At 35.6% G+C, this 72,089-nt stretch overlaps 1 protein-coding gene and 2 long non-coding RNA genes across 5 annotated transcripts; 1 reads left to right on the top strand and 2 right to left on the bottom strand.

Moving 5' to 3' along the window:
• Window positions 1-17,037: 17,037 nt before the first annotated feature.
• On the bottom strand, window positions 17,038-21,272 carry LOC18444382 (small ribosomal subunit protein uS3x). Its single transcript, XM_006854555.4, has 6 exons — window positions 21,113-21,272; window positions 20,515-20,662; window positions 19,813-19,984; window positions 17,938-17,992; window positions 17,715-17,846; window positions 17,038-17,421 (listed from the first exon to the last, which is right to left on the bottom strand). Exons 1-6 carry the CDS (start codon window positions 21,140-21,142, stop codon window positions 17,257-17,259), a joined length of 702 nt encoding a protein of 233 aa, XP_006854617.1. The 5' UTR covers window positions 21,143-21,272; the 3' UTR covers window positions 17,038-17,256.
• Window positions 21,273-22,994: 1,722 nt separating this feature from the next.
• On the top strand, window positions 22,995-27,298 carry LOC148779717 (uncharacterized). Its single transcript, XR_016045018.1, has 3 exons — window positions 22,995-24,090; window positions 24,506-24,563; window positions 26,699-27,298. It is a non-coding gene; the product is annotated as an uncharacterized LOC148779717 (long non-coding RNA).
• A 364-nt stretch (window positions 27,299-27,662) lies between these two features.
• Window positions 27,663-32,093, bottom strand: LOC105421443 (uncharacterized). 3 transcript variants are annotated; one of them, XR_016045017.1, is made up of 3 exons: window positions 31,621-32,093; window positions 28,208-28,438; window positions 27,663-28,071 (listed from the first exon to the last, which is right to left on the bottom strand). It is a non-coding gene; the product is annotated as an uncharacterized LOC105421443 (long non-coding RNA). The 3 variants fall into 3 exon arrangements; XR_002282645.2 differs by having other exon boundaries at window positions 28,191-28,438; window positions 31,621-32,047; XR_002282644.2 differs by lacking the exon at window positions 28,208-28,438 and having other exon boundaries at window positions 31,621-32,052.
• Window positions 32,094-72,089: the final 39,996 nt, after the last annotated feature.

Below are 72,089 nucleotides of genomic sequence, written 5' to 3'. Positions count from 1 at the left end.
CCTCTATTTGCAAACGTAACCCTCCATTATTGAAGTGGCAGTAGCCCACCCATCTCTATCAAAACTAGTAATAATTAGCAATGCCCTCCATTTGCAAACCTAACCCTCAATTATTGAAGCGATCGACTTGAAGGGATTGATAGAGGGGTAGGTTCCTGCAACTTCCTTCCATTTGACAGAGGGGTAGGGCTCCTGCAGCTTCCTTTCATTTGACAAAGGATTAGGTTTTCGCCGCTTCCTTCCATTATTGGAAGAGCAAGAAGCTATTGACAAAGGGTTAGGGTTACTGCAGGTACGGTTAGAGAGACAATGAGATAGAGAGAGAGAGAGAATATGGCGTGAGACTCGTGTACCTCAAAAAAACAAAGGAAAAGGTTACCGACTGAGAGCTGGTTCCTAAGTTACACCTAAATTGGGTCAGGTGTTACCCTAACCATTCGTTTAGATCCGATGACTACAAAGTAACAGTCACATATTTTTTTTTAGAGAAAATTATAAATAAAAAAAATCAAAAATATACTTCCTGTACAACTTACCTCAATTTAACTTTCTTCTTCATTTTTTTCCTCAAAATATAATTTCTTAACAAATACTCCCCTAGTACAAAAAAACACATTTTTGGATGAAAATGCCCTTTTTTATACAAAAAAAATTAATTTTGGCCGCATATTCACATGGGCATACATAAAGTACCAAAAGCCACAAGGGTTGCCGGACCGCCATGAACCCATTGCTGGACCGCATTCATTCTTTGCCGGACGGCATTGTGTCCAGGAAAAATGTGTCGGACCACTTGTTAAAATTACCATACCGCACCTTTGTCCAGAAAAAAAGTGTCGAAGTGCGTGTCTATTCTGCTGGACTGCACTTTTGTCTAGAAACATCAATGCCAGACCGCTTGTTCAATTTGTCGGACCGTTGTTTTGACCACAACGAAGTTTTCAAATCGCATGCCTGTTTTGGCGAATTGCAATTTTGACTGCAGGACTGCAGTTTTGAAGAGAAACAAGGGAAAGAGGAGAGAGAGAGGAGTGGGTAAAAGTGTTAGGATAGTTTAGTCTTTCTTTTTTTTTTTAGTTGGGAGGGTATTTACTAGAAAAATATGTTTTGGGGAAAAATTGAGAACAAGAGTTTGGTTGGGGATAAATTGCATAGGAAATATATACTTGGGAGTTTTTTGTAATTATTTATGTAGGTGGGGTCACATAGAAAGTAGCCCAAACAAAAATTCAAGTCAAACTCGAATTTCTCTCACCGTGTATAAACTCCACCTTGTGACCAAACAACCCACACCGTTAAACCTTACAAGGGAGCTTATGACTCAAATCTATTCTCTCTCTAAATTACTTCGGCTAGTGAGAGAATCAAAGTGACTCTTTGCTTAAGTGAAACTATGACAGCTCCTCCTCTTTTTAGAACCAGTGTCTCGAGAGCTCATCTTTCTCTCTTTAGAATCAATATCTTGAGAGCTCTTCTTTCTCTCTCTAGAATCAATGTCTTGAAAGCTCATCTTTGTCTCTCCAGAACCAATGATTTCTTTAACAATTCCAGAGCTCAAAATTAACGATCACAGTTTGAAGCTCTAGAAAAGCCTAGAGGTGAACGCATATTCTTAATCGCAATAATGGCGTAAAAAATATTACATTGTGACCTATGGCATGAATGGGCAAACGAAATAGGGTTTCCATCTATCTTGTGGCGATGTCCTTTAGGGCAAAGTCTTAAGAAAAATCGGCGCATGAGGGCTTCACAATTTTACAATCGAAACATTGTAAAAAGATTGTTTTGAGCTTCAATGAAGCCCTTCATGGCGAGCGTTTAGAGCTTGCGTGGAGATAATCCATGGAGAAAAAAGTTTGCGCTTCACAATTTTACAATCAAAGCATTGCAAAAAGATTTTTCAGTGTTTTGAGCTTCAATGAAGCCATTCATGGTGGGCGTTCAAAGTTTGCGTGGAGATAATCCACGGAAGAAAAAGCTTGCGTCAAACCCTAGATTGTTTTCTATTAAGCTTGCGCCTCCACCCTTTGTAAATCCCTGAGTGAGAGAAGCACAGAGAGAAAAATAGAATTTAAAACCCAAACAACTTTATAAAAAAGGAACAAATGCTTGTATTTTTTTGAATTGGTATTTGAAAAACTTGTAATTTTATTGAATGACAATTTCTTTTTATTTGACATCCAAACTGGCCCTAAATTATTTTACGAAATGACTAAACCCTATGTTATGTAGAAATAGACACATGTATCTATTTGTGATGAAGATGCAAGATGTTAGACATATTAACTAAAAAAATAAAGATGGTATACAATGAGACCATCTATCTTTGGTGCAAGGAGGTCACAATTGCCAATGACCATCTGATGTAAAATTAGATAGTTTAGGTGTGCCATAAAGTTCTAGAAAATTTCTTTTGAATTTTGAGTTTGCCAATGGAATAAATATAGCCACCCAATTTTACATCCTATGGTCAAAATTAATTATGACCATCTTATACCAAAGATACATAGTCTCATTGTATGCCTTTCCAAAAAAAATATTATCTAGATACCACACGTCTATACGACCCAAAATTTTGTGGTATTTGTGTGTCCCCAAATTTTGCACATATACCCTTTCATCTCAATAATCAATCTCAAAAAAAGAAAAATAATTTGCACCCTATATATAGGCCAAAACGAATCCTTTCCAACAATGAATCTACACCGTCCATTCGATGAACTTCAAGATCTAGGCCTTATGACTTCAAAATCAATTTTTTCTTTTTTAACAATGTTAATCTAATGATCATAAAGTATTGTAAAAAAATTGAAAAGAAAAAATATCCTTCTAAGGCCTAGATCTAAGCATCTCACCAAAATAGACGGTCTATGTTAATTAGGCTAAAAAAATACTTTCTAATTGTGTTTTCAAATTTTTCTTTTTTGTAATTATTCATTAGAATGAAAAATTTGTATATTTTTTTGGGTCAAACAAATAACCATAACATAGTTTTCGAATATTGTTTCATTAGATTATTATACAACTATTGCAAATATATATATATATATATAGAAGAATGAAACTATCACTATATTTCTTCTTTTTCCTACTTCTTCCAAGTGCGGGATAACCCCAAGGGATTGTGGGTTTTTTTCTACCAATTGGGGCCCTCCCTTCACCACCCCCATGGGGATGGTCCACATGGTTCATAACTACTCCTCTTACTACAGGACGCTTGCCTAGCCAACATTTAGATCCAGCTCTACCCAAAATTTTTTGGTTCACCCCAACGTTACCCACTTGTCCGACTGTTGCTAAACAGTTTTTGGATATCAAACAAACCTCCCATATATATATATATATATATATAAGGATATTCTAAACTTCACAACCCTTCAAATTATAGAGGTCCAAGATAGAGAGAGTGTTGAAGGGTGGATTATTAATTCTGTAGTCTATTTTTTTAAAAAAAATTACTTTTGTAGGGCACTTTTGTAAATATTACTACAAGACAAATAGTATTTTTGTCATCTCTGTAAGGGGGTAAAATTGAAATTTTAACTAAAAGACAATGGCACTTTACAAATAAAGTTCCAGGATACTAACTTTCAAAATGCCATTATATTTTTGTAAAAATTTTGAATTTGCTCTGGCTTAATGGTAAAGTTACCTATTTAAATAATTTTTTAATAAAAATAATAATTATTTTGATAAATACACCCATCACAACCCCTTCTAACTTGAACCTTTATATTTTGAGGGGTTGTTAACTCTAGATAAAATCATATATATATATATATATATATATATATATATATATATATATATATATATATATATATATATATATATATATAGAAAAACATCCAAAGTTCATCGCGCGGTCACGATTGTCTGGTAGTGTTTCATTTTTCATTATTTTCTACACATCGGAATGACTTGTATTCATAAAAAATAGAAGAATCTTTGAAAATTGTAAAAAAAGTATTTTACATGAAAACAATTGACCAAAATATCCCCGAAATGTTTCTGAGGTAATTTGGTTAATTGTTTTTTCGCAAATAATTTTTTTTTTATAGTTTCATTAGATGAGCCTCAGTAAAATGTACATACCTTCCAAATTTCAAGTCATTCTAATTTTTTGAAAAAAAATGAAAAAATAAAATACTATCAGACTATCGTGATCATGCGATGAAATTTGCCTATAGGCGTTGGGAAGACTTTTTCATATATATATATATATATATATGTGTGTGTGTGTGTGTGTGTGTGTATGTGTGTGTGTGTTTGTGTGTGTGTGTGTGTGTGGAAGATACTACAAAACGCTTATAGGCGAAAATGAACAGTGATTTCACCTACTCTCATCACCGTCTAAATTTCATCGCATGGTCAAAGTTGTCTAGTAGTGTTTCAATTTTTATGTTTTTTTTTTCTAATAAGAATGATTTGAAATTTGTATCGTGTATATATCTTAGTGCGGTGCACCTAATAAATATATGAAAAAAATAATTCGTAAAACATAAATTGACCAAAATAGCCCTATAAATTTTCAGAGATATTTTGGTCAATTTATATTTTTCGAATTATTTTTTCCATATTTTTATTAGGTGAGCCTCACCAAGATATACACACGCTCCAAATTTCAAGTAATTTGGATTTATAGAAAAAAAAATTGAAACACTACTAAACAACTGTGACTGTGCGAAGAAGTTTGGATAGTGATGATGATAGGCGAATCACTGTTCATTTTTGCCCCCCTCCTCCCATTGAACTTTGTAGACATTCTACCTTTCCCCCCTCTCTCGAATATTTTTTTCACACTCTTAGCCCAGTCATTGTTTTTTCTTGCTTTTACAACCCAGTAAAATAAATAAATCTTTTAAAAATTAAACTATCCTTCCTCTCTCTCTCTCCCCACCCTCTTGCTCTTTCTCTTTCTACCTGCCCTCTCCCTCTTTTTCTCTCGACCCCTCTCTCTCTACCGGCCTCAAATATATTTGAGACTTATATTCTAAATTATCCGAGAAAAATAAGAAACTTAGAAAAGTGATGACAGAAGAAGCATTTAGATGGACTGAGGAAGCCTCTCTGGAAGTCAGAAGCCTCAAATCTGAGGTACAAATATTGTCCCCTTTAGCACTAGCATATGGTGGTCCGGCGAGCGGTTTTACTAAAGAAGGATGACAAAGTGGAAAAAATATCCGCATACACCAGTGGCCAGTTCAAAAAATATGAGTTTAATTATTTACCTGCAGAAAAGGAAATATTAATTGCTGAAAAGTTGAATTTTTTTCATACTTGCCTAATTGGAAAAACAATCATCCTTAGAACTAATTCTTCCAATTTATTTAATGTGATAAAAAATAAAATTACTACCAAAACAAAACTACAAAGATATGCATGGCGGCATTTTATTCTATCCCAATATAATTTCTCTATAGAAAAGGTTCTTAGAAGAGGACATCATCGTCCAAATTCTCTCACTAGAGAAATGAAAATGATGAGGACATTGCAAAAGGATGAATGGCTAGCACGGCCATTAGAATCTCCATTATATAGGTAAAAGTTCTGCCGAAAACTCAGGAATTTCTTTTCTCCTGAACTTCAACTTTCAAATTCAGAGATCGGAGCATTACCCAAATATTAATTTTTTTCATGACATCAGCTGGCAGAATAAGCATCATGATAAATAATTTTAGATGGACCTCCTTGAAACCATAAATTATTTCCTGGCTAAGTTTTAGATGATTTGACAGAAGGCAATTATATCCTAACAATGTCGCTAGAGATTTTACAATAAAATTGCTGGGATACACAAACTGGGAGAGATCTCTGCAAATAGTTTAGAGAATTAATTTTACCAAGTAAGATTTTATTAGAAGATGTAAAGATGAAGTGCTCTATTATAACGAATCTTCTTGTATGAAGCAAGCCACAACCATGCAGTTAATAGATCTTTAGTGCCAGAAAGTTAAAAGACGTACCCACTATCAATTCAAGGTGCTGGTGCATGTTACATAGGGTAGAATATTGCACCATCTTAGTTCTGGAAGATCAAACATGAAAAGGACCCTGGCCATTTCAAAAAATGCATATGCCATGAGCAAAAGTGGTTCTCCAGCCCATGGTGTTGCAAGTAGTTTTGCTTTTTGGATAGGTGTAATTATGAGTGGATGTACTTTTTACTTTTGGGTGTGTTTATGTGAGGTTGCAACCTTAAACAATTCAATTAAGGCGCACATCCAAATTTTATCATAACGTACAATTTTGGTGTAAAAACTTGTTAGTATTATTTGAAAATTTATTTTTATATTTAGTTATAAAATTTTAAACTCCAAAAATGATTCAAATCCAGTAAATCTATAAACATATGAAAATCTTGAAAATGGACGGTTTTGACAATGTGTTACAAGATGTTTTATTTTTAGGATTCAAAATCTTTTTTTTTTTTTTTTAATATATATATTCATACATCTCGATGTCGAGATGATCAACTAAGAGGGTTTTTCAATATTAAAACAACCTTTTCCCATAGATTTATGAGGTGCATCTTTAATTCTGCATTTTAAGGTTGCAACCTTATATAAACTTTCTCATTTACATTTTACTATAATTGGCGGATTTGCTTTCGGCCCATGCTTTTAGTCCATTATTTTAAAAACTACAATATGGTATTTGGGCTATTTATTTTTCTTTATGAGTTCTATAAATATGTACCCATTTTATTTGAGTGAAACACAATGAAGTTATTTGCGTTTGTGCAAACAAATTGGGTAACCAAACCTGATAGACTCATCATGCTCTAATAGTTCTTTGTGAACTCATTTAACTCTGTTCCCGGATGAAAATTTTGATAGAGAAACTCTATTTTGCTATGAGCATAATACCTGTTACGAGCACTGTGTGGTGTTGTTGTTAATTGTTCCGGTGATTGATCTGACCGAGAGATCCACCAAGTCTCAGCCCTTAAACTGATATCACGGTGGACTGTTAACGGGTATCCGTAATACTCACCCCCCTTCATCTACATCCTCTCATCTATTTCTTTTTACTTCGCCTATTGAACATTCACCATAGACCACTGTTGGAAAAACCGAGCGATCTAGCTGCTAAATGCCCGATTAGATCGGAACCGACCAGTGGCCGGTTATGGTTTTGGGGGGTTTTGGTGATCAACCAGTATTTAAAAAAAAAATTCAAAAAAAGATATATAATTTCTCAAAAAATAAGGAAACTAGTTTGTAACACATTTGTTAATATTCTCTACATTATGGTAAAGATTAAAAATTGTTTTGGTCATTAATACTCACTTTTGTATTTTTCTATATTTTTCAGAAAATTTTAAAAATACCCCTAGGCACAAATCGATTTGTTAAATTCTATTTTTTTATTAATTTTTAATTTCATTTGAATGTGTTTTGTTTTAATCATTCTTTTTATACTTTTCATATTTTAGTAGAATTGTTTTTAATATCTTTTTTATTTTTTTGAACACATTTTTAATCACCCGGGACTTGCCCGGTTAGAACGGTTGAATCAACCGATTTACCGGTTATGCCGGTTAAACTTCTTTCGAGCCTATGTCCAGTTAATTGTTTCGGTTCAATTTTGTGAACACTATCATAGGCAACCCGCTTGAAAATAAAAAAGCAAAAAAATAAATAAATAAATTAGCCCAAATACCACATCGTAGTTTACAAAACAGTGGGCTAAAAGAAGGCAAAACCACCAACTACAGTAAAATAAATAAATTATTACACCTATCAAAATTGCAAAACTACTTGGGAAAACCCCTTTTGCTTATACAATTTTTGAAATGGCCTGGGTCTTTTTCATACTTGATCTTCTAAATCTAAGACGGTACGATGTTATACCTGACATAACATGCACAAGTCGCCCATGGAGACGATGTTATGTTCCTGGAACGTTTTCTATGGAGAAATTATATTGGGATAAAATAAACTGCAATCATGCATCTTTGTAGTTTTGGACTGCTAGTATTTTTCTTTTTCATCTCACTAATTAAATTGGAAGAATCAGTGCTGAGAATGAATGTTTGAAATTTCTCAACTCCTCTTACTATAACTAATAATAATTAAGCTCATGTTTTTTTAATGGGTGCGGCTTGTATAGAGCCTAGGCTCTAACCAATCAAATTAAAGCTTACCTTCAAATAGTGTCGAGAAATATGGTTTTAATATTGGAAATTTTGTGATAGCCTTAAAATATATTTTCATATTTATTTATAAAATTTAAATCTTTAAAAATAGTATCGATCGATAGATCAATGAAAATCTTGAAAATTGACTGACAAAAAATGCGTTACAAAATGCACTATTTTCAAAACTTGATATCCATTTTTTTCTCATGTATCTTGATGTTGAGATGATCAATTTGAGGATATATGGGCATCAAAACAACCTCTTCTAGTGAAATTTTTTATGTAGGCTCAAATTTGATTGTTTAGAGCATCGGCTCTATATAAACATTTCCCTTTTTTAACTGGCCATATTTTCTCCAGTTTGTCTTCCTTCTTTAGCAGAACCGATGCCTTAAGTATCAAATGAGGCATCTGTGGATAAAATTAAAAGACCGTTATGTACTGGTGCTAAAGGAGGTAGTATTTGTACCTCAGCTTTAAGGCTTCATTCTTCCTAAGTGGCTTCTTCAGTCCATCTATATGGCTCTTCTTTCATAGCTGTTCTAATTTTAGTGGTTTTCTCAGATTATTTAGGAATGAAATATCAAACACAGTTGAGACAGCCAAAAAATTTCTTATATTATAGCTTGTCTGGAAATTTTTTAATTTTTGGAATAACATGAGGCTGCATTAGTATTTGGCATTTAGAAAAGTATACTACAAGGAAATCAATAGGTTCTTTTCCTATCTGAAATCTGTCGTTTAAGAAAGAGAGGCCAATTCCATGCTTTTGTATGGTATCTACAAAAATTTTGAGTTGCTCCTGATGATCCTCCATAATATCAAAAAGACCACATAATCATCTATATAGTTAGTAACAAAATTTGATAATGGCTTAGCGACTGAGTCCATCCTCTTCTGAAATTGTGAGGGAGCATTATTTAATCCAAATGATATAAATAGTCATTCGTATAATCTTTCTTGAGTGGGGAAAGCAGTCTTATGGAGGTCTGCTCCTCCGATCCTGACTTGATATTATCTAGATTTGCAATCGAATTTTGAAAAAATTATTTTCTCAGCGTCCCTTTTAATCAAATTCTTCTTTGTTATATATTACCATTTTATATCGACTGTTATGTGATTTAGAGGAATATAATTTATCACCATCCTAGCTTTTTCTCTTTTTCTTCTTAATGATTTCATACAATAAAGGCTGCACATGAATAATTAAATTGTGCTGGCTTTATTAATACCTTTTCTTCCTGTTATTTAATTTGATTTTTCAATTCTTCCTCATCTTCTTTGTTGCATCTTATGGGTTAACTTTGAACTAGAATGTTGTGAAAGGTTGGGATATGAGCCTTGGGTGAATCTTTGTCCTAATTTTCTCAGGGATATTCAACACAATACTTCTTAAGAACTTCAGTAACCTCTTTTATATTCAGCAATTCTGAATTAGCCTCTAGGCTGCCGTTTATCTATGTAATTATTTCATATTTTTCATGCTCTTTTTCTAACTTTTGAATATCTTTCATAATCTTTATTATAGAAGGATTTCCCTGAATTCTTAGAGACTGTATAAGAGCTAATTTTGCCTAGGCATACAGAACCGATTCCAATATCCTCCATCTGCAATATTAACAAAATTTACGAATATTTTTTTATCTCCAATTTTTATTGCGACATATATGGCAAATTTTGTTAATTTTCTTCTATCATTCATTGTATCTACTTCTTGCCCTAGCGAATACTCCACATGATTTTTCCACTATTCTTCAGTGAAAAACTTTATGTTAACACCTGTGTCGAGAAATAATTCTATATTTTTCTAGTTATCTCCTCAATCTATGGCAATTTTTGCTCGTACTAACAAAAGATTTTGAGAATGCATCATTTGTCGGATCTTATGCATATTTTTTTTAAAAAAATGTCTTCTTCTTTGGATGATTTTCCAAATAAATTTCTATAATCTCCTATATATTCTTTCTTTTTTTGTCTTTTTTCTTTTTTTTTAAGGCATATTAGTGGATGGAAATGGTAGGGGTGATAGTATGTTCTCCCAAAAATGAGGAGGTCATCGACGTGGGAAAGTGTAACTATTGTTCCAGGAACGCTGCCTGGTATCTCCATTCGATTGACTCTGTTTTAATGAATATGTAACATTATTATTCCATCGCCATGATGATGAAGTATGGGAAGAGGGGATCTAATTGTCTTTGTCCATTTTTTTATCCTCGCAACATTCAAAAGTGGGTGCTATTGAGAACCATTTGATACCTAGGGTTAACGAGGGTTTATACTAGAGGGAAACTTGTAATTGAGTTTATTTTATAGCTACATTGGTTCTCCTTTTTCCTTTGATAAGTTTCATTTTACAGCTTTTCTTTGAGGAATTGAGATTCATGAATTCTAATAATCATTGTATCACACTTGTATTTATTTGCTGAATTTCTATTTTAAATTAGAACAATTGTATTTTACATCTTGTGCCTAATGCACTTATAAATATACACACATAAAGCACAATTCTCTCTAGAGCAAAGAGTCTTACAGCATTGAAATGATAGGTGTTTCCTTGGTGTTACCAAAGTAATGGATGTTTTTCAGCAACTCACTCTAGAGAAATGGTAAAATTGGGAAGATTTTATGGAAGATTCTTAGAGTTGCGAGTTTTTATGGGAAATGTGATTGGAAAGAAATAGAATAATTTTTTAGAGCGAGGTTTTGAGTGCTGCAGATATTACACAAAAAATTACTCATTCGATTTGGAGGTCGTTTTCGGCTATCAAGAGGAAGGAATTTCTAAGGTGGATGGTGTATTGAATCTGAAAAACTTGTTGAATCAAAATCTGATCAAGGTTAGAGCGAAAGGAAGGCGGGAACCATCACCGCTATGATGTGTAAAATTAAATTTTGATAGGGAACCTAGGATCAGCAAGCATAGGAGGTCTTCTGAGAACTTATCATGTCTTCTCTTGCTGGACCCTATGGATGTGTTACTGTTTCCGGAGTTAAGTGCTTATTGCAAGGGATCAATTTGATTTTGGATAGACAACAACTGTTTTGAAGGAGATTCTCTAAGGGCCCTTTTGGCCCATTGGATTCAGATTTCCAAGTGTCATTTTTCTGAAAAAATTGGGCAGTCGTGTTTGGTTTGCATGGGATTGGCATTTCCATTGGAATTGAGATTCAATGTGATTCCTGAATGCTCAATTTTAAGCCTAAATAGGTGGAATTGATATTTCCATTAAAATTGAGATTCTGTACGATTCTTGAATGCTCAATTTTAAGCCTAATTAGGTGGAATTGACATTTCCGTTGGAATTGAAATTCTGTGCGATTCTTGAATGCTCAATTTTAAGCCTAAATAGGTTTGGAATTGACATGTTGCGCGATCCCTGAATGCTCAATTTTAAGGCTAAATAGGTGGAATTGGCATTTCATATAAATGATCCATTTTGCTGTTGAAGATCAAAAAAGTATTAAAATTTTAGAGAGAGAAACTATATTAAATTTTAAAGAGAAAAAACATATTAAAATTTTAGATAGGGAAACTATATCAAATTTTAGAGAGAGAAAGTATACAAAATTTTTTTGAGAGAAAACATACAAATTTTAAAATTTTAGAGAAAGAAAGTACTTGAAAATTTTAGAGAGAAACTATCTCAAAATTTAAGTTCTAGAGAGAGAAAGCATCTTAAAATTTTAGAGAGAGTAACTATATCAAATTTTAGAGTGAGAAAGTACCTAAAATTTTTTAGAGAGAGAAACTATCTTAAAATTTCTAGAAAAAAACTATCTCAAATTTTAAGTTTTAGATGGAAAAAGCACCTTAAAATTTTAGAGAGAGAAACTATATCATATTGTAGAGAGTGAAAGACCTAAAATTGTTTAAAAAGATAAACTATCTTAACTTGTTTAAAGAGAGAAACTATCTCAAATTTTTACAGAGAGAAATCATCTCAAAATTTTAGAAAGATGAACAATATCAAATTTTAGAGAGTACATAAAATTTGTGGAGATAGATTATCTCAAAAATTTTAGAGAGAGAAACTATTTCAAAATTTAAGTTCTTGAAAGGTGTATCAAGATTTTAGATAAAAATTTAAAGAGAGAAACTATTTCAAAATTTATAGAGAGAGAGAGAGAGAGTTTGCATTTCCAATATAAAGATGGAAAAAGTTTATATGAGGATGCAACCTTATAATGTAGAACTACATATGTACCTAAAAAATCCATCGAAAAAGGTAGTTTTAATGTTGAAAAACCCTTTGAATGATCATCTCAACATCGACATGTGTGACCATGAAAAATAAAAAGATTTTAAGTCTCATAAATAATACATTTTACAACATATTATCTACACCATCCATTTTCAAGATTTTCATATGTTTATAGATTTACTTGATTTTAACCATTTTTTAAATTTAAAATTTTATAATTAGATATAAAAATAGATTTTGATATAACCCTAAAACCATTTTATATTAAAATTATATACCATGATAAAATTTGAACGTGCACCTTACCTCTACAGCTACAGATGCATCTGTATGCCAACTGCACCCTAAAATGATATTCCAGTCAATCCAAATAGGGAATTTACATTTTTTTGGATTTCTATCAGATGCGATCTAAGTAGGGAAATGACATTTCCAAGAGATCTCAATTCCATGATTGAGTTTTCTCAAGATTGAAAAATCTTGGGATCCAAACGGGCCCACAGGGAATTTGCATTCCTTGATTTCTACTTGACGCGATCCAAACAAAATACACCATATTCCAAGGAATATCAATTCCGGTTAATCTCAATTCCATAATTGACTTTTCTCAAGATTGAAAAATCCAAGGATCCAACGAACCCCTAACATAAACATTCGCTAATGGACGTGCGATGCCCTGATTGCATGGTGTCCCATTTACGGAGCTTGCCAGACAATGGACTCAAGCAGTGGTTTAAAAAACGGATCAGTGCCCCAGATCGGGCACTCTAAAATCCCATTCGGATCGGTGAATCAACGATCCGGATCGAGAATCGGTCGGATTAAACTTTAAAAAAATTTCAAAAAAATTATTAAAATTCATTATAAATGTTCTCTTTTAAAAATCCAATATGAAATGAGGGTACTACATTATTAACTTTCATTTTTTTCATCAATTTGTGAATATTGAGATACTCTTTCCCTGTATAAACTTATGTTAACCATTAAATTTATATAACATAAAAGAAAAATCATATAATTATATTGGATAAAATATGTAATTATACATGGACTATAATAAAGAGTAGACTAAATCAATGAAAGAATGGCCATTAAAATCTCGTTTTGGCGAAAAACCTTAATCTGCTAAAAAAACCCAAATTATTACAACCTAACTAATTATAATCCAAAATTATTACAACCTAACTAATTATAATATTATATACTAAAATTATAATTATTAGTTTACATTTTATAATTATTTTATTATACAAATAATAACAAATTCAAAATATTTTATAATATTATCTAATTTAAAATGTATTATTGACAACTGTAAGAAAAATAGTACATTACATGATTTATAATATAAAAATTAATAAATAAAATAAAATATTTGGTTATCAATGTAAAAATGAATAAAATACGTACAGATTTTTGAAATAACCCTTTAATTTTTCAAAAATTTAATTTTTTAGGTTTCTAGAATAAATTTAGTGAAAGATATTGTTAGTAGAAAGAGAGAGATTTCAAATAGAATAAAATTTTTATTTTTATTTTTTTATGCCTTTTATATTATTTACAATAAAAATAATTATACCGTTAGATACAACAAAAATTAACCGCTATACAATAAAAATTAATATAATATGTAACACCCAACAAAATTAATCGCTATACAACGCCCAAGGGGATTTGACCTTGGGAGGTCAAGGAAAAGAGTAGAGGACATAACCATCACACCTCTTCACCGCATATGATGATATGTTGCCTATGAATAGAATATATTTAAATTCCGTCCTCATTTAATGATGTTTGGGAATTATTCCACATCGAAAGATAGGTATTCAACTTTGTTATGTAAATAATTATGTAATATGATGTGAAGCACATGCACGAATCACTGAGGCAACCCTACGTGTGATGTGCTATGTGATTTTGTCGCCGCACGTGATACTGTATGTGCATGTGATGTCTTCCGTGTAAAATAGGATGCTAGAACCGGCACAAGGTCGCCGATTCTCGAGTGTGTGTGCATGTGATGTCTTCCGTGTAGAATCGGATGCTAAAACCGACACGGGATTGTCGATTCCCAAGTCGAACTCGAACGAGTCCGGTTCGACTCGCCCCGACTTTTCAAACGCTGGACTCAATTAATGGCAAAGATAATAGGTTACCGCAAGATCAGAGTGTTTATTTGCTCCCTCGGGCGGGCTGTGGCGTCGGAGTATTGCCGTGATACCAAAATTTGCGATGCCAATTAAGTGACTAGCCTAAACCGTACCTAAGAGTTGTCATTTGATTCCGTCCGGTTCGCATACCAGATTTAGGTTTGGTCTAGCTCTATAACTTTAAATATATTGTTTATGTTTTATAGTATAAAATTGATATTATTTATATATCTTATACAAATATATACCAGGTCGGCTCAGTTCGGGTTGACCCAACTGCTCGACCTGATCCAATATGATCCTGACCCAAGTTGTGTCAAGGTCAAATGGGTCAAACTCCGATCTCGTCAGGTCGACCCAACAACCTAGTCCTCACACCCACTGTACTATTTGAAAAATCCATACCTTATGATTGCCACAAATTGGACAGTCAGATCTAGATATCTTAGTACTAAAAATCGAACTTTTTTTCCTGGACGGTACTCTTCTGGTTTTAAATGTTTCTACCCATTTTTCCAGAGTAATTGGGCAATTATACATCGGTGGTTAAGGGGGGAGATGCCTTAACATAACGTCACACCCTCCATTTTCAATGTTAAAATATGAAAAATTAATAGTAATAAAAAATCACCCATGAACTCCATTGTGCTTTCAATGGCGATCACAGGAGGCTGACACAATAGGCTACACACTCTCTCCCTGAGCCAAACGTGCTACACATTCTCTCTCTCTAGGCTGCTATCTACCCCCCTCTCTCTCTCTAGCTTAAGATAAGACTATGCTTACTCTGGGTATGAGATAGGACACACTAATGGGCGTTAGGTCTGGTGATTGCCAAATGATGTCTACTATTTTTCTTGGATTATTATGGGTTATGACGACTTCTATAGAGAGAGAGAATTTCCATGAGAGGAGTATGACCTCCGAGAAAAAGAGGGTACTCCTGGGGTTTTCAGTAAGTTCACTTTCACTTGTAGATAAAAGTATCTTGGTGGCGGTCTAGCAATGTGAAAAATGAAGTGGATTTAACAGTGATGTTCAGTTGGGAGTACGTGTTTAGAAGGGAAGATCACCGAAGATTTTGCTGCTGTTCAAAGAATGATATTCCGATTGTAACTTAAAACTATAATATTCATTGAAACAATATATTTTTACTTATTGAGGTCATGGACATAGCATTTTAGGGAGAATCATGTAAATCATGCGTGTAATTTTTATGTTTGCTTTATTTCTCACAATTTTTTACATCTTATTCACTTATTTCCCTTACCAACTATGCACTTGGTCTTGTGTAGGATCTCACTAATTAAGGTGCCTAGTTCAACTAGAAAGGGGATCCCAAGGAAACGTACGACTGGTTTCAAAACACAAAACAGAAGGTGTGTAATGTGTAGGATCTCACTAATTAAGGTGCCTAGTTCAACTAGGAAGGGGATCCCAAGGAAACGTACGATTGGTTTCAAAACACAAAACAGAAGGTGTGTATAGAGCTATGTTTTATGTTTTGGTTAGAGGAAAACACAACCAATTTAAATGGATATATAATTTGGGGTGGAAAACCATGAAGGCATGGTGTATGTGAAAATTCCACAATGGGAGCTGAAAGGAGAAAACCAAGAAAGCCAACCGATGGAGGGCCGCAAGGCAATTTAAGGTGATTTCACAATCAATGTACGAGATTTAAGATTTTGGGATAGCCAAAATCACCACTCTAATATTTTATTGAAACATTAAAAGTACTTCTATATTTTATCCAAACACTGGTATTATGGTATTTGGATAAAAGGGAAAAAAATGAGTCTTCAAAAGCAAGAGAAAACTCGAGTATATCTATATAAGGGATCCAGGCAGCATCACTCATCCCTTTTTAGGGCCACCCTATTATGACTTATGGGAATGATTGGCTTGAGAGATTAGTAACTCGAGAGTGAAGGATGACTTATTGTAGACAAGCATGACCTCTAAGAAAGGGAAGTAGTATTCCAATAAGTTCGAGTTGGTGCTCTTAAGATTCTCTTTCCTGCAGTGGTGTAGCCTGGTGAAAGACAATTGACCAACCATTTTGTTAGGTTTGGAGAGCAAGTTTATATGGTAAGGTTAGCAGGTTTTTACTGATGCTTAAAGAGAGATTTATTATATAATAGACCTAGTGCTTCAAAGTGAACCATATAAATCATGTGTTTGTAATATGATTCTAATCTTTGCCTATTTTTTTCCAATTTTTGTCATTGTATTAAATTATTTTATATCAAACCAACTATATACATGATGTTGAGTGTTATATCAATAATTAAAATTCCTAATTCCACAATCAAGGGTTCCCTAAGAGACAGTCAAAAGGTTACTAACATGGAAATCTACACAGGGAAAAGAGCAAAGGAAGCATAAAGAAACCATCCAAACTACACTCTTTACAACTCCTCCCTTTACAATTCATCTCTTTCTGAACATGTCTGACTCGATAAGGGATCATTTAAGGTCTCTGTTATTCTCAAACAATATTGAGTAATATAGGACTATGATTTATGATAACACATACTAGTGCTGGAAGTTAATTCTGAAACCTTATGGGCATTAAATCGTCAAAAAATACCAATAGTGAAGGCCATCAAAATACATAGAAACTGAACACTCAAATAATTTCCTCCTACTAAAACGAGTAAAGTTTAACAAGAACTCTAAAAAGGAAGAAGGAAGCAAACAAAACCAAGACCACTTGGGGAAAATCCAACAAGAAAACAGAAGTTGAGAAGAGACGGCCTTATGCCATAGCCTCGGTTTCTGTGACCATAAGAGGTGGCCTTGCGTATTCCTCCTCCTCCTTTGGGGTATGTATAGTGACCAGATCAGGAAGAGGTGTTGTTGGACCTTGTTTGCCCTTTGGATCCCAATCCAGCATGATCTTCACCTTGATTCCAAGAACACCCTGGTACAAAAGAAAAACAACAAATAATGCTTATAGGTAATAACCTCCTTCCGTCTCTCCCTCTCTCTCAAACACACCCAATCACCCACCCAGAAAAAACAAAAATAGATATCATGAGTAAATCTGAACAGGGTTTATACACAGTACCACACACACATACAGGAAAACATGACATATCATGGGTGTATCTAAACATGTTAATTATTTGTTATCGTCGCATCAGACTAGCTGTATTTTTCTTTTTCTATTTAAATAAAATCTCATTTTCCGCAAAGAGGAAACAGATTCCTCACCTGTCTTAGCAAGACATGCCTCACAGCTGAGTCAATGTATTCATTAACTGGCTGGCCCGAAGAGATCATGTACCCATCCTTGAACTTCATGGACTTTGCACGCTGTGCCCTGAGTTTCCCACTTACAATAACCTGTAAAGAACCCAATATGTCAGATTTAAATTCTCCTATTAGAAAACCATTGCAATAAGCATATGAAGAGAATGGTTTTTTATATACAGACCTCACATCCTTTAGCACCACTCTCCATGATAAAACGAAGAACACCATAACAAGCCCTGAAAAATGGGAACATTATATTTCCAATCAATCAGTTCACATTCAGAATTTCCAGGAAACAGAAGATGATCAAAAGGATGAATAGGCTCTTGTCTATGCATCATGGCCCATTAAGCAAATCAACTAGCAAGCACTTCACGAAATGATACAAAACAAGTGACTATTCAGGAAGTTGAAAACTCTTGAATTGCTGGATATAATATTAGACCAACAAGAAAGAAGCATGCTAAAAAAGAAGCTTGAGGCACAAATAGCAATGCTACCTTGTTAAACATACATGAAAAACCTGATAAAAAACGATTCGGTCAAATTACTGAAATAACCCTGCATTTTCATGACATGGAGCGTACTGCAGTTGTGGACGGTTTTTTGACAAGAGACAAGACAGACACAGAAGGTAGAGAGAGAGTGGGAAAAGGGGGCGGGGGGGTTAGATGTGTGGACTGAATCTAGCAGACTTTGGGTGACGGAAAAATGGAATGCTGCAATATATTGTCATTAGGATGGGGAAAAATTTAGGTCACACTAAAGCTAGAGAAATCCTAATAGCAGTCTATTATCCGGATTGCGTAACATATAATTTTGGGCTGTTAAACACATTATTTCAAATCTTAATCAATTTAATAACCCAATATTCTGAAATTATTACGGTACTGAGTGCAATCAAACATGGCCTTAGGCCCTCTTATGCTTGATGTTTTTCTTGTTGAAATGGAACCATGAAAATACCTAATTCCATCTAAAATCCCACCACCTCCCATGCTTTAAATGATGTATGGATCTGTAGTGCCATAGAGGCCAATTCTGGGGTTGGATTTTTGACACTCGTTTCCATATCCGATGCCAACACTTGTACCCATGTCTTTGTAATGTAGACTATCAACATATCTAAGAGCAACAAACAACAAAGGAACATGCGAATCTAAGAATAACAAGAACCAAAGGAAGATTTAAGGAAGGATAAATGTGGGCAGCTAAGTGGAGACTGCAATCAATTATCTTGAGATGGTCAGCATACAACAACGTGCACAAACTTTTCTTTTAGAATATGGACACATAGTTGAATAGCTGGGAAACAAAAAGGACAAAAAACTAGCACAAATCGTAATGACACAATATTCCATTTATGTGCTACTGCAGAGGATTTTTTTTAATATGTTAACTGTACAGAGGAGGTAACGAACTGCAGAGGATGTTTGTGGAAAAAGAAAACATTACATGGGATCCATGTGCTTGAAACTACAATTACATAGATTCAATGCTTAAATCTATCAGGAATCTTTCTAAGAACATGAAGTGACAAGGACAAAGTTGTACAATTTTTCTATGCAAATTGATGAGCAATGTATTGGGTTTTATGAGGGAACAAAAATAAGAACAGGAAATTATGCACTCAGATTCTAAAAGATTGCACAGAAAACCCCCGCTTTCGAAGCTTATCAACCTATTTTCTAGTTCAAAAGGACTATATTTTAAGTCAATCTGAAGATGCGTGGTAGCAGGGCATTAAAAGAAAGTTGACGGCAGAAAGCATATGAATGCAGAACATCAGAATTTTCGTTGGGCCTTTTAAGATTGTTGAGGGTTTTGACGAGATTACAAGATTCAGATGAACATACATCAAAGGGCTCTGTACTTCTCTTATGAGACATCTCCAAAGACTATGATTTACCTACCACACATGCATATCACCAACATATGGCAACAAAAGATTCAATCTAGAATCAAAACAGATCCGTCATAAACAAACAAGCATGAAATTCTCACATAAAATTCTATTGAAGAAAACGCAAATCCAAACTGATAGCCTGATACATACCGCCTAACTGCTAGACCTCCGAGGAGCTTATAGCGCAGAGACTCAGCTTGTGCAATAGCACATAGGCCTCTATTGTTCACCTTCTCAGCGTACAATTCCACACTGTTCTCAGGAAAATTAAACCTTTTTTGAACCACAGATGTCAACTCCCTAATCCTTCTACCCTTCTCCCCTGTAAAACCAAAACCTCAAAAACTCAAATGACAGTCCCCGCCTATCAAAAAAAGAATCTAGTAACACTCAGTAATTGATTATACTAGAAAAGAAAATCATGCACTACCCTTATCCCCTGCAAACACAAAGCTTCAAACATCAAATAACACTCCATGCCTACCAAAACAGAATCAAATAACACTTTATAATTGACTGTATAGAAAATGATGCATTTTACCCTGTAACTCAATATAACAGCTTCTATTTCAATAAAGCTGGAATTAAAAACCAAGCCAAAAAAGAAACAGAAGGTAAGAAATTATCACAAGTAAATACAACAATCTAGTGTAAAACCCCAAAACCCTCATCAATCAAACAACACTCCCGGATTAACTATCAATTAAGAAAGATATGTTGTAGTCTATGATGCAACCCACTAAATGTCATCCACATTTTAAATCACCATAAAATACCATACAAGCAAAAATAGAGAGCAAAAGAAGATAAAGCAATCATAGCAATGAAGGAATTGAAAAGAAGAAATCTCACCAAGCACATTCTGGGTCCTGGTTGCCCTAATGATGATCTCAGTGCGCATAGGTGTAACCCTAACTTCCACACCTGAGTACCCATCCTCTGCCAATTCTCTGGTGAGGACTTCATTAAGCTCAGCAAAGAATACGCCATCTGCAACAAACTGCAAGAAAAAAAAACAATTAAACTTCAATTGAAAACCATAGCAACAAATGTTAAAGGGAAAATAAGCAGGTCCAGATAAGAGATTCCCTAATTCAAGTCCAACAAAATTCGTCAAAAATTAAGGAAAAGAGAAATATTAGATAATCCTAGATCACCAATAGAGAAGCAAATCAGGTGCAAATATAGATTTGAAACTATGCACAAAATGGAAGCCATTTTCTCACGAATAAAGTAACAATTCAATGGAGAACACAATACCCTAATTTCAAAATAATGATATGAAGCCCAAAAAACTTAATCTATAAAGAAGGAACTGAAACATCAAAAATCCTAATTTTCAATGAATAAATTGAAATATCACCAACCTTTCGTAATAGTTAACAGAAAAAAAAAAAAAAAGGAAAACAAAAATGTAAATCAGGATCCAATAAAAATGGTATTTAGGGACCTTTCTCTTCTTGCTTATTTGAGTCACCATGGTGAAGAAGCTTCAGAAGAAGACAAAGGGCTTCTGGGTCTCCAAGCCAAGGTTTCTTTCCTTAAAACCAGAGTCCTCAACAAAACCCTTACACCAAATTTGTGCAGTAACGCTACTGATTTGAAACCCTAAATTATTTTAGCAAGATACCATTTGGTCAGGTCATCGAAACAATGTTGTCGGAGCGTTATCACCGTCCCATCGTTGGCTTCAATGATGATAGATCGACAGTAGGTTATTTCCTGGGAATCAATCTCTAACCATCAATGAAATGATGCGACGTTGATGCCTTCTACTCCCATACTATTCTCCAAGCTATGGGTAGCCGCATACTATTTAAAGGTGATGTTCACATATCATACTATCCATAAAATACATGACAAGTAGGCATAGGCATCCCATCGGCAACCTTATGCTTCAATTATACTGGGGAGGGCAATGGACCCGGATCCGGGATCAGCGTGGGACTCACCAGGTATATACTTGCCACGGGTCCTGGGTCCAGTATTTGCATCTAGCGGGTACGGTATGCATCCATTTTTATGGACCCGGCATAAGTCGGGTAAATTCATTAAACCCAACCCGTATTTATTATATATATATATATATATATATATAAATTTATATGTTGAGCTCGAGGTTTGTAAGTTCTTTGGCTTCACAAGAGGCCTAGAAAAAGCTAGAACTTTGAGGTTTTGAAGGTAGCTGGAGCTCGATGGACACAATGGCCGAAACCGTGTTTTTCCGGCAAAGTGAAGGGGATCCATTTCTATGGCCACCGCCTTGGCCGTTACTTCTTTGGCTTCACAGCTGGCCATGGGAAAGCTCAAACTTTGAGGTTTTGAAGGTAGCCAGAGCTCAATGGACACAATGGCCGGAACTGTGCTTTTGCGAAATTCTCAGCCTACGAAACTTCTTTGAACAATGCCCAATCCTCAATCTTCTCCAAATGAGCCTCGTGAATCTTCCTATCAAGGTTAGCTTAACCCAAATCGATCTCTTAGACCCATTTTCATGGCCACCATTTTGAGACCCAATTGGAGAGAGAGAGCCCACAAATTTTTGGTCTAGGGTTTTAGTTTCACGACCTGAATTTAGCTAGAATTTCTGGTCTAGGGTTTCATAGCCTGAATTTTTGTGAATGGGTCTGGGTCTCGGGTCCATAACCTCATCCGAGTACAAGTTCAGGCACGGGTACCCTGGACCTATAGGGTCCAGGCCTGGGTACGGGTCTCAATCTATTTAGGTCCCGGGTCTAGTCTAGGTCCAAGTCCAGTAGCCCCCGACTTGTTGCCACCCCTAAATTATATTAGGTTGACACCTCGTATAATATTTTGAAAATGTATATAATGAGACCATTTATTTTTGGTAAAGGTGGTCATATTTAATATTGACGGTTGGATGTAAAATTGAATGGTAGCATTCATTTTATGACCATACTCAAACTTCAAAAGAAGTTTTTTTTAACCTTATAACATAACCAAGCTATTAGATTTCACATTTGGATAATTATAAATAATTATGACACTCTTGTACTAAAGGTAAATAACAATATCATAAAATCTCATATAAAAAAGCAAATACAAATATGATTCAAAGATTATAAACTCCTTGAGGTATATGCTCTCTCCTGTAAAATTTATGACTATTTATAAGACATCAACATTTGGGCGATGTCTGTAATATCCAGCTAATCTTAAATAAATAAATAAGAGTAATGATTTTATTGGACTTGTTGGATTTTGATCCAAATCTCGAGATACAATTTAAATGTTACTCGTATCGAAGTTGACGGTGATAGTACTTCTCCTTTATTTTCCTATAAAGATAACTTTTTTTGCTGTTTTTTTCTGTCATCCATGCTCTCTCTTCCCCCTTACTGAACCAGGGAGAAAATCCTCTCTCTCTCACTTCCTCCTGCCCCCTCTTACCTCCAAATTTCTCAGCAACACGAAGCCCCCTCTCTCTGACACCTCTTGCCATCAAATTTCACAACGACAAATAGGTAGTGCATCTCTTCTCTCACATTACAGGTACAATTATTTTTCTCTCTCTCTCTCTTCCCATACCTCCTCCCGGTCCCCAATCCTACACTCACTCCTCCCTGGTTGCTAAACCAACAACAATAAAGAATCACACTCTCCCGGTGTTTTTATGCATCCCATGCCTCCCATTTCTCTCAGTATCTATCTGTAACCCCTCTCTCGTTTTTTTTTTTATATATATATATAAAAGTCTTCCGAAGGTCTATAAGCGATAAAGAACAGTATTTTCTTCCGAAGCAATAAGGAACAATATTTTTGCTTTCTTATATCCGCCGTCCTTTCTTTCAAATTAAATGAAATCGTAGGGCTCTTCTTCGCTTTGAAACTCCCTAATGCCATTGGCTGAAAAGTTTCAAACCCCCATAAATTTCAACTATACCCCTTCCTCCGGAGTGCTTTGCGAGCCAGAGAGCTTCACCGAGAAGCTCCCTCTCTCTCATTCGCCATCGTCTCTCCGAGAGACTATAAATGCTCTGCGTCCTTTCTCTCTAAATTTCAGTCGCTCTGCCTCCTCATTCGCTCTAGGAATTTCAGTCATACCCCATCCTCATGCGTGCTCTGCGAACCAGAGAGCTTCACTATGAAGCTCTCTCTCTCTTGCTCGCCACAATTTCTTCACGAGATTACAAATGCTCTGCGTCCTCTCTCTCTACATTTCAGCCGCTCTACCTCCTCATTCTCTCTAGTAAGCTCGTTGTGGCTTTAGACATCTCAAGGAAGCAGCACCCTAAGAAAAATCCAACCCAAGACGACTCAGGATTAGGGCACTTTGGTCTCTTAGGTATTATGGAGGATGGACGGCACCGAACATATATTTCTTGGACTTTGCTAGAGTGGTCAAATTCAGAGACATTCGTATTGGGGGACTCTCTGGGATATATAAGGCATACGATTACTATTCAGGCAAGTAAAATTGTTGCCTTGCTATTTTGGTCTTTCTTGACTGATCATTTTGTAATACTCTGCACCATCTATTATTTTTCTTATAGTAGTAAGGTTAGCTCCTCTTCTGCTCAATTTTGTTCCATCATGTTCGCTGAGAGTTGTTTTGATTATGAGCGGTATGGTGCTTTAATTGGTTTTTGATTTCTTTAAAAATCCATTGGGGTTGTATAGTTGTTTTAGCATGTATTTCCCTTGAAGTAACCTGGTATATTGTCAAATGAGTAGAATATTATGGGGGGACTCCTTATAATAGCAATGACATTCTGTCTATATATCATGTACGTCAATATGATGTTTATTAGCTCATGCAAATTGAGGAGAAAATTGATATATTTATTTCACATGATTGGCCTCTTGGCATCACTGACCACAGGAACTGTAAGGAGCTTATTCGACACTTGAGAGAGAGGTATTATGTACTTACACTTGAGGTATATTCAGTGCCCTGGACATGATTATAAATCTCAAGTTTTGATTTTATTGTGTTTTATTTATTTATTGTTTAAATATTACATATTCAAAATTAGTTGATAATAATATCAACACATTCGTTTTGGTATTGATTTATTTAATATTCATTCACTTGTTCCACGAAGGTTGCTTTATTCTTTCGTTTCATATTTCACATAGGAAAGCAAAAGATTGTGGAGGTGTAAATATTCAACCTGGAATTTTAAATTACTTTCCTACGTTTATGCCTTTAGATTGCATCTCCATTGCAATATGAAAAAACTGTTTTCCACTAAATGGCAAAATGACAATCTGTTGCCTTGCTTGATACATGGGAGAGCCTGGAAATTTCTTGTGTAAAGGATTGTGTGTGTCGAGGCTTTAGGCATCACTAATGAGAAAGAGAAGCAAGAACACAATACAGCTGCTAAACTTTAGGAAAGGAGAATTATGGGTGGAGATGAAGATGGAAAGGAGAATATGAATTAAGGAAGAGAAAGCATGACCTCCTCTGCAGCGGCATTCTTCAATCATTACGTGGCAGAAATAGGGTACCATGAATATATATATCCTCCATTAGAAACAAGTGGAAATTGTGAATCTTTAAAGATATTGTGAAGACCATGCAAGTCAAATTCACTGCACAAGCAAAAATACGTCAAGTACCCCTCAAACTCTGATTCTAGACCAGAGTATGTGCAAACTTACACCAATATTTTCGTGCCATGTTCTCTCAAGCACAAAATCATGACTGCATGAAACAGTGTTAGAATCTTGAGCCTAATTGTGACTCAGAAAAATTGAAGTGTTGAGCCTGACTTCCCTACACTTCTGTAGGACTAGCATTTTTACGAAAGTTAGATTGAACGGCAACCGTAAAATAATGATATAGAATAATGACATGTCCCTATGGATGCTCTTTTCCCTTATTCTGGAGTGAACAGCTGCTGCAGATCTTTAAAGATTTGCTTCCTATATCAACTGTGTTGGATGTGGATGACTTTGAGTAGCTTCTTGGCTTTCCTATTTAAGTGCTGGATCAGCAATGTGCTTTTCAATGGTTATCTTGGTTCCTTGTCTATTCATCTGCTGAGTATCTTATGACCCAAGGAACTCAATTGTATTTCATGACAAGTGTGTCCAATTAATCTTTTCCCAACTTGAATGACACTTGTGGGAATGTTCTTGAGATAATAGCCAATCTCTCAAGATGTATGGGCTTTTATTTCTTGACTCTATGGAAAAATAGTAAAAAATAAGATTTCTACATCTAAAATTCAGCAATTCTTGGAGTATCTCAAAGCCAGTTTTTTTAGGTCTAGAAGAGGCATAATTTCTTGAAAATCTGCTTAGTAGCCATGAAACTAAGATTGAAAAATTTATTGCCAATGGACTTTGGCAGTATCAATACAAAATATATCAAACAGTGGGGTTTTTGGGCAAACAGTATATGCCCTGAATGTAATCATATGTTCTATGTTGGGATCATCTTCCTGTTCTGATTTCTTCACTTATTTATTTATTTTCACTCTTGACCTTCATTCCTCTAGCGGTTAAGGCATGCTGAACCACTGAGGAAGATTTGCTGGCATAAAATGTTCATGTTTAGCTTATGTTCTAACTATTTTCTAAAAGAAATTTCTCTAATGCAGCTCACTCATTTGTATGGTAGATTATTGTGACAATGAACTTTTGATAATGAACTATCAAAGCAAGTACAAAGCTCGTCAACAGTATTTCCACCTATTATTACATTCAAAGTTTTCAATACTTCATGTGGAATTTGACATAATCTATTTTATTATCTTTTTTCTTTTTACAATATAATTCTCTGTTTTCAACTCTTTTGGTATGGATATCTAATGTTTATTTTCTTTCTTATCAAAATATGACAGAATTCTTCCTTCTGTACTAGTGCTGATGGATTTTCTGATGAAATACCATCTGACGCTTCATACTTTCCATTCTCTTAGCTAACACAATGTGAGAATTATTGCAACTTGGGGAATCCCTACATAAGAATATCAATATCTCCCTTGCAATTAAGTCTTTAGGAAGCAAGATTTCTTATACTTTGTTTTGTGGATTTAGACATGTTCTCAGTTAATAATTTCAGATTCGGGAGAAAAGTCTAGGAAGTAAGCCTGCAGCAGAGTTGCTCAAGAAACTGCAATCGGCGTATTGGTTCTCTGGTCATTTGCATTGCAAATTTCTAGCTATTGTCCAACATGGGGAGGATGGTCCCATCACAAAATTTCTTGCGTTGGATAAGTGTCTCCCAGGATGCAAGTATTGCAGGATGCCTTAAAGTACTATAATGCCTTTAAGTAGTCAGAGTATGAAAAATATTATTTGGAAACTATAAGCCACATTTTGATCTTCCATCTATTGTCGACAAATACATGAAGAAGATGCTTTGTCACATGGAGAAGTTCATCACACATTCAATCTCATTCTCAGAGATCAATACAACTTTTGAATACACGCTCAAAGGGACGGCCTTCGCTACATCATTCGAATAGAAGGGTGAAACTTGAAAAAGCAAAACGAAATAAATTACTGAGTCAGCTCATTTGGGTTACCTTTTTGTAAGCTTCATTTGTATATGGTTGTTTCCTATTTCATGAGGTGTTTAACCTCCTTGTATCTTTCTAGTGGTTTGTAAATGATTGTAATTGGTCGTTGTTTAATTAATGGTAATCTTTTGTGAATCAAATTCTTTGGTTTCTAGTATTATTTAGTTTGTCTTTTTTTGTTTTAGACACACAAAATAACAAAGAGAGAGAGAGAGAGAGAGAGAGAGGGAGGGAGATCTGGTTGTCAGCTACAATGAAACAACATAAGCTCATTTATTTAGTTGCAACGAGAGAGAGAGAGATCATTCAAATCCGAGGCCTGTGAGAGGGAGCAGGTTATCCATAAAAGGTGCAAATGTATCAAATGCTCAACATAAAAAATAAAATAAAGTAAGAACTGTGGGTATATAAATGCATTTCACTATCCAAGTAAACCCACATTGCACACGTGAATGACATACATGGAAAAGAAAGGCATGTTACACATATGTTACCAAAAAGTCATCAAATGGGGTTCTTTATATGTCCCATAAAGAGGACTTTTACATTTGCTCATAAAGAGGTCCTTTATATGCCTGCAAAATTATATGAATATTGAATATTCACATAATCCCCAAAGTCAACTACAAAAAGGGGTATTTACATGTCTCCAAAATTCAAAAAATTAGTAAAGTCCTTTACATGCCTCATAAATAAGTCTTTTACATGCCCACAAAATTCATTGAATATTCATATAACCCCCAAAGTCAACGGCCAAAAATGGGTTTTTACATGTCTTTAAATATGCAAATGAATCCCTGTAAGTTGCCATATCCTCAATGCGAATGCAGTCTCGCAATTTGTCATGTCCTCCGTGCAATTGCAGCCCTTTCATTTGTCATGGCCTCAACTCGGTTTGAGGTCCTTAGTAGCTCTATAAGAGAAAGATGTATTGTAAGTCTAATATGTAAAACAGAAGATAAATGAAAACTAAAGTTAAGTAGAAACAATTATGCTTATTATGTGTAATACATAAAGCAAAGAAGCACTTACATCCCACAGGCCCTCACCTGACAGTTACGTCTGTCATGTCCACTCTTACTGTAAACTTTACAATTCCTTCCAACGGGTGGCGTTTCCTCTGACTGTTTTTTTGTGTAGAAGCTTTTGGCCCTTCCTTCCATGAAGGTTTAATCCTTTTAGTCCTTGGTTGTCCAACTGCTCGTGCACATGGTGGATCAAGTAGAAAGGGGGAGGCATCAATTGATCTAATACTGCCACATACTTCATCTTCTGCGGCACTGCAATGAGTGGAGGCTAATGGTACATGAGTATTTGACAAAGACTCTCTTGTTGTATTGACCTCCTTAACTAACTTGGAGAAACCCAACTTCACTTTTTCAAATAGATCATCATTTTTTAATACTAGCTCTACAATTGTTCTCACAAGGTCATAAAGCTCATGATGTCGAATGAAACTCGAAAATTTAGATATAGTCAAACTACTAGCACCACATTTGTCTTTGATACCCTTCTTTGCATCCATTGTCCACCGGCTCAAAATGTAATTAGATGGGATCTTCAATACATTCCTCATGTTGAACACTTTGGGCATATGTGAACAAGGGATTTCAACACGCTCAGAAAATTGACATGTGCATATACACTTCTTCCCTGATTCAATGAATGTAACCATCCTAGGGATTGGCACACCGCAAATGTCTTTCACCTTATGTTTGGCAAATTCATCATTGCCTTCTATTAATTTGCTAAGGCAATTTGAGGACCTTACCACCTCTTTTTAGAATTTTCTAAATACTTTCTGAGTGTATATTTTTGCTGCATGTTCCTCGATAAGGAAGGTTGTCTTTAGAACAGGTGTGAATGTAAGATCTTTATTGTCTTTCTCTTGTTCTTTGATGAAGTTCTTATTTTGCAACTTTTCAATAGCATTCATGAATTTTTGCAAACTTGTACCAAAAGTTAAATACATCTTTAAATGACAATTGAACCCTTCACTTTGTTGTGTGGTTTTCATGCCAGTTGTGAACCTATCAGCTATGTATCCATCAACCCATTGAGTGCGACAACCATAAAACCACTTGAGCCAGCTTTCCTCTTGAAGATCATATTTTTGAATCATAGCCAACCAATCAGCCTCAAACTGCTCAACTGTGTAAGCTGCAATACACTTTTTTAATACCTCTAAGAATAATAGGTGCGTACGCTTAACATGGCTAAGATGTGTTTTAAACTTTCCTATGATGTGCCACTTGCAATAGTGATGATTAGTATTTGGGAAAACTATCTTAACTGCAGCTGTTATAGCTAAAGCCTGATCAGTGATAATTGTATCTGGTTGACGGCCTCCCATTGCGTCTAGCCAATTCTCAAATAACCAAATGAAGGTTTCTATAGTCTTATTGAAGATGAGAGCACATACGAGGAAAATTGTGTTAGCGTGATGATTAACTCCAAGGATTGGGCCAAAGGGCACACTGTATTCATTTGTTTAGTATGTGGTGTTAAAGGTTACCTCGTCATTAAAAAATTGGTATAACAATATACACTTTGAAACAACCTATAAAACACCAAATAACCTCCCCATCTCATCAAGTTGAACTCTATAAAAGAAGTTAGGGTCCAATTCTTTCTTCGTATGCAACTAGTTCATTACAACATTACCCTCTATTCCTTCAGTGGTTTTCTCTTTTTAGTTAGGTGATTCTCAATGTCTTTCTCAATGAAAGGGACATTTTCTGCCCCACCAGCCTCTTCAATAAGGTAATCCATTGTAACCTAGACTTAGCCATAGACGACTCCAATGTGTCAATCACCTTTTTCAATGTGTTTGGTATCTTTCAATGAGAGCGAATGAATCAAGTCTTGTTGGGCGTTGTGAGAATATGATTATGTTCTTTTATAAACTTCGCAATAACACATCTCTACTTCTCATTCATCTTAATGCGGATCAATGCGGATCTTTGCCTAACATCCACATTTTGTGTGGGGCTTAGCACTTTCACTCCCACCATACATCTCACTATGAAAACCTTGCCTACAACATTCTATAATCTGACCAATTTTTTCACCATGTTTCCGTATGGTCGTTCCCTTTCTTATAACAAACCGTACAAATTTTACGTACTTATTATAATAATCATAAGCTTCATCTTCGTCAGTAAATGCCATCCCCATTGCCAGTTCGATACGTGCACCTCTTGCTAGGGCTGCCTCTGCATCTATAAGTATAGGATCTCCTTCTCCATCTATTGCAACTATATCATTATCATATGGAAAATCATAAAAAGCTTGAGCACCACACTTGTGCCCATTTTCTAAACTAGTAATGTCAACAGGAGAGGAAGGAGATGCTGATGTTGAGGCGTCCATGACACATGTATAATATATTTGTTTCGTTTATATGGTCAACAATAAGAAGCAAGTAGGAGAACATATAACTATGACAGAAGAATCATACTTCAAAAAAAAAAAATCCTTCATGGATTCTATAAATAAAAAATGTCAAATACAAATACTCCAAAAAATAAAAAGCATAAACAAGAACCATTGTTCATTCTCAAAACCATAGTTGTCCATTTTGTTATGTGATTTTGTCATAATTTTTTATTTACATATTTATTCATTGATTTACAAAAAACCATATATGAACTCAAATTTTAGCAGGGATTTCTTTTGTTTTACTCATAAAATAAAATTTCGAACTCAAAGCTATGATTTTTATGGTGAATTATAGACTATAAATCAAGCATTAACAACATAGAAATTCAAATATTCGGGGGAAAATAGGTAATAGAAAATAAGTGATATGGGAATCCTTTTTTTGGTTATTATAATCTTTGTCTATTTTGGTATGTGATTTTGTCATAGTTTTTTATTTACAAATTTATTTATTGATTAAAAATAAAAAATAAAAAACCATATATGCTGAGGAAAAAATGAACTAAAATTTCAGCAGGAAACTTTAAGGCTTTACTCAGAAAACTAACTTTCCAAATCAAAGTTAGCATTTTTCTGGTGATTTACATACTATAAATTGAAGAAATTGTTCGTGCGTGAGGGATTTTAAACCATTTTTCTATGGTCATTAACTCTATTGTTTACATAAAATGCTTGCACACAATACACACATGTAATCCCCAATTCTGCCTGATAAATGTTTTTTAAAATGCAGATTACTCGAGGCCCAACTACCGAATCAGTGCCAATATTAGTGTCCTTAGATGAAGTACCCCATCCTTTTGGGGCCTGTAGTGCAATCAAACAATTGTCATGCTTTCCTGTGCTAAATCCAAAAAAAAAAAACCATATATGAACTCAAATTTCAGCAAGAGGGAAAAATGAACTGAAATTTTAGCATGAATTTTTATGGTTTTACTTAGAGAACTAAATTTCTAAATCAAAGTTAGGATTTTTCTAGTGATTTACAAACTATAAATAGAAAAAATTGTTTGTTACTCACCGATTTCAATGCCCTAATCATGAGTCGTATTGGGTTGGGTTTTTCTCAGCGTACTGCTTCCTTGAGATGCCAACAACCACGACAAGCTTACTAGAGTGAATGAGGAGGTAAAGCAGCAGAAATTTAGAGAGAGATGATGCAGAGCATTTGTAACCGCTCGGAGAAACGATGGTGAGCAAGAGAGAGGGAGCTTCTCAATGAAGTTCTCTGGTTTGCAGAGCACGCAGGAGGAGGGGGTATGGTTGAAATTCTTAGAGCAAATGAGGAGGGAGAGCTGGTGAAATTTCGAGAGAGAGGACGCAGAGAAGTTGTAGCTGCTAGGAGAGATGATAGCGAGCGAGAGAGAGGGAGCTTCTCAGTGAAGCTCTCTAGTTCACAGAGCACGCAGGAGGAAGGGGTATGGTTGAAATTTATTGGGGTTTGAAGCTTTTCAGGCAATGACGCGAGGGATTTTTAAAGCGAATCAAAGCCGTAGGATTTCATTTAATTTGAAAGGACAGTGGATATAAGGAGGTGAAAATACTGTTCATTCGAAAGACTTTTATATATATATATATATATTTTTATTATTGCCACTTTTATGTGATCATTAAAAGATTTATGAGAGTTTGTATAAGCATTTTATATAGTGAAACATAAACTCAGTGGGAGTGTGGTCCTTGTGTGAACCATACCAAGTAAATGTTATTTGTCGAGACTCGAATACGGCTCAACGTGCTAGGCCAACCGAGTTATGAAAAACCCAAGGTAACTAGGCATAAAGTTACAATCGAGATTGATTTAGTGGGTTGCCCTTAATGAGGTTAAAGTATGCCCGAATGAGAGCCGAGGGATTGTGTCACCCTTGTGAGTGATGGATTGCCTATAGAGACAAGGGTTAAATCTCATCGTTGTATCATTACACGACATGTACATAGATAGCTGTATTGAGATAAAATTCCACCATTGAGGGTGGAGCGTGTACATGTGTGAGAGATTACCCCTATTTGTCACAGTGTCGTGGTTGCAACATGGTGTAGCGGATCATGATTTTGTCTTTGGGGGAGTACCTAAAATCCACATATTGGAATTACGTTCCATAGCCCATTGATTGACTTTGGTGGTCCAATCATGAGCCTCCGTGGTGTACTTTGGGTCATGGAAATCGCTGAGTCAGTTTAGAAAAGCTAGTGTGGATCGTGGTCCACGATTGAAGGTGGAATGCTCTTGTGTATTAATAAAATTTTAAATCTATAAGGATCCGATTCCCATCAAAATTAATTTAATTTAATTTATTTTATGTTATTTAATTTTTAGAATATTTATTTTAATTTTTGTGAATCTTCTAATATTTTAATTTTATCATTTGGATTTATAAATAGAGAGAAATTCATTTTCTAAAGTTTTAAATAAATTAAAAAATTTGGCAAATCTAAAAATCAAAATTTATTATTTCTAAAAATATGTGGGATCTACCATTACACATGGGGCGCATTGAATATTTTTGTGGGACTGGGTGGGGACCATGAGCGGCTACAATGGGTGGCACACCCCGTCCATGAGGAGGTGACCTGTTACTAAATATTGTAAGGGGATCTCCATATTCGTTGGCTTTCCTAAATTAGGTGCGAAGCCTCTTGCATATGGAATGAAATAAATAGTTTTAGAATGTCTTGTGAATCAAGAAGGCTTGATTAAAGAATAAGTAATGAATATTTATTATAAGAGAAAGTAAAGTGATATTTTTTGTATTTAATTATTATGATGGGAATATGTTTAGGAAATAGAGGATAAAGTTCTTGTACTTTTTTTAGAATCATGATGGTGGATCTAAGAAATTGATGACTCACATCTCTCACCCCACAAGTCTCCAAGATCGACAATCAGGATTTGATCTTATGAATTATGGCAAACCCTAAAGCATAAAACATCTATAAAAGGAGGCTCTCCTACCTCATAAATTTCTACACAACTATTATCTCTTCTCTCTCTAAGGGTTTTCTATCTCTCTCCAATATCTCTCTAACAGGCACGCCCCAACCTAGTTACAGAGAAGGGGGGCACACCCCAACCTAGAGCTCCCTCTTCAAGTTTCCATAGGGGTAAGTCCAAGTCATCTCTCTCTGTTGCAAGTTCTAGGTGGCACACCAAGCTAGGCTAGGCTTGTAGTTGTTTGATTTTGATAGTAGGCATCAAATGGGAGCATCCTCTAGCTAGTAGATATCTTCCTCTTTCTTTGATTTCTATCTCTCATCTATATAAAGATTAAGCCAAGGGGTTTGAGCAAAACTAAAGTATTGAAGCCTTAGGTAATTGATCCTAGATCGAGATCCATATGCCTTTGATAGGGTTTTTCTATAAGTAGAATAATCAAAAGACTGATCATAGATCTCGAGTACCATAGGAAAGAGGAGACTCGGTATGGGGTGTACTAAGCCCGGTTGAGGTAATCTCCGGCAATTTTACTTCTTTAAATTTTATTTTGTGTTGAGCTCTTCTATTTCCATAAAGCAATGAGTTAAGATTTTGATTTAAGGAGTTATATTCAATAGCAGTAACAAGTGAAGAACCGTGTTTATTTGTTTCAAGAGTTGTTTATTTGTAATTGAACATTGTGATTGGTCTTATTGGTGTAAGAACAATAACTATAAGAAATTGTTTTAATTTATATGTACCGTATTTGATCACATAGTCCAACTTTCACTCTCCCACTGGCTTTTGAACCAACAACAAAAATATCCCCCCGCCCCCTCTCTCTCTCGAGTGCGTGGCTGCTGAACCAGCAAAAAAACCCTTTCTTCCTCTAAAAAATAATGCACGCACTCTCTCTCACTCACTCTCTGTCTCAAAAAGTCCACATGCTCTACAAATTTTATTTTAGCTAATTTCTTATTAGTAATTTGGTTTTTGTTGATTATTACTGGGGAAAGAAATGCAATTTTGTTTTCTTGAAGTCAAGTCATGTGTTTTGCAACTCACCTATGTTCGAGGTGGTGCTAAACAAATGGCCTGATTCATGGATTACTTAAGGGTTTTATTTATCATTCCATTTTTTTTTATTTTTGAAGTATGCTTACTTTGTTCTTAGTTGATATATATGAAAATTTGGTTATTATTGGATAATTTAGTTAGAGTAACATGGAATTGTGTCGACAAGTGGGTACTTTGTGTTGAATTAGGTTTTTTTGTGGCAAATTAGCCGATCAGGTAAAAGGATAACTTCTTAGGAAAGAAATGTGTTGCTAGGTTGAAAAACAAGAGCCTATATTCCAATTTTTTTTATTTAAGGCTCAATGTTAGTAATTTGTTTCTTGAAAGAATGTTATTTTGATGATGACCCTGAAAATGATATCTAATGTAATACCTGTCGAAAAGACCTTCATGTTTTCTCTTCATTCCAATATTGGTAATTTGGTTCTAAATTCGTAGCATAAATATCAATGCTGTTTTTCTTAAATTAATGTTTCCGTTGTTATTTTCTGCTTCTTAAGCATGACTTCCCAATGCTCTCGTAGGTGAAATGATGACTAGTTCATCATCTAGCAACGCCATTACCATTCCATTCAAGTTCTGCGATGGTTGTGCTCGACAATGTACGGTGAACCTTGTAAAGTGTTTTACTCATAGCAAATCTTTGCTCATTGTTGGCTTGCCTGTGCATACCTCAAATAACCACACCGTTAACAGTGCATATACTATTATATGCTTGTAAAGTGTTTTACTCATAGCAAATCTTTGCTCATTGTTCGCTTGACTATGCATACCTCAAATAGCCACACCGCTAACAGTGTCTATACTATTATATGCTAGTGTATATATATTGTTAACAATGTATATATATTGGTGTATAACGGTATTAATAGTTTACATACAGTGCTTTTCCTTCTTACAGCTTCAATACCAGTGCATATATGTAACTGTATACCACCGTATATACACTAATTAACAATGTATATATTGTGATATACTAATTTATATAAAATTGCATTTGTTGTGTTGTCACTATTGAGTTTATGTGGGCTTTAAATACCTTATGAGTGCTTGTAAAATGAATAATATAATGGAATATGAACTCAGTGGGAGTCTGGTCCCTCGTGGACCATACTAAGCAAACGATGTTTGCTGATACCGGACAGTGTTTGACGATCTAGGCCAGTTTGTTGAAAAACCCAAGGTATCTGGGCATAAAGAACAAACCGAAAAGGGTTCTGGGTTATCCCTTGATGAGATCAGAGCTTATGCCTTGATGAATGAGCCGAGGAACTGTGTGATCCTTATGCGTGATGGTGGGCCTATAGAGACAAGGGCCAAAACCTCATCTATGATCCGTCACACGGTATGCTTATCAATAGATCGTTCAGAAAATCCAGATATCTACCTTTTAGGGTGACGCGTATGCATGTACGAGAGACACCCATATGCATCATAGAGCTGTGGTCGCATAAGCTCTTGGTGACCTTGACTTATCTCTAGGGGAGGACCTAAAATCTACAGACTGGGATTGCGAAACCTTGGCTCATCGGTCAGATTTTGGTAACCCGCTAATGAGCCCCAGCTTGGACTGTGGGTCATGGAAAACACTGGAACGGTGTGATAAAGCAAGTGTGGTCCGTAGTCCACAGTTGAAAGTGGATGGCCCCATGATAGTTAATTCAATTCCTAAACCATATGGATCTATTTCCCATAATATTAATTTAATTATGTTTGTTTTATGATAGAAATTGTTTTAGAATTATTATTTGAATTTTTGTGAGTCTCTTGATATTTTATTTATAATTTTTAAGCTTATAAAAATAAAGTTATTGATTTTACAAAAGTATAAAATTCAAATAATATTTTACTTCAAATAATATTTTAGAAATTAATTTTTTAAATATCACGAGGGCCTATAATGCACATGGGCGCACCATGTACCATGTGGGTGGGGCCCATATGTACTACACATGGGTGGCATGCCCCACCTCTTGGTTGTTTGCTTTGTTATCAAGTTATTCAAATTTAGGACACGTATCTTGTGGCATGTGATCTAATATTAGATATGTAAAAGGTCGATCACATCTTATCCTAAATATTGAAAGCATATATTGACTTGACATATCTTTGAATAGTATGGGAAGAATATGCTATTTTATGAAATGCATAATATTTAAATATGATTCAATTTATTTAAATATATTGATGGGAAAATAGTTTAAGGAAATGGGAATAATGGTTCAAGCACCTTTTATAATGTTGATGACCCATCCATGGAATAGATGGCTCAGATCCCTCACCCCACAAGTCACCTTGATCAATGGTCCATATTCAATCTCAAGAAATAAGGAAATTATGAGAAACCCTAAACCTAATTTTTCTCTATAAATAGGGGTGCACCCTCTCCTTATTCTATGCACTTTTCTCTCCCACAACTCTCTCTCCCATAGGGGCACGCCCCACTCTCTCTCTCCTCTGGATATCTCTCTCTCCAACTTTCTCTCTTTATCCCTCTCTCTCTCTTAAGCCTCTAGAGGGGCACACCCCAACCATAGGTGTCCCACTTTCTCTCTCATGCTTTAAAAATATTAAGGGTTGGGAAATTAAGGGTAAGCTACGAAAATTTTAGAGGTTAGAGTATGTAGAGATTTAAGGGTGAATACTCAGTTTAGCTGTAATTTGTTTTCCTGGTTCGAGATTGAAGCTAAATCGTTGATCCCGCACCACCAGATGTTGGTAACTCGATGTAGGGTATAATAAACCCGGTTGAGGTAATCTTCGGCACTTTTTTTTTTGTGGTTTCTTACTATATTTAATTATATTAGTTTTATATTCTCAAGCATAAGAATTCTGGATATTTTCTTTTTTTAAAGAAAATTGGTTTAATGACATCAAGGTTTTTAAGATCTTGGATTTGTTAGTTTTATTTTCTTTGAAGCAAGAATTATTATAATAAGACTACTTGTAAGTGATTTTTTTCAAAAGAAAAGTAAAAGAAAAGAAAAGGGTTGAAAAGAAGAAAAAAAAAAAAAATTTCCCCTACAAGATCGTATTAGTCTTTCTTTCATTGGTATCAGAGCTATTGATATTTGATGTCATTAGTTATCTTTTTGTTTTTACTGAGTCTAGATCAAGCTTGGGAATGATATATATGAAAGCTAATGTCATTTGTGGTCAAATAAAACACCCACAGTTAAGAATTATTGGAATATTCAAACACCGAAAAGGTACTCTACATAATGAAAATTCTGGGCTATTTTGGAGCAGTGATATGAAGAAGATAATGATGTATTTTTCTATTGCATACTTCAGTAATATTGTGTGTCTTTGAGAGTAGGATCTACCTACAAAATTTTAGTAAGAGATCCTAAGGGAATTAAAAGTTATGGACTCATCAATGAAGGGTGTCAGTTTTGACCCTACAAAATCCAAGAGTTGTCGATTGAGTTCCGTGATTTTTCCCACCAATGATATTATTTATTTCTTGCTAAAATTTTGTTGTGACTCATAAAATTGAGTCTACTTTCAAACGAAAAAGGTTTCATCTAGAAATTTCTTGTAGTTTGAAAGATATAATCGATTTATTGATGGGTGCGTAAGGGTTGTTTTCTACAACGAAAATTATTTCCATGACTTGGAAGTCCTAAGTGAATGTTTTCTGGCTCACACTAAGTTTTTAGACTTCCATTCTAAGTCTAGTTTCTAATAAAATTTATTTGAGAGAGAAATATCTATTGGAAGAGAGGAATGGAAATTTTGGATTGAAGAAAGGTTATCCTGAATTTTTCTGCAATTTGGTATGTCCTTCATTGAAGACATGAATATCTGTATTTATCAAGCCTATTTAACAGAGTGATATAAGGCTTGTGAAAATATAAGTTTGAAAGTGAAACTCCATTATGGTAGAGAGAAAAGACAATTTTACTAGATAATATTTATCCTGGAATAATGTAGTATGATTTATTTTGTGACGTGAATGTCACTTTTTTATTTCTCTGAAAAAAAATATTATTTGGGATTCACACTATAGTATTATATTCTCCATCAGTTGCGTGCACTTCCAAGATCATAAAAGTTTGTCAAACAAATAAAAACGATGAATCAAGAAAACCCAGGTACCACACTACATGGTTTTGAGGTATGAAATCTATCCCACATTACATGGTAAGGTCATATAGAAAAAGAAGATTCAATAACTTTGTTTAATATGCTTTGGTTATATTTTAGCGAATTATTTATGAATATGTATGGAGTGCATAGACATTAAGTGATAAGTGTTAACAAATTTGAAAGAGCCGGTTTTGAATACCTTGTGTTTTTGTGCCTCCTTGTGCTTGAGTATGAACTACTTAAGGTAGTGATACACATGGAAATGTGATTTGATCAAGGGCTTTGAGCCCTAAGGATGAAATACGAGAGATGGGTGTGGCTCATTCAAATATGTAAGCGCAAAGGGAGTGTTCTAATGGAACTCGATCTTGATAACCATCCTCTCAATAATGTCTAAAATATGATGTGTTGCATGTGATGATGATATCTTGATAAATTCACCATAATTGCATAAAATGAAGTATTTTGTCAAAGCTTTTAATAAAATTATTTAGTCATGCTTTATTTTGGATAACATTATAAGATGGTATATATGATTTGTTTTTATGGCCATGAACTTGACTTGGTAGGAAATTAAAGGTGAATGTGGTAAAATGATTTATGAAGGCTAAGCATGTATTTTACAATTAAATTGGATTATTTCAGAAAAGCCTAAGTTTATGAATATAGTTTTGAGAAAACCACATAGTCTTGCAAGGTCTATTGAGTCTTTATGAAAATCATTTTAAATTGTCATACTATTATATAACTATTGCTTGTGAATGCATATATATATATATATATATATATATATATATATATATATATATATATATATATATATATATATATATATATATATATACCAAGTCAAATTTTTTTATTAAAAAGAAAAACATTGTGTCTTGAAGGTATTTATAAAAATAGGAGAAAAACTATCATGCACTGTTTTTTTAAAATTCCTATATACCTTGACCCATGTTTCTTGTTATTTATAGTCCTTGATTACTTAAGACTTTGAACCATAGGGAATGTCATCATGCTAGGCTTCTTTGACACATGTTGTGTTAATTAGATAACTTGGTTTGTAGGAATTTACAACCAAGATGTCTAGTGTGATTGAACCTTTGTGGTTCATGAAGGTTTTTGCATATTGTAAAACCAATGGGTATTGAATTACATATTGCATGAGACTTGATATACTACGTCATGATATATGTATAAGAATGTTGAGAATGTATATATTGTTTATGCAATAATTGAGTGGGAGCAGCTACAGTCCCACATTTTTTTAGCTGCTTGGATATTTAGATATCAGGTGCAAGTTATCTTACGGATCCAGATGATGCGAAGTCCACATCTGGATATGTGTTCATGCTTGGAAGGGGTGCAATTTATTAGAAATCAAAGAAACAGAATGTGATGAAATTGTCTACCATGGAGGCAGAGTACGTGGTGTGCTATTTGGTGATCGAGGAGGTCGTATAGATTAAGAAATTTCTTAATCGACTTGACTTTTACCTCATGCATTGTGAGGTAGTAAGAATTTTCTGCGACAGCACGGTGGCGATATGCATATCAAAGGAGCCACGATTTCATAAGAACTCCAAGCATATAAAACCATGTTTTTATCACTTGAGGAATGAGATGAGATTGAGAAAGATTGAGATCCAGATAAACTAAATATTCCAATTGGGGCACCTACTAGTATTTGACATGCAAGATGGAATAACAAACTATAATGTTGTTCACCCATGGAACCTATTTATGTAGTGCTGGTTGGATGGTTACAAAAGGGAGTAGCTTATTTGAAGAACTCTTTTGAGCCCATGAATATACGAGCACATGCGATGAGGATACGTGATGGTCTTCTGCGACAACATGTCCATGATTCGCGATGCGATGTGAAAGATGAGCTACGACCACTTTCGGGATGAGATCCGAGCAGCAAAGAGAAAAATGTGTTGCCTCTATAAATCCTTTTGTGAAAGGATTGATGGCGTAAGCCATGATTAATATATTGAGAGAATAAGTAAAAATGCTTGAGAGAGATTGTAATTGGGAGAGAGAGAGATGAGAATGAGAGAAAGTGAAAAAGATAGAATGTAAAACCTTCAAAGGTCAAGTGTGAGGTATTGGGTTTATGTGGCCTTTAAAGGCCTTATAAGTGCTTCTAAAATGAAATAATATAGTGGAACATGAACTCAATGGCAGTATAGTCCCTCGTGAACCATACTAAGCAAACAAAGTTTGCTGATACCAGACTATGCTTGACGATCTAGGCCAGTCGGCTGGAAAACCCAAGGTATCTGAGAATAGAGAACAAACCAAGAAGGGTTTTGGGTTATCCCTTGATGAGGTCAGAGCTTATGTCTGAGTGAATGAGCCCAAGGACTATGTGACCCTTGTGTGTGACGGTGGGCCTACAGAGACAGGGATCAAAACCTCATCCATGATCCATCACACGGCCTGCATATCGATAGATCATTTGGGAAAGCCAGATATCTACCTTTTAGAATGAAGCGTATGCATGTACGAGAGATACCCGTATGCGCCATAGAGCTATGGTCGCATAAGTCTTGGTGACCTTGACTTGTCTCTAGGGGAGGACTTGAAATCCACAGACTGGGATTGCGACCCCTTGGCTCATCAGCCAGATTTTGGTAACCCACTAATGAGCCTCAGCTTGGACTGTGGGTCGTGGAAAACCCTAGGTCGGTCTCATAAAGCAAGTGTGGTCCGTAGTCCACAGTTGAAGGTAGAGTGCCCCACGATTGTTAATTCAATTCCTAAACCATATGGATCCATTTCCCATCATATTAATTTAATTATGTTTGTTTTATGATAGAAATTATTTTAGAATTATTATTTGAATTTTTATGAGTCTTTTGACATTTTATTTATAAATTTTATACTTATAAAAATAAAGTTATTGATTTTACAAAAGTATAAAATTCAAATAATATTTTAGAATATCACGGGGGCCCATAGTGCACATGGGCCACCATGTACCATGTTGGTGGGGCCCACATGTACCACACATGGGTGGCACGCCCCAGCTCTTGGTTGTTTGCTTTGTTGTCAAGTTATTCGAATTTAGGAAAGGTATCGTGTGGCATGTGATCTAACATTAGATATGGAAAAGGTTGATAACATCTTATCCTAAATATGGAAAGCATATATTGACTTGACATATCTTTGAATAGTATGGGAAAGAATATGTTATTTTATGGAATGAATAATATTTAAATAAGATTCAATTTATTTAAGTATATTGATGGGAAAATGGTTTAAGTAAAAGAGGATAATAATCCAAGCACCTTCCATAATGTTGATGACCCATCTATAGAATTGATGGCTTGGATCTCTCATCCCATATGTCACTTTGATCAACGGTCCATATTCAATCTCAAAAAAGAGAGAAATTATGAGAAACCCTAAACCTAATTTTTCTCTATAAATAGAGGTGCACCCTCTCCCTATTCTCTACACTTTTCTCTCTCCTACAACTCTCTCTCTCCTCTCTCTCCTATAGGGGCACACCCTACTCTCTCTCTCCTCTGGGTCTCTCTCTCCAACTTTCACTTTAACCCTCTCTCTCCTCTAGAGGGACACGCCCCATCCCTAGTTCTCCCACTTTCTCTCTCATGCTTTAAAAATACTAAGGGTTGGGAAATTAGGGGTAAGCCAAGAAAATTTTGGGGCTTAAAGTTTATAGAGATTTAATGGTGAATACTCAGTTTGATCAAAATTTGCTTTCCCGTTTCGAGATTGAAGCTACACCGTTGATCCCGCGTCATCGGATGTTGGTGACTCGGTGTGGGGTTTAATAAGTCCTGTTGAGGTAATCTTCGGCACTCTATTTTTTTATTTCTTGCTCTATTTAATTATATTGGTTTTATATTCCCAAGCATAAGAATTGTGGATATTTTCTTTGTTTAAAGAAAATTAGTTTAATGGCATCAAGGTTTTTAAGATCTTGGATTTGTTAGTTTTATTTTCTTTGAAGCAAGAATTATTGTAAAAAGACTACTTGTAAGTGATATTTGCCGAAAGAAAAGAAAAAGAAAATAAAATGAGTGAAAAGAAGAAAAATAAAAAAAGATTATTCCCAAGCAAGATCACATTAGTCTTTCTTTTAGTCACAGTATATATAGTTGCTCTTGGTGATGACCTTGTAGTTGTTATTGGAATATGGATAGCTTAAATTCCACAAGAAGTGGGAGTAATTATCTATGCATGGTTCTAAATCTCAATTTGTTAAATCTGTTTAAAATTAATGAATGTCTCCATTTGTTGTACTCTGTACCCTAATGCGTACTACATATTTACATATTTCTATGCATTTTCGGTTATATCAGCCAGTTACATTTTCTGGTCTCAAGTTAGATCATTGTAAGTTTGTAACATATCTCTCAACTAAAATTAAGGTTAGTTGTTTTTCTTAAAAGAGATAGTTTAGTTGCACCTGCCCGGATTGTGGGATAAAGATGTGTGCACGCACCAAGGAACAACAAGAGTCATTGACAAGAGCATAACTTAGTCAAAATCTGTAACCAAAATCCACCAAGGAGCAACAACAGTCCAAGATTTTACATGTTTGTGGCGCGGATGTTTTTTGGCAGGATATAGATCACAATAGAATTGCATTCATGTTTGTGGGACTGTCGTTCTTTTGTGCTATTAATTAAAACTTTCTCTCATTTGAGTATGTATCTATTGTTTGCCAGGTCAATCTGTTTATGTATCTATTGGAATCATTTTCATGAGTGTAAAGGGCCACTCTTAGTTGGCGATGAGTGCACGAGCATATGAATTCTGCAGTATGGCATCTATCGGAAAATCAAAGTTTCAGTCATAACAGAGTCGCTTTCTGCAGTATGGCATCTATCGGAAAATCAAAGTTTCAGTCATAACAGAGTCGCTTTGGGCTTAAGGCTGCCTGCTAGTAGTCCTACTTTCCAAGGAACTTCAGTACAAAAGAGAGTTGCCATATTTCACAATTTATTGGTCTCTATAATGTAAATTATAGTGTGAATTAGAAATAGCTGATACATTTGGGCATTACAAATTTACAATTGGTAACAATGTTTATTTATGTCAACTTATGGAGGTGCAGATGAGCAAATGAGTAACCTGAGAAGGATACTAATTTTGAAATGCATGGAGGAGCATATGAGCAAATGAGTAACTTTGAGAAGGATGTTGATTCTAATATGCATGGAGTAGATTAGCGAGCTTTTTAGGACGGATAAATTGATGCCTGGTAAAGAATTTGCATGGCCAAATGTAATGGTAAGGAGGCCGCCTCATTCACAAAAATAGAAGGACAAGCCCGGTTCATTACCAACAACATAGTCTATAGATTCGAAGTCCTTGAAATAATCACTACCGATAATGGGACCAATTTAAAAAATGAGAAAGTAACAAGGATGTGCAAAAAATTCGGAATAGAGCAGAAATTCTCTTCACCATATTATCATCAAGAAAATGGTCAAGCATAAGCAACTAACAAGATTCTCCTAAAGAGTATCGATCGAACTATAGAAGGTGTTAAGGATTGGCACAAAAATCTATCAGCTGCACTCTGGGCCTATAGAACCACTAAGAAAACAGCCTCAAGGATGACTCCCTACTCATTGGTCTATGGCATGGAGGCAGTACTTCCAATTGAGGTGGAAATACCTTCTCTTAGGATACTTGCTCACAAGGAATCAGATCACAAACGATATGCTAAAGCCTGACTGGCCACTCTCGAAACACTGGATAAGAGACGACTCTGAGTAGCTAATGATTGGAAATGATTTTGCTTGTCTAGGATCAATAAAACTATCCAAAACCCCCCTCTAATTATTGGAAATGATTTTTCTTATGATTTTATATAAGACATTGCATAATCCAATGGTTCTAAAAACTTTCATAACACTTAAGGAGTTCATCTTAAGAATGAAATATATAAACGTAGAATTGATTTGATTGAGAATTTTATCTTTCTTGAAGAAATCATTCAATGCCACAAAGAGATCCTTTTTTATCACCTTCCAACTGAATTTGTAAAATTCAACAGATAAATCATCCGGACCCGGGGTGCTTTCGCTCTTTATATCTCAAATACATGCTTTTATTTCCTCTGAAGTCACTACCTCAATTAATTGCATCTGCTGGTTAGAGTTTAGCATAACATGGGCAAAATTTGATTTGCCTGATGAAGGTTAACATTATTTTCCTGTGTAAGTAGGTCCTCAAAGTAGCCAGACATATGTTTCTCAATATCTAACTCAGTAAGAGATACCTTGTTTTGATCCTTGAGAAGCATAATTGTACACTTTCTCTTTTGATAACGGTGAAAAAATTTTGTGTTAGCATCGCCATCTCTCAACCACACCCTTCTCGATTTATGTCTCCATATACTTTCTTCAGGAATCAATAATTGCTACAATTGTCTCGAACATTCATTCTCCACCAACATAAGAGAATTATTAGAGGGATCACAACCGAAACTGTCACGGATACTAGAAAGTTGTCGACAAACTGCTGAAATAGACTCCTCCATATATCCATATAACCAAAAGATGTTTTATTCCACTCACGTAAATCCTTCCTCAATCTTTTCAACTTTGTGACAAAATGAAAAATTATCTATTTCATTTCTATATCAGCAAAGGTAATTATGTAGGCTTCATTTGGCAAATTGTTTGTATGCCTATGAATATAGGATACAATATCTTGCGTTGGGTTTCTTGTGCAAAAGCCTAGTAAATTTCCTGCATGGACGATGTTGAAAAGGAAGGGTTTTTTTTCTTTTTTTTTAAGGGAAATAAATAAAAAAATTGATTTTAGATTTATATAATTGAAAAATAGCTTTTTATATTTCATATTTTAAACTTAAGTCCAACTTTTTGCCAGTGTATAGTGTATTTTATTTTTATTATTTTTTAATATATCATATCAATCTCAAATTTGATATGTCTATATTTCTTACCATCACAAACCTATAAAAGTGGCAAAAAAATATTTTAAACGAAATAAAGATATTCAAGAACTCACAGCAATTACCATCACAAACCTATAAAAGTGCAAAAAAAATATTTTAAACGAAATAAAGATATTGAAGAACTCACAGCAATTACCATCACAAACCTATAAAAGTGAAAAAAAAATATTTTAAACGAAATAAGGATATTGAAGAACTCACAGCAACTAAGTTTCGACGTTCAAACTGAACCATTTACGTTATCATTGTTCCCCTATTTGAGTCGGGGCCACAAGGGCACAGCCAAATAAAAACTTCTGTTTAACATCAAAAGGAAAATTTCGTCCGAAATGATATTCTTAGAATGGACCACTTGGCTTGAGGTAGGGCTGGCACTGGGCCAAGCAGTTCTGCCCAGCCCCTAAAGAGTAGGGCCCGAGGCTGGGCAAGGGCTAGTGCCAACTTGGTTCGGCCCAGCCCACTTTTTTCTTTTATTATTTATTCATTTTTTTTTAATTGGGCTATGTTAGAAAATGTGATGCAAAATTGTGGGCAATTGTTTAGAGAATTTGGGTCAGGTAGTTGTTTGTGAGATGTTAGATATGGTTGTAAAGGCTTATAAATAGGCACAATGTAATTGGATATAATGCATGTGTATAGCACTTGTGAATGCACCTGTGTAGCTTTAGTGTAGCAATTAAAGTTTGTGTAATTTTTTTTTTTGAATTCATAGTTATTTTTCCAAAATTTGAAGTTAATATCTCCAAAAGAAACCTTGTTTTAAAAAAGAGTAGGTACGTTTTTTAAATAACCAAATAGTTTTAGATGCAGCCACACATATTTTAAAGATACCAACAGTGGTACGAGAGCCTTTCCAAAATTCCAATAGGCTACCCAGCCTCGCCCTATGGTGACAAGGGCCAAGCGAAGGCTAGGGCTAGGGCAGGCCAGTCGGGCCCGATCCGTTGCCACCCTTGGCTTGAGGTTTGATTATATGCTTTCTGAACAAGAAGCCATTGAAAAGCCCAGTTACCTCGGGGAAACGATCGGATCCTCTATCACTCTCACACAACACCCACGCCGTACATATATTGATAAGCCTCTCTCTACAGATAAATACATACCTCCTCTCTTTTTGTCAGCCGATACAATCCCCCCATTGAATCCATATATTCTTTTCTCTCTCTTCCGACATAGATACAAGGCCTCTCTGTCTCTCTAAGCTGATAGATTTCCTATCTGTCACTCTTTGCCCCCTCCCCTTCTTTCTCTCAGATAATACATTTCTCACCTCTTTGTCAGTTGATACATTCCCTCATTGAATCCACAAATTCTTCTCTTTCTCTCTCTCTCTCTCTCCATACACCTTGTTTCTGTGTCAGTAGATACATTCCCTCTCTCTTTCTGTGGAGTCACAGTCCTAACCAAAACCAATACCTGGTGGCTTACGTCGAGAATGGTTAGTTAAGCTTTTTTGATAAGAGCAGATTTCAGTGTTCGATTGCATGAACCGGCCGCAGAAACCGGCCATGGGCTCAGTCCAGGTAACCCGTAACCGGTATGGATAACCGGCTTGAGTTGGGCCGGTGTCGGCTAAGATAAAATGTGTTAGAAATTTTAAAAAAATCCAAACAAATCTAAAACATTGGAACTATACGTTTAAAGTAAGATTAACAAAATACATCTAAATGAGGTTAAAAAATAAATAAATTTTGAAAATTATATTTATAACCGGGGGTTCTTTTCATAATTATCCAAAAAAAATGAAAAATATAAAAATAAACATTCATATCCAAAGTACATTTTAATTTTTGCCAAAATGGTAAAACACACTTCAAAAAAAAAAAACATGTTACAAATAGATTTCTTAATTTTTTGAATTTTCTTTATCCTGGAGTTGGACAACCAGTACTGGTTTACTCAGGCTCACCACGGTCGCGAGCCCATACTACCCGGGCAAGTCCGAGCCGACTGGCCTGATTTATTGAACAGTGGTGGAGTAAGAGGAACAGAGAGAAACAATGAGAAACCATACTTCAAACTTTTCACAGCGTGGAAATTTCATCGCCTCTGATTTAATCCGTGTAAACAACATGTTAATGACTGTCAAACTCAAACTCCCAAGTTTTACAAACTCTACATTCTCGTACTCTCTCTCTCGATCCCAACTGCAACACAAACCCTAAAAGTTTGAACCGCGAAGAAACAAATTGAAGAACTGAAGCAGTACTAAAAAGAAGCTTCACATTTTCTACCCTTACAATTCACTCTCCCATCAATATAGAGACAAACTCAATATACATTGACTGTTACAAGGCCCTAAGCCCTCAAATCAGCCATGAAAGACTACAACTCTGAGTTCATCAAAAAAAGAAAGACTGCAACTCTGAGAAACCCGAGTTTTGAACTCCATGCCATGAAACTCCCATTCCATTCTGCTGAGTAGAAGGATCAATTACAGTCTCCACCATCTTCTCTTGCAAACCATTGAATTCGTCGACGGGCCTTGAAGAAGAATCATTTGGGTTTTCTAGAGAGAAAAGGGCCCTGTCACTCCCTTGATGATACCCATACCCATTCAACCCTTCCATTGAAAGGTTAAGAAACGACCCAAAATTTTGAAACCCTAGATTACCTAAATGGGCTGGCCTGGGGTTTGGCTCCATGAAAGAGGTCACATCTCTGCACCCAAAGTCAGACATCAAGAGAGAAGGCTTGCTTTCTTGCAATAAATCAGGCCCGCTAGAGTACCCAATGCCTTGAAATGGGAGGAAGAATTCATGGTTCCCATCTTGCATCACATAACATGAAGGAAAGGAAGGGCTTCCATGGTTAGTTTTAGAGAGAGAAAGAGTGGGTTCATTGCTGTAATTCAAAGTGGGTTTTTGTAAGGCTTTTGTTGAATTGGGCTTTTTGCTTTTTCTACAACCTCCTCCAACCGGTACATTTCTGAGTGCACCTCCTTTGGTCCAATACCTTCTGCAAGTTTTGCAGAAGTATCTCGGTTGAGCATGAGAGTAATTGTTATAGTAGCAAAACTTGGTGTTAGTGGAGTTGCATCTTGGGCAATTAGGGGACTGTGGGGTTTGAGCCTTCAGCTTTCTCTCTCCTAATTGCTTAGACTGTGAAGAGATGACGTCTTCTAAGGGGTTAACCATTACTAGATCGGCCTGTTCCATCAGAGAGAGAATGAATTTGGTTCAATTAGGAGTGAGCAGAAAAACGCATGAAAAGCTTGTCACAGTAAGTAAATGAGACGGAAGAAGTGCTCACTTACTTGTTGCCATTCTAAAGAGTTCATTTTCGACTTGGAGTTGCAGGAGAGAGATTGGAAGTAAGGTAAAATAAAGACTGGGTTTATGTTATTGCTTCTTCTCTATTCATGCCATGGGGTCGAGATTAACTTCATTACTGTCTTGGAAATACTTGATCCATATAAGCTGAGTTAAAATGCAGAATGATCTTCTTTCTGCTCTTTTTATTGGGGGCCGAGAGATCCTTCTTTCCTGTGTCGCCAGATGAGAGAGAGAGAGAGAGAGAGAGAGAGGGAATTGTGATATGAGCAAATGGGCAACGAATTTGTCAGTCGTCTGGGTCCCACTGTCAGCAGACCAGATAGTGCCTTACCCTACAACGCATCCTGTACCTTCATATCAAAACGACTACAACCAACGGATGCGATTTCTCTAGTGGCCCCACAAATCCGGACCGTCCCGCCTTCACGCGTACAGCGCGCGCATGCATCTTGAGGGCCAACCTCTCTGATGTCATATTTTTTCTTCCATTTATTCTCTAATTTAAATTTGGAAAAAGACAAAGCCGAGAATGAGGAAAGTGCGAGCTGTAGGCCCCGCACGTGCTGTGCTCCGAAACCGCCCTCAAGGTGGTGGACCTTGCGAAATCACGCACATTTCGGTGAAAGTTTCGCGGGACAAAATTGTGACCCGAGGACCGCTTAATCCCAAAGACGGCCCGTTCGGCTGCACAATACTTTTTTCCCAAATTTTTTATTAAATTCTTCTTTCATTTATATTTGTTCATCCCCAGCCCTAATAGGGCCCATGATGGGCTTGGTCCGGTCCTATGTTGATAATGGCCAGGCCATGGCCAAAGATAAACTGCCTAGGCCCGCCCTGCTAAAGGCCATATACAAAATTCCCCCAAATATTTGATGGACAATTTCGGCGAATTTCACGTTATTCGGAAAATGCAACAACGAAGGGGTGACGGGAGTTTCGTCGGTGGTAGAGATGCCACGTCAATGATGACGTTATAAGGACCCGAGATTAGAGAATTCATGGGGATGGTGTAGAGCATGGAAGTGATGTTATGTCATGTGACGGCCACCTCATGAAAAATATGATTTCTCAGATTTTTATCCATTTTCTTGTTGAATTCCAAGTACAAATCAAAATTTGAAGACAAGTTTTGACAAATTTATTGGTTATTAATACTTTAATTTCATCAAAATCAACGAAAAAATCCAATATCTTTTAAAATTTTATATTTAATACCTATCACGTCATTCAAATCTTATCCTAATTATTTGGGTGGGCTGTATAAATTATGTTTTTCCATTTTTTTTTATCAGCGCCATATTTTCAATAAAATCAAAAGTCACCGTAATTTTTATTACTACTTCTATTCATACTCTTATGGGTATTCATTTTGCCCTTTTATAGTCCTTTCGCTTTAACCAAAGCACAGCTCCTTACTAATATCGTATTAAGTTGATGCAGGATATGGTACTTTCACTTTTCTTATCGCCTACTAAAGTGATACCGAAGTTCCTTCATATGTATTCATTATGGTTTCCACCCTTTTCTAGTTTTACCACTTATTCAAAATAACCATGATAGATTCGGTGATTTGATATAATTGGTGCTCTATTTAGTAACTATGAAAGATATAAATTATATAATTGGTAAGCTTTCTTTTTCTTTTTTCCTTATGCATTAATCGTTTCATTGGATGCCATTTATTCCTTGATTACTTTGTGTAGTTTAGCAGAAGGAGGATTTGAACTTGGATGTATTGTTGCAATCGTCGAGGCATAAACTAATCCATCATAAATTAAATAAGAATTATAGTGACCAAGCCCCCCAAACATGCGGTGCACTTGACAGTATCACGTCGTAGTTCTTCATTATGAACACATTTATTAGTATTAGATTGGCCAAGAGGGGTCTAGTCTTCAGAAAATCCTAAATTAAATAAGAAAATATGGGATTATAGTGACCAAGCCCCCAAACATGCGATGCACTTGATACCGTCACTTCGTAGTTCATCATTATGATCGCATTTATTAGTATTAGATTTGGCCAAGAGGCGTCTAGTCTGATGAGAATCGGTTTGATTGCTACACGGCTAGCAATGCGCCAAGAGCCCAATCCCAGCCCTAAAAATTGAAGGCCAAAGGGCTGGGCCTCGGACAAGCCACCGTGGCCTTAGGCAGGCCAAGGAAGCGCCAGAGTTGCACCAGGGCAGCCCTACGTTGTCAGCCCGGTTTCTTCTTTAACTTTTTCATATATTTTTTAGTCTATTAGGGCCTAAGTGTCCCGACCAAGGCCAAAGATAAGTCATTGTGGCCCCAAGACCATGGCCACAACAAGATTGGGCTGTCCTGACCTTGTCCAACCCGAAATTTTCTTAATTTATTCCTTTTTTTTTTTTTTTGAGTGCATTAGGGCCGGCCTGGCTTGAGTAGGGCCAGGAACACGTGATCGTAGTAGAAGGGCCGTGTTAGGGCCACAACGATAACAAGACTAGCCCGATCTAGCCCAACCTTGTCCGCCCCAATGTTTTCTTTAGTGTATATATATATATATATATATATATATATATATATGTGTGTGTGTGTGTGTGGGTGTGGTTTCTATAAGGTTGCAACCTTAAACAATCCAATTAATGTGCACCTCCAAATTTTATCATAATATGCAATTTTGACAAAAAAAATTCTTAGGACTATCTGAAAATCTATTTTCATATCTAATTATAAAATTTTAAACTCTAAAATGGTTAAAATCAAGTAGGTCTATAAACATATGAAAATCTAAAAAATGGACGGTCTAGATAATGTGTTGCAAGATGCACTATTTCTGTGACTAAAAATCATGTTTTTCTCATATTCCTACATCTCGATGTTGAGATGATCAATTAGAGGGTGTTCCAATATTAAAACAACATTTTTCGATGGATTTTTTAGGCGCATTTATAATTCTGCATTTTAAGGTTGCAACCTTATATAAACCATTTCTTATATATATATATATATATATATATATATATATATATATATATATATATATATATATATATATATATATAGAAGATACTACAAAACGCCTATAAGCGAAAATGAATAGTGATTTCGCCTAACCTCATCACCATCAAACTGCATCGCACGATCACAGTTGTCCGATAGTGTTTCAATTTTCATTTTTTTACTAATCGGAATGATCTGAAATTTGAAGCGTGTGTACATATTAGTGAGACGCACCTAATAAAAATATAAAAAAATAATTCGAAAAATATAAATTGATCAAAATGCCCCCACAAATTTACGGGGAATTTTGATCAATTTATATTTTGTGATTTTTTTTTTTCATATTTTTATTAGGTGCGCATCACTAATATGTACATACGCTTTAAATTTCAAGTAATTTGGATTTGTAAAAAAAAAATGAAAAATAAAATACTACCAGATAACTGTGACAGTGCTATGAAGTTTGGATGGTGATGAGAGTAGGCGAAGTTTACAAGTTTACAAGATTTACAAGATTTCCAAGTTTGTACATTACAACTTGAGGATGATATAAATAATAATCAATATTCAGAAGAGTATATAGCAGCCTATCTAGCAGCCAAGCTAGAAAGGAAACAAAGAAAATTAAATAAAACTTTTATTACAAAAGATTATTTATCAGAAGAAAACAAAAATATCCGAGAATGGTATTTAAAAAGATTTCAGCTACCTAGACTACTGGAATTAATACATAAAAAATATAATAAGTTCTTACACAAAGAAAGATTAAATATAGGATTTTTTCACTGGCTAAAGGATATGTGTTTAGAGAAAAACATTACTATTCCCTCATTCAATAAAATTCAAACAATAGAAGAAAAAACATATATAAGTACTGATGGTACTACAACAGCTAGTACACATCCACCTGAGAAAAGTATTATACTTAAAGCAGACATTCCAAAAAAGAATGAACCTGTACACTCCTCATCCTTCTATGATATAGTGGCTACACCATACAAAGCCATACCTAAAGAAATAAATAAAAAACAGGAATACATACCTCATATTGTAGAGCAGAATAATTATACAAACCTATATTTACAATCTCTTGGAAAGCAAACTGAAAGGATAGAGAGAATAGTATCCAAAGAAACACCTACTATATCTCTCATTCCTAAATCAGTATTATTTAAACCACCTCCTGAGTTAAATAAGAATAAATTTCACATTGGAGAAAATAATAAATCCCTTATGGATCAATTAATTTCAAAATTATCCCAACTAGATCTGAAAGGAGTACCTTCATCTCAAATCAATATTCCTCCACCAACCATCACTTCCCAAATACCTGAGTCATCTGACAAAGGTAAAGCTGTCATACCTGAGCATGAAACAATGATGCTCACAGAGGAAGAACCTATAATAGAGGATACAATCCAAAATCAGGAAAAAGCATTTATGGATACTACACCTCTAATGGATACCATCAACAAAATAGCGTATGGAAAATATTGGAAACCCAGAACAGCTTTACCCTATCATAAGAGACCTACTCCTGTTGATATTCAAATGGAAGAAAATTCAATACAACAGGCAGTATCTTATTCCGGAAGATCTATAGTCAATTGGCAAATCGATGGTCTATCAGAATTAAAAATATTAGATGCCATGAGACATATGACCATGTATGCCTCTGCAAATAAAATGGCAGGCAACCATGATCAAGAAGTTGCCAAAGCAATAGTAAATGGATTTACAGGATGGTTAAGGGGATGGTGGGATTTTTATGTGGACGATGATACTAAACAAAGAATATTGAATAATACTAGACAATGGACTGGAAGAAATGAACAAAATCAAGAAGTAATATATACAGAAAGTGACGCTGTCAATACCTTGATATATACGATCACTCTACATTTTGTAGGCAGTACCTCATTACTAGCAGCAACATCAGAAGATCTGCTATCTAACCTACGCTGTCCTACTTTATCTCATTATAAATGGTATAAAGATGTATTTTTTCAAGACTTCTAATAAGAGAAGATTGCCAGCTAGATCATTGGAAGGAAAAATTTATAGCTGGCCTTCCATATCTATTTGCAGAAAAAGTCAAAGAAAGACTTCGCAAGAAACACAATGGAATAATAGTATATTCATCGTATACACTCGGAGAACTCTCCGCAGAAATATGTGCAGAAGGTTTAGCCTTATGCACTGATATGAAGTTAAAAAGACAAATAGATAAACAAAAGCTCACCAAGAAAAAAGAACTTGGAGATTTCTGTGAGCAATTTGGCTATTATTTAGATAGAAAAAATATGCCTGACTACATCAAAAAGAAAAAGAAAAAATACAAAAAAGAAAAATATAAAACCAAGAGAAAGAATAAGGATAAAGAATATTATAAAAAGTCAAAGAGAAAATTAATCAATAAATTTTCCCCAAATACAAAGAAAAAGAAAAAACTCCCAGTATGTTATAAGTGTGGTAAAATAGGACATTATAAACACCAATGTAAATTAAAAAAGAAAATAGAGTCATTAAACTTAGATGATACAACCAAATCAAAATTAAAAACTATAATTTCTTATGATTCTTCCTCCTCTACTTCTAGTGAATCTTATATAGAAGATATAGATAGTAATGACCTTGATTTTATAGAAACAGATAGTTCTTCCACTGAAACCAATACAGAATCCTCAGAGGATTGTAAGTGTCCATTACCCCAACATAATGTGCATACACTTACACAGGAAGATAATTTTATTCTAGATATTATAGATAAAATAACTGATCCCGATGAAAAAAGAGCTATCATTACCCAATTTATCAATATTACCAAAAACAAATCAAAGTCACCTATTATCAAAAATCCAGATGAATATAATTTCTCTGCTATTATCAAAAGAATAAGTGATCAACATACTTCTCAAAAAGAACCTACACTCTCTGATCTCAAAAAAGAGATTAAAGAAATAAAAACTGAAATCGGACAATTAAAAGGAAGAATTCAAATATTAGAATTACAACAAATGTCTCAACAAGACTCTGAGACAGACGAAATAGAATTTAATGATTTGATCACTAATGATCCAATAGAAACTATTGATCCAATAGAGACTATTGAATCCTCAAAAGAATTAACAATACCAATTCCTTCAGTTAATTTGATAAATAAACTAGTTGTACAAAAATGGTTTGTCCAAGTGAAAATCATTGTTGCTAAAAACTATAGTTTTGAAACATCAGCTCTTATAGATTCAGGAGCTGACCTCAATTGTATAAATGAAGGACTTGTACCCTCAAAATACTTTGATAAAACTACTCAAATACTAAATACAACAGATGGTAGTAGATTATTTGTCAAATATAAATTATCCAACGCCTCTGTATGTAATAATCATCAATGTATTGATACACCATTTATCATGGTTAAAGGATTAAGTCAATCAGTAATCCTAGGAGTTCCATTCCTAACATTGCTATATCTTATAACCATAGATGAAACAGGAATTTCATCAACAATCCAAAATATTCCAATACATTTCAACTTCATACATAAACCTAAATTAAAAGAATTGAATAATGTCAAAAGCCAATTACAAGACAAAGAAAAATTTTTTTGTACACTTAAACAGGAAGTTAAATACAAAGTAATTGAAGAACAAATACAAACGCCTTCAATACAACAAAAAATTCAATCAATACAAAACCAAATAGAAACATCAATCTGTAGTGAACATCTTAATGCTTTTTGGGATAGGAAAAAACATAGTATAAGCTTACCATATGAATCAAACTTTACTGAAAGCCAAATCCCTACCAAAGCTAGGCCAATACAAATGAATACTGTTTTATTGGAAATGTGTCGAAAAGAAATAGCAGAACTCCTACAGAGAAAGCTGATACGACCAAGTTCTTCACCTTGGAGTTGTGCAGCTTTTTATGTTAATAAAAATGCTGAAAAAGAAAGAGGAGTTCCTAGATTAGTTATAAATTATAAACCATTAAATAAAGTGTTAAAATGGATAAGATACCCAATTCCAAATAAAAAAGATTTATTAGATAGAGTTGCTCAAGCATGTATATTTTCAAAATTTGATATGAAATCAGGATACTGGCAAATCCAGATCCAAGAACAAGATAAATATAAGACTGCATTTAATGTTCCATTTGGTCAATACGAATGGAATGTGATGCCTTTCGGTTTAAAAAATGCACCTCCGGAATTTCAAAAAATAATGAATGATGTATTCAACTCGTATTACCATTTCATGATAGTCTATATTGATGATGTTTTAATATTCTCCGAATCTATAGACCAACACATTAAACATATAAATACATTTATCCATGCTGTAAGCCAAGCAGGCTTAGTTGTTTCTGCCAAAAAGATCACACTTTTCAAAACCAATATTAGGTTTTTAGGCCACATGATTCATCATGGCACTATTATCCCAATAGACAGATCTATAGCTTTTGCTGATAAATTTCTTGATAAAATTCTTGATAAAACTGAATTACAAAGGTTTCTAGGATGCCTCAATTATGTTAGTGATTTTTACCCTAATCTTGCATTGGATTCTAAACCATTATATGATAGACTCAAGAAGAATCCTCCTCCTTGGTCTGATATTCATACAAGAGCAATACAGGTAATAAAGAGTAAGGTCAAAACCTTGAATGCCTCTCTCTTCCACATCCTACTGCTTTTAAAATCATTGAATGTGATGCATCTGATAAAGGACTTGGTGGCATATTAAAACAACAAATTGATTCCAAAGAACAATTATTACTATATACATCTAAGGCTTGGAATTCCACTCAATTAAATGATTCAATCGTTAAAAAAGAATTACTAGCCATTGTCCATTGTGTTACCAAGTTTCAAAGTGATGTTTTAAACCAACATTTTCTTATACGCACAGATTGCAAAGCAGCCAAAGATATTCTGCAAAAAGATGTCAAAAATTTGATTTCTAAACGACTATTTGCCCGCTGGCAGGCTATTCTCTCTGCCTTCGACTTCTCTATCGAACATCTTCCCGGGTCTTCTCATTCTTTACCCGATTTTCTGACCAGTGAATTTTTGCAGGGGGGCAACACTGACGCCAACGACGAATCACCACTTTCACTTGCACTTCAATTATTCCAAGATAACCTATCTGATAAGGATCTTTCATCCTTAAATATGGGCTCCCGAGGCAATACTCGCCGGGGAAAACAACCCATGCATTCTTTAGTTCCATATGAAGGGGAACCTTCACCCCTGAATATTCGTTCACCATCTCTATCCCCAGTTCATCAAATTACATACCCAGAAGCACGAACTTCAATTCCTACATTTTCACCAGCCCAGTCAAAATCCACTCTTCCTACCAACACTCCAAGATCAGAATACATTGAAAGAGCCTTTCTAATGGACATTACCATTGATGAACATCAGGTTCACATGGATCTAAGCAAGCTTGCACTATTATACCTACTAAATCATCTTAATCCTATCAACGGGGTTAAGACCCGAGAGTATTATGAATTCATTCTAATGGAAACAGGGTCCATCTCTGTTGTCCACTATTTTCAACAGAATACCCGAATCATAGCTTATTCAAAAGTATAGATAAAGAAACTTCTTTCTTATACTGAGTGGGGTTCTAATCCCGCACAAGGAAAGAAATTACAAAATCCTGAATTTTCTTATAAGTATTTCAAATATGCTGAGTACATCGAAGCTTGGCACAAATTTTTCTATTATCAAAACCCTAACAATACTCATAGCTGGTATTTACAGTTCCGGCTGCCAATTTTTGAACGGTTCCCCACTTGGTTTCAAAACTGGTATTTCGTGTGGGGATCAACTGCTATGATTTTACCTCCTGCTTTTAAGGAGTTGCAGGAGTAATTTATACAATACAATAATATCAATAATTCAGTTGACACTCACCTTTACTTTATGGCCTTGTATCAAATCCCTTGGATTATGAAATGGGATTATACCATATCACCCAATACTTCCAATGATTATACATACATCCCTCGTTTGGGAAAAACCATCTCTGTAAAATGGTGGGATATCTTTCAAATGGATCTCACCAAAGCCACTCCAAAAAGGATACCACCTAAAGCACCTATATACCAGGAAAACCCAAATACTCCAAACACTTCTTTTGACTTTCCAACCTACCTTCGAAATATGCTTCAAACCAACCCACATGCCTCTAAGGAAGAACTGGAGAAACAAATGAAAGAAATCTTTGCGGAAGCAGGAAGAAAACCTACATCTTCCGAAGAAACAGTTCAGTCTTCTCCACTGCACACCAATAGGTACCTCCAACTCAGCCAGAAGGATACAGAAGAAACAGATCCAAAAGAGGCAGATCCAGAAGAGGATGATCCCGAAGAATTCAGCCAAAGACCATGAATTCATCATCCATGACATCACCATCCAGAAGCAATAAGCGACAATAGCAAGACATCATATGGGACAAACAAGGGTCCCACCAAACACTGTACTCCAATTGAAATAAGGCCAAAAGAGCCACTGTGCATAGATGCTTTAACTTTTTTGTTTTTTGTCCTTTTGTACAAAGAGCATCCCCCTATGCTCGTAGTTTTGTCCACTAGCACCTCTCTCTTCTCTGTCGCCTTCTGCCGACATTTTGTCCTCTCTCTCTCTTCTGTCGCGTCCTGCCGACACTCTGTCCTCTCTCCTTTGTCGCATCCTGCCGACAATCTGTCCTCTCTCCTTTGTCGCATTCTGCTCTCTCTCTTTTGTCCTCTCTCGCCCACTAGGCGTTGCCAGCTGTTCCATCTGAGCCCAAAAGATTCCCTTCGAGCCTTATAAGAAGGAAGCCCCTCCTCATCCGAAAGGCAGGGCCTAACCTCTCACCTCTTCTCTTATCTTCAAGCCTAAGCCTCCTGAAACCTCTGAGTCTTCGACAACCTCTGAGACTCCTGGAACCTCTTCCTCAACCTTAAAGCCTCAGCAGCCTTTACTGAATCTTTACACCTAAGCTTCAGCAACCTAACCCTGTTACCTTACCTTTGAACCATTACCTTCAAACCTCTCAGACCTCTGCATCCCGAAAACTCTGAACCTTTACAAACCTCTGAACCTTTACAGACCTCTGAACCCTGAACCAGACCTCTAAACCTTGAACCTCAACAACCCTGTTCTCACAATCGAACCTCTGCAACAGTTCATACCGTTCTTATCTGAAGCTATCTTCGCCCTCATAGCTAGACCAGGTTCTCTCTTACCCTACTCTTACTTATGTGTGATTGTAATATCAAAGATTTACCTTCGTATTACCATTTCATGATAGTCTATATTGATGATGTTTTAATATTCTCCGAATCTATAGACCAACACATTAAACATATAAATACATTTATCCATGCTGTAAGCCAAGCAGGCTTAGTTGTTTCTGCCAAAAAGATCACACTTTTCAAAACCAATATTAGGTTTTTAGGCCACATGATTCATCATGGCACTATTATCCCAATAGACAGATCTATAGCTTTTGCTGATAAATTTCCTGATAAAATTCTTGATAAAACTGAATTACAAAGGTTTCTAGGATGCCTCAATTATGTTAGTGATTTTTACCCTAATCTTGCATTGGATTCTAAACCATTATATGATAGACTCAAGAAGAATCCTCCTCCTTGGTCTGATATTCATACAAGAGCAATACAGGTAATAAAGAGTAAGGTCAAAAAACTTTACGCCAGGATCTACAGCACTGTCATTGTTTTGGTTTGACGAAGTTTTATTTATTGGTTTTTATGTTTCAGGTTTTCAAGTTTATTTGGAAGCGGTTTTCAAGCAATTATAACAGGTACGTGAACAGCAAGCTGTTGTAAGTTATTAAGGATTGTAAAATTCTATAATAATTTAAACAGAATAATATGATTCCTATGAATGGAACTATTGAGATATCAAGTACTATCCACTGGGCGTAACTAGTGTTACCTAACTTAATATTGAATAAGATTTTAAACTGCATAACAGGCAGACATACATTCACACTAATCAGGCAGATATAGAAAATCACACTAGCATCTTTATTAATATTCACACCTTCTTACAAGATGAAAATAGAGAAAGTAATACAGAAAAGAGAAAGAAAGATAACAGAGAAATAAAGATATTACATGAGAATCAGAGAAATAAAACAGAGAGGGATAGAGCGGAAGAAGACAGAGAGAAATTTAGAATAAGAGACTTACTGAGCACATAAACAGTAACTGGAAAATAGTTTCCAGTGATGAGGGCAGTACGAAGGTAAATCTTTGATATTACAATCACACATAAGTAAGAGTAGGGTAAGAGAGAACCTGGTCTAGTTATGAGGGCGAAGATAGCTTCAGATAAGAACGGTATGAACTGTTGCAGAGGTTCGATTGTGAGTACAGGGTTGTTGAGGTTCAAGGTTCAGAGGTCTGGTTCAGGGTTCAGAGGTCTGTAAAGGTTCAGAGGTTTGTAAAGGTTCAGAGTTTTCGGGATGCAGAGGTCTGAGAGGTTTGAAGGTAATGGTTCAAAGGTAAGGCAACAGGGTTAGGTTGCTGAAGCTTAGGTGTAAAGATTCAGTAAAGGCTGCTGAGGCTTTAAGGTTGAGGAAGAGGTTCCAGGAGTCTCAGAGGTTGTCGAAGACTCAGAGGTTTCAGGACGCTTAAGCTTGAAGATAAGAGAAGAGGTGAGAGGTTAGGCCCTGCCTTTCGGATGAGGAGGGGCTTCCTTCTTATAAGGCTCGAAGGGAATCTTTTGGGCTCAGATGGAACAGCTGGCAACGCCTAGTGGGCGAGAGAGGACAAAAGAGAGAGAGGGTGTCGGCAGAATGCGACAAAGGAGAGAGGACAGATTGTCGGCAGGATGCGACAAAGGAGAGAGGACAGAGTGTCGGCAGGACGCGACAGAAGAGAGAGAGAGGACAAAATGTCGGCAGAAGGCGACAGAGAAGAGAGAGGTGCTAGTGGACAAAACTACGAGCATAGGGGGATGCTCTTTGTACAAAAGGACAAAAAACAAAAAAGTAAAAGCATCTATGCACAGTGGCTCTTTTGGCCTTATTACAATTGGAGTACAGTGTTTGGTGGGACCCTTGTTTGTCCCATATGATGTCTTGCTATTGTCGCTTATTGCTTCTGGATGGTGATGTCATGGATGATGAATTCATGGTCTTTGGCTGAATTCTTCGGGATCATCCTCTTCCGGATCTGTCTCTTCTGGATCTGTTTCTTCTGGATCCTTCTGGCTGAGTTGGAGGTACCTATTGGTGTGCAGTGGAGAAGACTGAACTGTTTCTTCGGAAGATGTAGGTTTTCTTCCTGCTTCCGCAAAGATTTCTTTCATTTGTTTCTCCAGTTGTTCCTTAGAGGCATGTGGGTTGGTTTGAAGCATATTTCGAAGGTAGGTTGGAAAGTCAAAAGAAGTGTTTGGAGTATTTGGGTTTTCCTGGTATATAGGTGCTTTAGGTGGTATCCTTTTTGGAGTGGCTTTGGTGAGATCCATTTGAAAGATATCCCACCATTTTACAGAGATGGTTTTTCCCAAACGAGGGATGTATGTATAATCATTGGAAGTATTGGGTGATATGGTATAATCCCATTTCATAATCCAAGGGATTTGATACAAGGCCATAAAGTAAAGGTGAGTGTCAACTGAATTATTGATATTATTGTATTGTATAAATTGCTCCTGCAACTCCTTAAAAGCAGGAGGTAAAATCATAGCAGTTGATCCCCACACGAAATACCAGTTTTGAAACCAAGTCGGGAACCGTTCAAAAATTGGCAGCCGGAACTGTAAATACCAGCTATGAGTATTGTTAGGGTTTTGATAATAGAAAAATTTGTGTCAAGCTTCGATGTACTCAGCATATTTGAAATACTTATAAGAAAATTCAGGATTTTGTAATTTCTTTCCTTGTGCGGGATTAGAACCCCACTCAGTATAAGAAAGAAGTTTCTTTATCTGTACTTTTGAATAAGCTATGATTCGGGTATTCTGTTGAAAATAGTGGACAACAGAGATGGACCCTGTTTCCATTAGAATGAATTCATAATACTCTCGGGTCTTAACCCCGTTGATAGAATTAAGATGATTTAGTAGGTATAATGGTGCAAGCTTGCTTAGATCCATGTGAACCTGATGTTCATCAATGGTAATGTCCATTAGAAAGGCTCTTTCAATGTATTCTGATCTTGGAGTGTTGGTAGGAAGAGTGGATTTTGACTGGGCTGGTGAAAATGTAGGAATTGAAGTTCGTGCTTCTGGGTATGTAATTTGATGAACTGGGGATAGAGATGGTGAACGAATATTCAGGGGTGAAGGTTCCCCTTCATATGGAACTAAAGAATGCATGGGTTGTTTTCCCCGGCGAGTATTGCCTCGGGAGCCCATATTTAAGGATGAAAGATCCTTATCAGATAGGTTATCTTGGAATAATTGAAGTGCAAGTGAAAGTGGTGATTCGTCGTTGGCGTCAGTGTTGCCCCCCCTGCAAAAATTCACGGGTCAGAAAATCGGGTAAAGAATGAGAAGACCCGGGAAGATGTTCGATAGAGAAGTCGAAGGCAGAGAGAATAGCCTGCCAGCGGGCAAATAGTCGTTTAGAAATCAAATTTTTGACATCTTTTTGCAGAATATCTTTGGCTGCTTTGCAATCTGTGCGTATAAGAAAATGTTGGTTTAAAACATCACTTTGAAACTTGGTAACACAATGGACAATGGCTAGTAATTCTTTTTTAACCATTGAATAATTTAATTGAGTGGAATTCCAAGCCTTAGATGTATATCGTAATAATTGTTCTTTGGAATCAATTTGTTGTTTTAATATGCCACCAAGTCCTTTATCAGATGCATATATATACATATATATATATATATATATATATACATATATATATATATACTTTCCAGTGTCTATAGGTGAAGGGATTAGTATTTTTGCCCCTGCAATAGACATAATAGGTACGTTGCAGTTTAACATGAAAAATCAACTGCCACGGACCTATTATATCCGTGGCGGTACTGCAACAGATATAATAGGTTTGTGGCGGTCAACTTTCCCACCATCCAAAAAATTTGGATAATGACGAGCCTACAGGCGAAATACTGTTCAGTTTTTCCTATTGGAATTTTCCTTTTTGGGTAAGTCCGTAGGAGAGAAACCCCCCTACTCATTTCGCGCATTGCGTAGGGCTTTCCATGTCTATACAATTTGAATTTTGAATGTAGTAGGGCTGGCTTGGCATGCGCAGGGCCAAGGAGGAGCCTGGGCATGACCTCTTTGGCATGGTTAGGGCTGGGTCGGGCTAGGGCCAGCCCCTTGTCCATCCTGTTGACCGGTAATTGAACAGGTTGAACAAGATTTTAGAAAAATCTAAGGAAAAAAAATTTAATAGTATAAGAAAAGAAAATATTAAAAGTTCCTCGAACATTGTTAAGCTGATTATATTGGTTAAAACCAAAAGATTTGGAATGACTAATTCCATTTAAGTACTTATTTTGATCAATTTTAATCAATCCATATTTTGTTTTAGACTAGATTGGGCAATACACCATTTGGAATAGGTGATCTGCTTACAATATCTAGTATGCTTTTCCATAGTGAAATTGAAAAATTACATAGAATTTACAAAGAAAACTACAGATGAGAAACAAAAAATATAGATGAGAAACCGGCATGTTCATTTTTACCTGACGGGGGTTTTGATGCATTGAAAGCCGCACCACTTGAAATGCAGTCACTTTGAAAGTTCCATTTGGAAATGGATTTTGGCCTCATAGTCCACAAGCCCATAATCTCGAAAAACTTCGAAAAAAATATGCACAAAAATAAAGTAAAAAAAAAATGCAGAAAGTTGAGGCTTTATCATTTGTTTTAAATCTATCATTATAATAGTTTCAATTATTTAATGGTGGAGGAAAAAGTTTATATAAGGTTGCAACTTAAAAATATAGAATTAAAGATGCATCTCAAAAATCTATCGGAAAATATTGTTTTAATGTTAATTGATCATCTCGACATCGAAAAGTATGAATATGATTTTTTTTTTTCTTTTTAAGCATCAGAAATAGTGCATCTTGCAATACACTATCTAGACCGTCTATTTTCAAGATTTTCATATTTTTATAGATCTACTTGATTTTACTATTTTTGGAGTTTAAAATTTTATAATTGGATAAAGCATATAGTTTGAGATAATCCTAAAAAAATTTACACAAAAATTATATGTTATATTTGGAGGTGGGCCTTAATTGGATTGTTTATTGTTGCAACATTATAGAAACCACCCTTTAATTACATTAAGTATAAGTGTGGTTTCTTTAAAGTTACAACTTTAAACAATCCAATTAAGGTGCACCTCTAAATTTTATCATAACATGCAATTTTGGTGCAAGAAATTATTAGGATTATCAAAAAATCTATTTTTATATCTAATTATAAAATTTTAAACTTAAAAAATAGTTAAAATCGAGTAGATGTATAACATATAAAAATCTTGAAAATGAACGGTCAAAATAATGTGTTGCAAGATGCACTATTTTTGAGACTCAAGATTTTTTTTTTGTCATATTCATACATCTCTATGTTGAGATGATCAACTAGAGGATTTTTCAATATTAAAACAATATTTTTCAATGGATTTTTGAGATACATCTATAATTTTACATTTGAAGATTGCAACTTTATATAAATTTTTTTTCATTAAATATTCTTGTCAAAAAAACAAAAACAAAAATAAAAATGCGGCTCTCTAGGACGAAATTTCGAGGACTTTACAAAGTTCCCCCCGGTAATTTCGAACTGTTTTTGTCTTGTTGCACAAAACGAACGGAGCTTTTATTTCCCAATCTGATGAGGTCGAACCATAGAGATACGTGCACGTCCAGGTCATCACACGTGATTTTGCAACTTTGAGAGAGTTTTCTTTAAGGTCCTTTTGACCTTCACGGTAACCCAGGCCATATTTGACCATGACCACTTTTGATGTCGCTATAATTCTAATGCGCATAATTGCCCTCACGGCTATTCTTCATTGAATGAATTGATGTCCTTTGAATACATTGATGAATAGCAATAGAAAGGACACTCAGAATATGATTTCATAGCCCTCCTCACCCTCTACTGAGTTGGACGATGCTATTTTTACACAAATTTTGCTTTTTAAATCTCATATATATTTTCCTCTTACTCCCTCCAAAACTATTGGGCTCCTTTCTTTCCCAATTCTCTCTCTAACTTCTCTTTCCGTGTCCTCGAACCCCTCTCTCTTCACCATTCCAACCACCGGCTTGCAAGAGTAGGAAAGACAATTTTTTTTTTTTTTTAAGGACAAATATTCTTTATTTATTAAATAAATCTACTCAAAACAAAGAAATAGCTAGAACGGGCAATATAATATGCAGCCGACTAGATCTCAATTTTCAAGGAGTATGCATCATCTAAGTGCATTTAAAAGTCCCCTTCAATAATGAATTACTCCAAAGATTTTTAGAGATAAAAATTTTAATTTTTTAGGTTTTTAGAGATAAAGTTTTTAATTCTTTGAAACAAAAAGCCATGAACTCCGATTGGTTAGTCAGTGGCTAAACCAATGGAGCTATCATATGAAAATATGACTTCTTTAAAACACTCATCAAACACACCCCCAATGCCCCTCCCAAACTTCATTACCTAAAAACTCCGGTCAAAACTTAATTTAAAATTTTAACTCTCTAGTGCTACCCAAATACTCACGGGTCTTATCTTTACTTTATCCATCAAAAACATTCTCTCCTAACTATTTCAACCCCTCTCCTCCCTCTCTCTCTCTTAAGCCATGCTACATATGTATGCCCGGCCAAATCTTTTAAACTTTTTAAGGTTTTTATTTATTTATTTATTTATTTATTTATTTCTGCCACGGTATATTGGGCTTCCCTCTCTCTATTTTTTCAGCAACGTGTCTTTGCCATCATGGTAGATAGACTGCATTTTTTTTTTTGTTCATCCATGGCGAACTAGTTTTTTTTGCAGGGTTGTTTTTGCAACCGTGGGCAGATTGTGTTTTTTCAGTCTCCTCCATCCACAAATCTTTGAAGGGCCAAAGCAAAACTGCAGGGTGCATGATATTTAATCCGTGCTTTTGGACCTAGATCTGAACAAGAACTGAAAAAGGTGGAAAAATTTTGGAAAATTAGGGGTAGAATTTGTGTCGCAGGAGCTGTTAGTTGGGCAAAATTTTGGAAAAATGAGGAGCAAATTTTGTACTATAGGGCAAGTTAACATGTTAAGTGAGAGAGACCAAGATGGAGTTAGAAAAAAGAAGTGTATGTGACAAGCAAAGCAAATGCACTACACAAAAAAGGAACCTATTATGAAAATCTATTCTTGTTATTGATCAAAATAAAAGAAACATGTTAACCGGTTTATAATGACAAAATAAAGCAGGTCCCCTACACGGATTAACTCGTTTTTAATGATTAAGAGAAGTATGGAATGGACAGAAAATGGGCAATGCTGGATAAAGAAAGAAACTAGTTTTCAATTATCACGATTTTGTTTGAGAGAGATTGAAGGGCCAATGCGTTCCTTCTGGAGGGAGGGAGACAGAAAGAGAGAGAGAGAGAGGGCCTGCCATTGGAGTGATAAAGAGTGCCTCTTGCTGCTTCCCATAACTAGTGAAAAACATAGCTTGTTGCATAGGGAGAGCTAGACAGCTAACCGGCAATAGAAAGCTCGAGGTTTCCCTTTGGGTAATGCAATAATAGTTGACACCGCTAACCGGCAATAGAAACCTCCGGCTTTTCCATTGGGTAATGCAAGAATAGTTGACACCGTTCCCTGGTTTTCTAAATTGGGGAGTATGCAAGATTTGCACGGTCCAAATATATAAACGGTGCAGATGGCTGCAGCCCCATAGAAACTTCATCCTTATTTGAAATATTGATCCTTATTTGAAATATGAAAGGATGTTCCAGCAAGCACATGATTAGAACTCCAAACTTTGAATGAAATGGGAAAAATTTAAATAAAGTTGCAACCTTAAAAGATGAAAAAAAAAAAAAAAAGACAAGCCTATAAAATCCATAGAACCAATTGTTTTGACGGTGAAAAACCCCCCTAATTGATCATCTCGAGATTCATCTCCATGTCGACATGTATGGATGTGAAAAAAAATAAAATAAAATAATGAAATAGGAAAAATTTATATAAAGTTGCAACCTTAAAAAGGTACAAAGAAAGGCAAACCTAAAAAATCCATATGGAGCCGATTGTTTTGATGGTGAAAAACCCTCTAGTTTATTATCTTGATATCGAAAAGTATGGATGTGAAAAAAAAACAAAAAAGAGATTGTAAAGCACCAAAAATGGTACATCTTGTAATATGTTATTCAGATTGTCTGTTATCAAGATTTTCCTGTGTTTGAATATCTGATCGATTTGTACTAGTTTTTTAAATTTAAATTTTATAATTCGATATGAAGAGTTTTTCAATTCATCATTAAAATTTCTAACACCAAAATTACATCTTTTGATAAGATTTGGAGGTGCGCATTAATTAGATTGTTTAAGGTTGACACCTTATTGAAACCACACCTATTTGTAATATAGGCATAATTGTCACTTTAGTATAGAAAAGTATATAAAGATGCCCTTTACTTTTGGTACAATAAGGTTATAAATAGTTTTGCCTATTAGATTTCAAATCATGTGGTTATAAGAGTATAATTGACTACACTCAAAGTTCAAAAAGTTTTTCTTAAGCATCAGGACACGCTCCAACCATCTAATTTAACATCTAATAGTTAGAATTAATTGTGTCAAACAATTTAACATCTAATAGTTAGAATTAATTGCGTCCTCGTTAAAACAAACAAAGATAAATGGTATACCATCTCTTCATAATATACCGAAAGAAGTTTATGCAGTATTCCCGAGGAAATATAACGGTAATTATTTCGAGTGGTCGGGGTCTAGATCACTAACCCTAAAGATATTCTACATGTTTTATAATAAGATTTGGCTGAGTCAGGTGTTTTCACTCGGCGAAGTTGGACTTTGACTCGGAATTGAAACACCTTGCAATCCCAATTTCATATTGGGTTTCGAACTCTGAAATAAATTAACATTAGAGCCATCTAAGAATTATTTGTACAAAATTAGCTGTGATATTCATTACAAGATGGTCATCATTCATAAAATGATGGTCAATGCATATATCCCATGTGTCTTAAACTAGATTATCAGAGATCTTAATCAATCATTATTAGGTGGCCTCATGATTATGAATTGGTTCACTTAGACTACTATCAATTTGTAGGTGACTCGCTTGAAAATCAACTTTGTCATGGCATCAAATCAGGTCTACTGCAAGTTCTTGACAACCAACCATGTGATGTGGCTTGAGTTTCAAGAAAGAGAATGTAGATGATTCCTTATGTTGGTCAATATGTCAATCGATTTTGGTATGTTAACTAAAGCTGCTTGAGAAAGGTTAGTATGGCCATTTGGTTGTCTTGTTGCATGTGATATGCCTGGCATGTGCTAGGCCATTCTAGAGTAAAGCACTATGTAACCCAAAGAGAAGAATCTCCAAGCTGAAAAGCAAGTCCAGGCCCGCAAACAATCTAACAATGACCATGGGGTCTTTCTTTACATGGTCGTAAAGCTTGGTTTTATGAAAAGAGATTGAGACTTGTCATGGGCGCATGTCTTTAGTTGACAGAATAAAGGGGACTCCAGTGAGGAAGCTCTTTTTGTTAGAGAGTAGGCTACAACTTAGGAGAATAAGGAAGCAAGTATTCTAAGAGCAACAGGAGCATGGAAAGAATAACGTGGATCATATGAACTTCTAACCAGGGGCATTTTCATCCATCATATCCCAATCATCGCGTTATAAGTCTTATCATCGTCACCGTCTTCTTGAATGGCTGCGATCGCAAGTATCATTATGGCCACCCTTTGGTATTTCCTGATTTTATCAAATCATTATGCCAATTTCCCCATGACCATTCTTTGCCGGGGGGGGGGGGGGGGGGGGAACTTGCAGAAATAGAACCCCCTTTTCAAACAGCCCTTACTTTCAAAGAATTTCACTCTCTGGCAAAAGATTTTTATTTCCAACACCTATGGTACCAAATCTTTCTACTATTACGTTCCATTTCTCTTTCTTCAATCAAAGCTTTGTCACAAGAGAAAAAGTTTCTTTGGCTCCAAATCATGTTACCATCTCTCAGGCTGTAGTGAGGTAAAACCCCTTTTCCCTTTCCGATGTATCTCCAGCCATACATGCTTTCTAGGCACAAGTCTGGACAGGGATGAGAAGGGTTTTGTAAGTAGTCCTCCTGTGCCCGGATGGTGATGTCGGTTGCATTTCTCTCACATTAAGCCTAGCTCTGGTATGAAGACCTTTCAGTGAAGTTCTGACTGCGCGACCATTGGGCATTAGTTGGATCCTTACCACTGGTTGCCTAAAAATATGTCAGGAAAGAAATATAATATTACGACTCCAAAACATAGAAAAAGTCCTAGACAGCTAAAACATTCGGAGACCAAATTTGCTTATAAATATTGCATAATAGAAAGAAAAGGGCTTTCTAATATAACTGCATGAGAAGTTTCTGGAACTCACAATTTCCATTACAGTTTACGTCAATCCTCTATATCCAATTGAACACCCTTGATTTCAACCTTGAAGCATATGTACAGATTTAAAAGGAAAAAAAAATATAAAAATTGGAGAACATCAACACTAAAGGGATATATGATGCCTGTATATGTTGGGATATTGGCCATGTTCCGCTCCGCTTCGACCTCGATATTACTAACTTTTCTGGTCTTGGTGCTTACCGAGGTAGAACCTCTGAAGAACAATTTATCTCTACTAGACTGTGTCTATCAAAAAAGTGCGACCTCTCTTTAGCCGTTGAGTCCCCTTTTTATACTACTAAATTGTACTTTTTCAAGGGATAATTACACAGTTCTCATCTTTGGTTCTTCACCCTCCATCTTCATCCTGAGTTTATCCACTCATATGAATCATAGATCTTGTTGGGCGTGATCTTTATCTTCGTAATCCCGTTTACCCCTAGTGTTTATCTTTTCGCACTGTTGATCTCACTGTTGGGTTATTCTCGCAGATGCAATCGCTGTCGCTTGTCTTTTGAATTTCAAACTTTCGAAACATCTGATCGCGCGAGAGCAGAATCAGGGATTCGTCACTGTTGTTAGTAGGCTACAACCACTTATATTGCTCAACTCAATCCATGTATATATATATATATATATGTATATCGCCTTTTAAGGTGATAGAGTAAGGAGCCAAGAGTTCAATGGTACTGATTTTACAAGAGAATTCCTTGTTCCTAAAGAAACAATTCCCTTTTGGCGGTAATTGATTAGGCGTACAATCTGTAAAGCTTTTAAGGCTTTAACTGCTGGACGATGATGCTGACGATGGATTAAGTCATCGTTGGACAGTTCAAGACTTTTGTAAAATGAGATGGGTTAAGCCATCTCTAGGCAGATTGAGACTGCCGTTGAGACAGAGATGGGTCAAGCCATGTTTGGGCAGCTTGAGACTGCCGTTGAGACTGAGATGGGTTAAACCATCTCTGGGCATCTTGAGATTGCCATTGAGACTTAGATGGGTTAAGACATCTCTTGGCAGCTTGAGACTGCCATTGAGACTGAGATGGGTTAAGCCATATCTGGGCAGCTTGAGCCTGTTGTTGAGACTGAGATGGGTTAAATAAGTCATCTCTAGGCTGCCAGCCATCTTTGAGCAGCTTGAGACTGCAGTTGAAACTGAGATAGGTTAAGCCATCTCTGGGCAGCTTGAGATTGCCGTTGAGAATGAGATGAGTTAAGCCATCTCTAAGCAACTTGAGACTGCTTCTTTGATAATTCTTAGTCGAATCTCATAATCAATAGACTAAGTCATGCTTTGAATATAGTCAAACGGGGCACACGTGAATGATGTTAATAAGAACTATACTTATTTTTTATCCTTCATGATCAGCCATCGTATGTTTGTTGCAAGTAAGTGGTTTATTCTTAGTCTTTCAATAGGACTAAGTAATTATCTTTCCCGAAGGGCAAAATATGGGTCATTCGCAACTCGATCTTTGTTAAGTCTTGATTGGAATGTATCTAGTCTTGTTTAAGATGAAAGTAAACTGAGCAATACCGCCCCGGATGCTTCACTCATGAGAGAACCTCGAAAGGTGTGTAGTGTTTAGCCAATCTCCTGTGGACTCATTAACATGATACGTGTTACACCCTCTTCATTAAGGCAGAGCATGCACACCTTTTCCCAACCGTCTTAATTAAATGAGGGAACATATAACCTTCTCATCTGTCATTTCCCTATACAGTCATCATTATTTCCGGGGAATAGACCCTTCAGCTTCTTCATAGGATCTTATAAATCCGTCGGCTACCTTGGTTTGTCTGTCCATCTTCCCAGTGGTTTTCGCCTCTTCACATTCTCTCTCCTTTTTTTTTTTTTTTTACTGTAAGGGCTAAGTCCCACCTTTTTCTGTCAATGAAGCTTTCTGATTTGAATCTATGTCTCGTGCTGTGTAATCTCGCATTCTGCATCATTTATGCATTTTCCAGATATGCATATAATTTCATATGCTGTCGGTTTATCTTCCTATCTTCTTGCCTATTTGATGCAAGATTAGGTCGATTTCAAAAATCAAAATTTTTACCCTTTCGATTCAAATAAAGCCAAGGGAAATTGGGTAATATGATAATATGACAAAACGACTTTTCTCATTCCTCGTGGGCTTTTTTGGTAAAATGGTCATCAACCATCATTTTCCCATGATTAGCACTTTTCAGTTTTCAAAATGAGGAGGTCAAGCGTCATATCTCTCTTTAAAACACCATCCCTTCACATCATTTCATCTTCAACATCTGCTTTGGAAAACTTCTTCCTCAAGCAACCATTTTTGGTATCCTTCCTATTTTTCTTTTCGGCATATCTTCTACATCTGAGAAATCGTTTGCAGTTTCCTTGACCTCTTATATCTTTTCCAATGAGAGCTTTCTTCCACAGGGAGAGCCTTCTGCATCTTCTTCGAGGAGGGCCTTTTGCGTCTTCTTCAACTTCCGAAGAGTTCTTTAGGCTTTGCTCTTTGATTTCCTGAGATGTTTTCGGCTTCTGATTCATACAATCTTTCGATCTTCAAATCACCCTGGGTGA

This window comes from Amborella trichopoda, chromosome 11 (genome assembly GCF_054954075.1).
Source record: "Amborella trichopoda isolate Santa Cruz 75 chromosome 11, AtrichopodaSantaCruz75HAP2 v2.0, whole genome shotgun sequence".
Taxonomy (NCBI): Eukaryota; Viridiplantae; Streptophyta; class Magnoliopsida; order Amborellales; family Amborellaceae; genus Amborella; species Amborella trichopoda.
Note: the sequence above shows the minus strand (reverse complement) of the source record. Positions and strands in the feature narration are given on the sequence as shown.

Coding starts and splice junctions, on each gene's coding strand:
- LOC18444382 (XM_006854555.4), bottom strand. CDS start 21,142: ATGGTGACTCAAATAAGCAAGAAGAGAAAG. Junction 19,985..20,514: donor CAGGACCCAGAATGTGCTTG/GTGAGATTTCTT, acceptor TTGGTTTTACAG/GGGAGAAGGGTAGAAGGATT. Junction 17,847..17,937: donor GTGGTGCTAAAGGATGTGAG/GTCTGTATATAA, acceptor GGTTCTTTACAG/GTTATTGTAAGTGGGAAACT.